Source organism: Octopus bimaculoides, chromosome 2 (assembly GCF_046866305.1).
Source record: "Octopus bimaculoides isolate indiv1 chromosome 2, ASM4686630v1, whole genome shotgun sequence".
Classification (NCBI taxonomy): Eukaryota; Metazoa; Mollusca; class Cephalopoda; order Octopoda; family Octopodidae; genus Octopus; species Octopus bimaculoides.
Window position 1 is genome coordinate 138915699 of NC_142929.1, and position 72089 is coordinate 138987787.

General features: G+C 38.3%; 4 protein-coding genes and 1 long non-coding RNA gene across 8 annotated transcripts in view; 3 read left to right on the top strand and 2 right to left on the bottom strand.

Annotated features, from left to right (window-relative positions):
- Positions 1–5319, bottom strand: part of LOC106869461 (angio-associated migratory cell protein) — a 37603-nt gene extending 32284 nt beyond the window's left edge. Inside the window, exon 1 of the mRNA XM_089347791.1 lies at positions 5201–5319. The gene's annotated coding sequence lies outside the window, so the exon portion shown is untranslated. The remainder of the gene's footprint in view (positions 1–5200) is intronic.
- Positions 1–19806, top strand: part of LOC106869409 (FAD-dependent oxidoreductase domain-containing protein 1) — a 21658-nt gene extending 1852 nt beyond the window's left edge. The window contains exons 2-9 of the mRNA XM_089347789.1: positions 7750–7879; positions 8533–8632; positions 10531–10625; positions 12499–12674; positions 13974–14116; positions 16045–16180; positions 17662–17766; positions 19452–19806. Coding sequence (XP_089203915.1) covers positions 7750–7879; positions 8533–8632; positions 10531–10625; positions 12499–12674; positions 13974–14116; positions 16045–16180; positions 17662–17766; positions 19452–19706 — 1140 coding nt within the window. The 3' untranslated portion in view covers positions 19707–19806. The remainder of the gene's footprint in view (positions 1–7749; positions 7880–8532; positions 8633–10530; positions 10626–12498; positions 12675–13973; positions 14117–16044; positions 16181–17661; positions 17767–19451) is intronic.
- A 1312-nt stretch (positions 19807–21118) lies between these two features.
- On the bottom strand, positions 21119–26212 carry LOC106869452 (nucleolar protein 12). The gene is made up of 5 exons (XM_014915205.3): positions 26056–26212; positions 23807–23912; positions 22581–22748; positions 22240–22349; positions 21119–21264 (listed from the first exon to the last, which is right to left on the bottom strand). The coding sequence occupies exons 1-5, from the start codon at positions 26130–26132 to the stop codon at positions 21141–21143; spliced, it is 585 nt and encodes a 194-aa protein (XP_014770691.1). The 5' UTR covers positions 26133–26212; the 3' UTR covers positions 21119–21140.
- A 34-nt stretch (positions 26213–26246) lies between these two features.
- Positions 26247–54944, top strand: LOC106869431 (40-kDa huntingtin-associated protein). 4 transcript variants are annotated; one of them, XM_014915181.3, is made up of 14 exons: positions 26247–26506; positions 28982–29062; positions 30801–30847; positions 32824–32896; positions 33736–33895; positions 34754–34822; positions 36613–36675; positions 39328–39348; positions 44134–44191; positions 45458–45520; positions 47193–47284; positions 49234–49315; positions 51342–51388; positions 52617–54944. In XM_014915181.3, exons 2-14 carry the CDS (start codon positions 29004–29006, stop codon positions 52749–52751), a joined length of 969 nt encoding a protein of 322 aa, XP_014770667.1. In that variant the 5' UTR covers positions 26247–26506; positions 28982–29003; the 3' UTR covers positions 52752–54944. The 4 variants fall into 4 exon arrangements, with proteins under 4 accessions (XP_014770667.1, XP_089203924.1, XP_089203922.1 ...); XM_089347796.1 differs by lacking the exon at positions 26247–26506 and adding an exon at positions 27267–27315; XM_089347798.1 differs by lacking the exon at positions 39328–39348.
- A 9502-nt stretch (positions 54945–64446) lies between these two features.
- LOC149137240 (uncharacterized) lies at positions 64447–66541 on the top strand. Its single transcript, XR_016237987.1, has 2 exons — positions 64447–64707; positions 66069–66541. It is a non-coding gene; the product is annotated as an uncharacterized LOC149137240 (long non-coding RNA).
- Positions 66542–72089: the final 5548 nt, after the last annotated feature.

The window sequence follows — 72089 nt, forward strand, 5'->3', positions numbered from 1 at the left end:
ACACGTATTCAGGACTCTTAGTTTCATTTTTTCTTTGATTGTCCGTAAAACACTTACACGCATTCTTGTTAATAATTGAAATTATTACAGAAAACGAATTATTAATATTTCGAATCCTTCATTTACACATTCATTTCAATTATTTTATATTCATAAAACCATCAAATCAGTAAAAGTTACTGAAATATTTCCAACGAAATGGTTTTATAAATGAAAGTATAGAAACAAATGTACATGTGAAGGTTAAGTGTGAAATATCTAAACAGGAGTTTAACGTAGCATAGATATTTAATCTTAATAACATTGGTCATGGGTTATGCATTTTAAGCTCATCAAAATATTTTCGTGTCTGCACATAACACATATGCATGTATATATGTCTGTGTACGTGCGCGCATATATATATATATATATATACAGAAGTGTGACGAAAGAACTCTGGCCGAAATAAGATTAAGATTAATGTAATATAAAGCTGAAGCAAATTAACACCAAATATACAGTGCGTGTGTTTTTATTGGCTAAACTGGCAATATGACCATCCCCAAGTACAACAATATATATATATATATATATATATATATATTCATGCACACGTACCTTAAAGAGAGGCTCCTATCAGTCCTCTTTGGTCAGTACAGAGATGACGCTTAGACTATCTCTATAGGAGCTAATAAACATACCCTCGATAGGCTTAGGAAGGATCTAATTAGCATCCTTAGCTCCATGGGACTCAAGATTTCAATCGAGACCAACCTTACCATTGTGAACTTTTTAAATGTTACGTTGGACCTACAGCAAACCAAACCTCCTGCCACCCCGCTATCGTGTTCAAAAACCAAGTGTAGGGTGTCAGCAAGAGGATTTCGAATCTATCCTCCAATCAAGAGATTTCCGATGCTGCTGCCCCCAATTACAATGAGGTTCTGGCGTCCAGAGGGATTAAGGACTGCATCTCCCATATGCCTGGCCCTAGCACTTGCAAAGGAAAGCAGCACTGTAAAGTCATTTGATTTGGCCCATCCTTTTCACTCAACATCAAGATTTGTGTGGGAAGAATATTCCTTAGATTGGTGGACAAACACTTCACACAGTCACGTAGATACGGATGTTTGTTTAATAGACACAACTGAAGGGTCTCTTTAGTTGCATGCCCAGTATTAAGAAAATATTAGTGAGCACCCTCAAACCACAAGCAGAAGCAGGATGTTGATGCAGGGTATACAGTGACTGCTTGGTTGGTGGGGATGATACAAAGCTGAGGGGGTCATGTATGAGGCTGAGGTGGTGAGCAGCTCTGGCAACCAGAACAGCAGCATAGGTAGTAATGGCACCAATGACATGTCCACCGAAAACAACAGCAATGGCAGCAGTGTTTCAAGCAGCAAAGGCAGCAATACCCACAGCAACAACAACACCAACAATGCCGTTGGCAATGGTGGCTTCACTAGTGGCAATGACAGCACCAGGGATCACATCCAGGAATAACAGCAATGGCAATGACTCCAGTAACAACACCTGTAACAACAGTAACAACAAGCCCAGTGTTAAAGAAAGAGACAACAGCAGCTGTAACACATCTAATGCACAGACATGGAAATATGTCGGTTCCACAGGTGGTCCCTTTGAGCAGTGTCTGAGCAGCCACGGGTTCTCTTTTAGGATACCCGAGAGGCACATCACATCCCTGGCCAACCACTTATGGTATTTAAAAGAGGAGAGCCACCATGCATTCTTTTCTACTCTAGGCACAAGGCCCAAAATTTTTGGGGAGGGGGCCAGTCGATTAGATCAGACCCCCAGTACGTAACAGGTACTTAATTTATCGATCGCGAAAGGATGAAAAGGTAAAGTCAACCTCGGCGGAATTTGAACTCAGAATGTAAAGACAGACAAAATACTGCTTAGCATTTCGCCTGACGTGCTAACGTTTCTGCCAGCTCGCCACCATACATTATTAAATGGAAGCTCCTTGAACAACTAGGGTCATATATCGGCAGGAGTAAACAATGTAAGCTTAACTGGTGACAGAAAGCAAGAATCCTGAAAATCTCACTTGACCCAAGGAGCTTTTTAAACTCCAAGAAAGTAGGTAATGTCCTCATTTGAGGCATTTCTTGTTACAAGCTTGGCACTTCTCATTCATCTAATAGGACCACATCATCAACTTAGTGAGCCACCATGGCTGGAACCAATGTAAGGGGCACAACCCCATCCTGCCTGAAACCCTAACTGTAGGGTCACTCTTGGTGTATTTTTTTGTTTAAAAAACTAACTGACCATGATGTTTTCCTCCCTGCAGTTGTAGAGAGGTTATGTACCTCTGACCATTTGAGTCAGATGAGTCACTTATAAAGCTAAGTGTCTAATGGGTGTGAAACCTGTGGTCACTCTTTGACTGACCATAACAATCAACCTTCTAAAAATATGTTATGTATGTATGTATATATATATATATATATATATATATATATATATATATATACATACAGGGATTGGACAAAATAAAGGAAATACCTTAAAATTTCAAACAAATTTATTTTAATATGGGGTAGGACCACCTTCAGCAGTAATTACAGCTTGAATTCTATGAGGTATGCACTCATACAAAGTTTGAATTGTTTCTAAAGCAATTTTTGTTCATTCTTCAGCTAAAACAGTCTCTAGTTCTTGTAGTGATGATGGTGGAGGATATTGACTCCTTACTTGTTTTTCTAAAATGCACCATAAATGTTCAATAATATTGAGATCTGGGGTCTGTGGTGGCCAGATAAAATGTTCAACTTCACTAGAATGTTCCTCGTGTCATTCATTAACAACTTTGGCTGTGTGAATTGGTGCATTATCATCCTGAAAGATTGCGTTTCCCTCCAGAAACAGTTCCGCAACCATAGGATGAATTTGATAGATAAACTGCACTCTTCAAAACTTGCACTAAGAATAAGGATAAGGTAAAATTACTACCTGCTTTTATAACAAGTCGATGCAGGTAGCTTATCCCATCCCTTTCCGACTTTTAGTTCATGCAATTGAAAAAACCACATTATTTATGAGATGACCCAATATATATATATATATATATATCAGTGGCGTGCAGTGACTTCCGGGGTTGGGCATACAATGAATTTCTCCGCCGCCCCCCCCCCCCCTCACAGCAATTTTTCAGTAAATAAATTTTCATATTCCTACAATTTACATAGGGGAGATTCTGAATATGCAATCACCCCTGTATGACCTAGAATAAGCAGGGAATAAAAAATGGCTCTATAAAGATGAGCCTGAAATAAGTGTATTGTTTGTATTTTTCTCTCTCTTCGAAATTTCAGTACTTTCCCATCCTCACTCTCCCTTAAAAAGTCTAAAAATCATAAGTGAAATGTAATAAAGATGAAATTGGATTCTGTTAATATTTTTGCATATTCGGAATCTCTGTTAAAGGTAGGAATCAGAAAAACATTTTTCACAAAATTCGTTTTTCAAAGGGGTGCGATTCTGCATTAGCCCCTATACCTATTGGTTGAGCTGAATCAAATTGAAATAATTTAATTAAGAGAACTCATTTAGTTACATTATATGGCCATGCTTTAAGATCGTTACGCCCTGGAAGACAAGTCAGGTGTTTTATCATGCTACTTGTCAATTCTGGGAAAATTATCGATACTCAAGCAGACTGTTCTGAGACTTACTGAACTCCGTATATTAAAAGACTACGTCTCACGCACGCACATTGAAAATACACTCATATACATGAATACACACACAATGAAAGACAGTGAAAATTCAACATTATAAAAAGCCCCCCAAAACTGTTGTGGCAGAAGTCAACATCTCTGAGATTGAAACAAGACATTTACGGCCGTAAATAGACTACACCCAGCAGCACAGAAAGGAAAACTTATGTAGGTTAGGCGTGACGAAGAAGTCGAACCATTTCTCCTGCCAAACAATACTGATGTAAGATGGTCGAACCTTACATTATAACAAACACTAACCAAAACCTGTAATATATGCCCTTTAATATATTAATTTTTTTTTTAAGGTTCTAAAATGTTATTTACCTCATTTATAAATTAATTCAATTCTTCGATCTTCCTGGGCAAATTATATCTATCACATTTTCATAGAAATCTTCTCTTTTCATCAATTGTTGTAGTAAATCTTTTTCAATTGACATTAGTGCTAACCCAGACAGTCTTCTTTCTCCTGTTGCATTTCTTTGGTATGTTTTGATTCTCTTAATGCAGAAAAGGATCGCTCTACAGAAGCAGTGGTAGACAGAATTGTCAAAATCAACTTGCACAGATTGAAGAGTTCTGGCATAGCTTCAACAAGGTCACTGCTGTAAATGTAACTCATTAAATGACTTAACTTCACTTTTTAAAATCTTTCATTGAATACGTCACTTTGAGCTCACTTTGTAATCGAATTACATCAAAAAATCTGCCATAAGTGATTTTTAAAGAATGTATAGAGTCCACAGGAAATTGTTTGCAATATTCATCAACTTTGTTGAAATTCAAAAGTTCCATGAATTTAAACTCTTCTAAGGATGAATATCGTGCTTTTATTTGGTCAACTACTGTACTGATAATTTTGTTACAATGCATTCTAATAATGTCATTGAGGCTCAATAGATATATTTTTGGATCTCTAAATTCCGATTCCTGCATCGACTCCATATTTTTCCCCTAATATATCATAAAAGATTGAAAAATTATCAAGTTTGTTTTTGAGTACAGTTCTAGTTTTATCTATTTGCTCTTTACTATATCATGACTTTTACTCTGGATATTAAATAAGACGTCAGTAAAAGAAAAAATGTCACTGAATACTTCTAACAAAAATAAGAAATCACTGGTTTGACAGACCAGTGAAGATAGAAGCTGTATCTAGGTGACTTTCCATTTTTTTGTCATATTTACTGATTAAATATACGAATTCTTTGGTCACCCACCGTTTATAATTAATTGTTTTCCATCGAAGTCTCTTTTCGCAAAACTATTTCTCAAAATATTGTTTATAACACACATTTCGCTCATTTGGAAAAAAGTAACACACGTGTAAGCGTATATTGTAAGTAAATTTAAAAATTAAAAAAAACGGAAAAATGACGTTAGTCAAATTAAATATTTTTGTTTTCAGAACACTCCAAAAATATAATAGTGCAAACAGATGTTTTGGATAAAAGATTCAAACTTACCGCCAGGCTGTTCCAAGAATTATGGCTAATTATAGCAGTTCTTGAGAACTGCTCTAGTTCCTGTCAGAACCAGCTAACAAAGAGATAGAGAGGTGGGGGGTAATGCTATTATCAGAAAGCATTACTTCCTATGATAAATTTGTGGAATCACTGACAGAGAGAGGAAGGGGTACAAAATATATATGCTATGGTCTTAGCATATCTTTTGACAGGTCACTAAGAGAGAGAGAGAGAGGGGGAAGGAAGGAAGGACAAACTAACATAGATAGGGAGTTAGGGAGTGTCTATATGCTGGATTCTCAAAGCTTTTACTAGTCACTGAGAGAGGGGAAGGGGAGGCAGAATATTTCGAAAACTGGACAGATTATTTTTTGCAAGAAAGTAACTATTTTATCTAATTTTCCAATTATATAACAGGGCATGCGGCGCATAACTTGCATGGCTGAGACTGCATGCCACTGATATATATATATATATTTATATAGTGAGAGAGAGAGAGAGTATAGAGGTATGTACATATCATCGTCATTTAATATCTGTTGTCCATGCTAGCATGGGTTAGATGGTTTGACCAGGGCTGGCAAGCTAGAAGGCTGCACCAAACTCCAGTCTGATTTGGCATGGTTTCTATGAGTGGATGCCCTTCCTAATGCCAACCACTCCGGGAGTGTAATGGGTGCTTTTTACATGACACCAGTATCTGCCATGACTATATATATATTTATATATATATATATATATATATATATATATATATATATATATATATATATATATATATGTATATATATAGCATGATGGGCTTCTTACAGTTTTCCTCTTCCAAATCTCCACTCACAAACCTTAAGCTATAGTAGAAGACACTTGTCCAAGGTGCCATTCAGTGAGCCTGAACCCGGAATCACTTGGTTGAGAAATGAACCTTTTAACCACCCAGACATGCCTATACCTATATAAGCAAATATCAAACGACATTGAAGATGACCTAAAAGTATACCAACTGCTTAATGGCCCACAAATAGAAAAGGTCTGAGGCCCTCTGAGAATATCCCAGGGACCCACCTGTTACTGACTACTATTGTAACTGCCTCCTTGCTTTCTGGTTTTTCTATAAAGTGTGTCCAGGAAATTTGCTGTAAACATTTTTGCTGTAGGAAAATTTTCCATAAGGTATATTCGCCACATGGGCAATGATTAAGCTTGTTATATCAGCATTTTTAACATTAAATAATGATGATAAAAGCTTTTATGACCCCTTAAATAGGTTATCGAAATATCAGGCAATATTTCTTTTTTATCTGTTATCTGCTGACATCTTTAAACATTGGTGCAATGTCAGTTTATGAAGATGTTGATGGATAACATGCGTGCACACACACACACACACACGCGCACACACACACTGAAATGGACTCAGACATGCTCATAAATACATACATATATATATATATATATATATATATATATATATCAAAATAAGCAACAGGATATCAAGAAGTGATGCAGCACAACCATTTCAAGTAGCTCTATTTAATTGACCAATGCAATGATTACATCAATTTAAATGCAGGAGTATCATCAGCTATAGAATTTTAATCAGTTGGACACATTAATATAATTTTTCTCAAATACTTTAACAGAGCAAGAAGATGGAAGAAGTCCATGTTGTCACTATTGTAGCTAAGAATAAACTACACATCCGAGAAAGGCATGAAGCTTACTGGGGTCATAGCTTGTAAAGGATTGTGGTTCATTTCTAATTTATTTGTCTTTTTATCAACTACTAAATCTAAGACTAGAGTACTGTGTCTGTTTGAAATGTAGGGCAAGAGTGAGTTGAAAGCTCATGGCTAGGTATGGTCATAAATATTGTCAAGATATTAGGAATAGTAAATATATATACACAGGTATAAGGTTGTAATGAAACTTCTTCAAGGACAAACATTAAAATAATGCGATGAGGTCATTTAAAATGTATGAAAATTTCAAGCAATGCTGCACAAATAATATACTTTTAACTGAAGATATATTTCGTTTTAGTGGAGGCGCAATGGCCCAGTGGTTAGGGCAGCGGACTCGCGGTCATAGGATCACGGTTTCGATTCCCAGACCCGGCGTTGTGAGTGTTTATTGAGCGAAAACACCTAAAGCTCCACGAGGCTCCGGTAGGGGATGGTGGTGAACCCTGCTGTACTCTTTCGCCACAACTTTCTCAAACTCTTACTTCCTGTTTCTGCCTGTAATTCAAAGGGCCAGCCTTGTCACACTGTGTCATGCTGAATATCCCCGAGAACTACGTTAAGGGTACACGTGTCTGTGGAGTGCTCAGCCACTTGCACATTAATTTCATGAGCAGGCTGTTCCGTTGATCGGATCAACTGGAACCCTCAAAGTCGTAAGCGACGGAGTGCCAACAATATTTCGTTTTACAGCAAATTTTCCCAAAATGAAATTTCTTATGGTTAATTTTTCTCTGGCTAAAATGTTTGCAGCGAAATTTCCTGTGACCCCTATAAAGACTGTAATTTGTATGTTTTCTTTAATTTTAGTACACGAGAGCTGCCAGTGCGTTGTCCTGTGGGGGACTACGTCACCAGTTTTCTTTACCCGAGAATGTGAAGCTTTCAATGTTTACTTCACAATTCCTTCGAAATATCAAGCAATATTTAAGTGTTTTAGGTGAGTGACAACATTTCAGATCTTACTTTGTTATCTGTTATCTGATGACATCTTTAAACATTGGTGCAATGTCAGTTTATGAAGATGTTGATGGTATAACATGTATGCACACACACACACACTGAAATGGACTCAGACATGCTCATAAATACATACAAAAATATATATATATATATACATATATATATATCAAAATAAGCTACAGGATATCAAGAAGTGATGCAGCACAACCATTTCAAGCAGCTCCATTTAATTGACCAATGCAATAATTACATCAATTTAAATGCAGGGCTATCATCAGCTGCACAAATAAATAGAATTTTAATCAGTTGGACACATTAATATGATTTTTCTCAAATATTTTAACAGAGCAAGAAGATGGAAAAAATCCATGTTGTCACTATTATATAGTTATAAAACGAACTTTTGGATGGAAATTCATAAATCCTTTAACGCATTTCTACATATGTGTGTGTATGTCAGTGGGTGAGTGACAATGAGCTTCCATACAGTTTCTGGGCACAGGTCGGTTTGAGGCATGGGTTGGACAGTTTGACAGGAGCTGGCCAAGCAGAAACCTGCACCATACTTTTGTGTCTGTTTGGGCACAGTTTTACAGTCATGCTTTCATTTTCTTTCTTCTCTCCTCACAGATATGGACCCTCCTGATGTTCAGTTCAATCATCAGGGATATTTATTCTTGGCCACACCTGCTGGATCAGAACAACTTGCAAAGAATGTCAAAATGCAGAGGTAATTTAGCCACTCCTACTCCTTCATATATCTATCTCTTCCTTCTACTCTATATTTCCCCACTATCTCCACTCTGTCTTTTATTCTGAACCCTTTTCTTAGTTTATTCTTTCTTTCATTCTTTTTCCCCAGATTCATAAGTCTCTAGGATTTCCTCTCAGCTCTCGTATTTCTTGTCATTCATTATTTTGTATCAATTCAAACTACATACGTGGTTTGAATTATCTTTGAAAATAGTCAAGAATTTAAAGAGATTTAATAACAATAACTAACTTTAAATCTATAGAGGCTTGTGTTTGGAACATAGCTTCATGGATGATTCTCACAAAATTATAGTGAGAAATTTTAATTTATATACATTTGCCAGTAGAGTGCTAACAGCACCATCCGAGCGGGATCTCTGCCAGAGCAGCGGGATCTCTGCCAGAGCAGCGGTCTCACTTCTGTGCCGGTGGCATGTGAACAAAACATTGGACTGACTCCTGTGCAGGTGGCATGTAAACAACACCATTTGAGCATGGCCGTTGCCAGTACCACTGGACTGGCCCTCGTGCCGGTGGCACGTAAAAAGCACCCACTACACTTTCTGAGTGGTTGGCGTTAGGAAGGGCATCCAGCTGTAGAAACTCTGCCAGATCAGATTGGAGTCTGGTGTAGCCATCTGGTTCGCCAGTCCCCAGTCAGTTCGTCCAACCCATGCTAGCATGGAAAGCAGACTTTCAATGATGATGATTTTTAAACTTATATAAATTATATAACATTCTGTTGTGTCTAGGGAGACTCATTATACCAATATTACTAACACACACGCTGTAGGTATGTGGATGACATCAATATTCTACTTAAAACAGAAGAAAATAAAAAAAAAAATAATGACTCTCCATAGACACAACAACATTTGTTTCTACACAGGAATTCACACAAAGAATCTTGCAAACCAGATGCAAAAACGAAGCATTTATGAATACTTCAAGATGAAAGGTTTTATTATATTAGAACAGAGCAGATTGGTGTCAAAGCAAATTCTGCTTTAAAATTAATATTTTCCATTGTCTGGTGATCAGTGAATGAGTAATAAAGTAGCGCCTCCTATTACAACTCCAACCAATCCATTATAACGAAATTTGATAGATAGAAACTATGTGTGTGCGCACATGCGTGTATGTACATGTATCTGTGTGAATTGTTATGATCTGCAATAGCTCTGTCAGTGTTTATGGGCTGGCGTAACCTGTGACATTTGCTGATATATCCTATCAACAAATTGTCTGCTAGCTGTTCACACCAAATGCAGGTTGCATTTATCAGGCTTATTTATCAGTTTTCATTCATGAAGCCAAGCCATCACGATTGCGATGACTGAAGAATAAAGACAGGATGGTTAAAGCTGGAACAGTTTCAGCCATAGGTTTGCTCAATCAAGTACAAATGTCTTGTTTTCATAAGTTTTGAATTAGAATCTTCCACCAAACCTTAGTTACAATTTATGTTCCCAACACTGGCTTAATGATAACTTAAAATTTTGGTACCATTCACTATTCTTTAGTGTATCACAAAATATATATGTGTCATCGTCATTTAACGTCCGCTTTACATGCTGGCATCAGACTTCAGTCTGGCAAGCCAGAAGGCTGTACCAGGCTCCAATCTGAGTTATTTTACTAAATTCTTTGTTATATTTAAAGTAATTGAAAAAAACACAGAGCATCTCAAAATAAATACAGTAATGAAAGAGTTGAGTGGCACTTGCACTGACAGGGTCACCAAGTAACATGTGAGACAAAAATCAGAGCTATAGTAGAAGACACTTGCCCAAGATGCCACATAATTACCTCATCTATATAAAATCTGCTTCTGGTTTTTGAATAAATTAAAAATTCTGTCTTTTCTGTTAACAGAGAAAATGGTGCCAAAATTGAACTACTGAGTCGTGATCTTCTGGCCAAAAAATTTCCTTGGCTGAATGTAAATGGAATTGAACTGGCCTCATATGGTAACTACATGTTTTTTGTTATTTTTGTTTATATTATTTTGCGTAAATATGTATTTTGTATTCTTTTATTTGTTTCAGTCATTTGACTGTGGCCATGCTAGAGCACCAGCTTTAACCGAACAAATCAACCCCAGGACTTATTCTTTTGTAAGCCTAGTACTTATTCTATTGGTCTCTTTTGCCGAACTGCTAAGTTACAGGGACGTAAACACACCAACATCGGTTGTCAAGCGATGGTGAGGGAGACAAACACAGACACAAATATATATATATATATATATATATATGTATATATATATATATATATATATATACACATACATACATACGACAAGCTTCTTTCAGTTTCCGCCTACCAAATCCACTCACAAGGCTTTGGTCGGCCCAAGGCTGTAGTAGAAAACACTTGTCCAAGGTGCCATGAAGTGGTACTGAACTCGGAACCATGTGGTTGGTAAGCAAGCTACTTACCACACAGCCACTCCTGCACCTATTATACACACACACACACACACAAGGGGGTGCTGATAAGTTCCTGGCTTTGGGTAAAAGAAAATACATGAGGGTCAATTAATTATGATTTTATCCAACATATTCCCCTCTCAGATTCACACACTTATTGCAGTGGTCCTTCAGTTTTTCTAAGCTCTGTGAAAGAACTTGAAAGGTTGAGCCTCCAACCAGGCCTTTTGCGATACCCTTAAAGCCAGGAATTTTTCAGCACCCTATCATATATATATACACCAATCCATTGGTCAAATAATTTTATTTGGTTTAACATAAGATTTGTTGTTTAACTTTGCCGATTGTTGACAATAGTCTTGGTCAAGTGTGACCGTTAATGGTTTCTCTGTCTCTCATTAAAATCACAGCCTCCAACCATTATGTCAACTGATAAGCCAAATTAGTTTGTTTTACATATATAATGGCTACATATAGAGCTCACTGCTCTTTGTTCCTGCTCTTTCTGTCTATCTATCTATCTATGCCTGTCTGTCTGTCTGTCTATCTATCTATCTATCTATCTATCTATTTATTTATCTATCTATCTATCTAGCTCTGTCTTTTTCTCTTTTTCCCCTCTCTCTACCCCCTTTATATATATATATATATATATATATACAATCTCTCTCTCTCTTCCTCTGTCTTTCTGTTTCTCCCCTCCCATCTCTCTCTCACTCTCTCTCTTCCCCTTTAATTACCTGATTTCTATATTAGAAAGATAAGACCCCATTTCAATCTTGACAGTTTCAAGTGTGCTGTATTTGCACAATCAACAGGGTGGTACAGACTGTGTTAACAACACTAATGCCCCACTCTTGGCTTTTATTGTGGTTAAATGGTTAAAGTAGGCTAGAGAGGGGAAAGAGAGAATAGGCGATTAATAATCATCATAATCGTTTAACGTCCGCTTTCCATGCTAGCATGGGTTGGACGATTTGACTGGGGACTGGCGAACTAGATGGCTATACCAGGCTCCAATCCGATCTGGCAGAGTTTCTACAGCTGGATTCCCTTTCTAACGCCAACCACTCCAAGAGTGTAGTGGGTGCTTTTACGTGTCACCGGCATGAGGGCCAGTCCGGCAGTACTGGCAACAACAACGCTCAAAATGGTGGTTTTTACGTGCCACCTGCACAGGAGCCAGTCCAGCGGCACTGGCAGCGACCTCGCTCAAATGTTTTTTTACGTGCCACCGGCACATGTGCCAGTAAGGCGACGCTGGTAACGATCACGCTCAAATGGTGCTTTTTACGTGCCACCTGCACGGAAGCCAGACAGCTGCTCTCACAATGTAATAATAATGATGATAATAATAATAATAGCAATGATGTTCAGTATTGAGTTTATCTTATTCTTCGTTTATTTCCAGGACTTGAAGGTGAAGGTTGGTTTGATTCATGGACTCTAATACGAGCTCTGAAACAAAAAAATTTGTCTCTTGGTGTAAGATATGTCACTGGTGAAGCAGTTGGATTTGATCTGACATCATATGTTGAACATAGCAGTGAAGGTCTTGTAACAAAAAATAAGTTAGACTGTGTACAGGTAAATTATACGCTGGTTTCTTTTCCATTATTACAAGAAAAGGATCTACATTTTAAGAGAGGTAAAATGTGAACTGGTGATGTTCATTCCTTTTCCTTGAACATTTGTAGCAAAGCTAAAGTGAAAAGCCAATGCAGAAACATGGGTTTCATTCATCAGGAATTCAACTCGTATTTTATAATCCTTTCTACTTTAAGCACAAGGCCTGAAATTTTGGCGGATGAGGCTAGTTGTTTCCATCAGCCTCAGTGCTCAACTGGTACTTAATTTATCAATCCCAAAAGGATGAAAAGCAAAAGATGAGCTCGGCAGAAACAGTCCCTATGACTCCACCAGGAGTTAAGGGTCCAAGGCAAAGCGATTCAGGACCTCATATTCTACAGTACTCTGTTGTTCTTCATTCGCAGCAGAATTAACTAGTATTTCCTACCCTCAGAACTCAATAGTATCTTTTGTTCTATAATACTAACTAGCTAGCTGGTACCTTTTACCATTCAGTGATCAATAGTACCTCTTGTTTTAGAATACTAACTGGTATTTCTTGTTCTGCAACCCTTACTTGTACCCACTCATTTATGATACTAACCAGTAGTACCTTTCGTCTTCAAACCATATGGAGTTCCTGCCCACACATTTACCTGGTGGAAGTAGAGTCCTGTCTGGTTTCCTGCTTATCATCATCATCGTTTAACGTCTGCTTTCCATGCTAGCATGGGTTGGACGATTTGACTGAGGACTGGCGAACCAGATGGCTGCACCAGGCTCCAATCTGATCTGGCAGAGTTTCTACAGCTGGATGCCCTTGCTAACACCAACCACTCCGAGAGTGTAGTGGGTGCTTTTACGTGTCACTGGCATGAGGACCAGTCCACCAGTACTGGCAACGGCCATACTCAAATGGTGTTTTTTACGTGCCACCTTCACTGGAGTCAGTCCAGCGATATTGGCAACGACCTCGCTCGAATGTTTTGTTCATGTGCCACCGGCACAAGCGCCAGTAAGGCGACGCTGGTAATGATCACGCTCAAATGGTGCTTTTTACATGCCACCAGCACGGAAGCCAGACAGCTGCTCTGGCAGTGATCCCGCTCAGATGATGCTGTTAGCACTCCACTGGCACGGGTGCCAGACATCGAATTTGGTTCCATTTCGATTTCTTACTAGAACGTTATTCTTTACTGAGTTAACTTTAAGACCCTTTCATTCCAGGTTAAGGTTAAGGTTCTTGTAATTTCTTTTACAGATTCTGCAGAGGTGATGTTTGACCTAATGTCTGTTACTTTTATTTTTCTCTTCCAGATAAAATGTGATGATGGAATTTACCACACAAAGTTTGCCATTGTGGTTAACTGTGCTGGACCTTGGGCTGGAGAGGTGGCAGAAATGGCAGGGATCGGACATGGTAAAGGCCTTTTGTCTCTGCCTTTGCCTGTGGAACCCAGGTAATATAGTAATCATATACATACATACATACATACATATGTGCGTGTGTGTTTGGCTCTGTATTGAATCTCTTCCATGCAACATTTCTTCCTAATGACCCCTTCATTTATTTGTATCCATTCCTTCCCCTCTACTTCGCACTTTCCTTTTGCAATCTTGCAAACTTCCCCACCCGTTCACCCTGTCCAATTCTTGGTGTAACTTCAGTGTACAACCTCCCATTCCATCCCCACACCCATCATATTTTTTCCATTTTCTCTCCTTTCTCACTCTCCTCTCTATCTCTGCCTTCTCTCTGTCTTTCTTCTCTCCTATTGAAGTAACCATGGATTTCCTTTAATGCAAGACCCCTATTTCTTTCTTTCTATTCATACTTAAACCTTTCATCACCTAGCAGAATGCCACCTCCCTCAGCTGAGGGGTCTTGTCTTGTAAGTTCTTTGGTGATCTTATTTCAAGTAAGAAGTATCCTAGCCACTCTGTAAAGTGGTTGGCATTAGGAAAGGCATCCTGCCATAACTACCATTCCAAAGAAAGTAGACAATAAAGATTGGTGCAGTTCTCTGGCATGCCAGCCTCTGTCAAACTATCCAACCCATACTAGCATGGAAAATGTTAAATGTTAAATGATGATGGTGTATGTACACATACATAAATATATACATTGGGTCATCCCATAAATAATGCAGTTTTTTATACTTTTATTTTTCTAAATTAAGATAAACAAAGTTCTTTTTTTTTATCTAAAATATGCTTGCCCTCATTTTCTACAATGCTCTTTCATCTCTCTAGTAGACTTGCAAGGCCCCTCTTCCAAAATTCACCTGTCTGTGATGAAAAATACTCCTCCAGTACTGTTCTGATCTTGTCTACAGAATTCATATTTTTTCCATCTAAATGATTTTGAAGACTGCAAAATAAATGATAATCAGTTGGGGAAATGTCTGGTGAATATGATGAGTGGGACATCGTTCCCCATTCGAACTTCCCCAGCCTTTGGAATGCCATTCTCACTGTATATAGCCAACCATTATCCTGATGGAAGAACACCTTTCGTCTTCAAACCAAAGATGGTTGTTTTACTTCTAGCGCTGACTTAAACTGCTCGCAGTAGATCTCCTTTATTATCATTTGGTTTGAGTTTAAAAGTTCAAAGCGGACTAAACCTTTCATATCCCACCAAACAGATAACAACACTTTACATGGGTGAAAACCATTTTTAGCCTGGGGTGCTGCTGTTTCTCCTTTTTCTACTCACTGTCTTCGGCACTTGATATTTTTATAGAGAACCCATTTCTTGTCACTATTCAGTACAAAAAAGATTCATTCATGTGACGTGACAGCAAAGAGGAGCACACATTCACTCTCTGCATGCACTTAGACTCAGAAAGTTTGCGAGGAACCCATTTACCTAATTTACTGACTTTTCTAATGGTTGAATGACCAAATCCAAATGAAAAGACCAGAAAAAGCTCTAAGGTTTTAGGTTATACCCTTTGTCAAAGACAAATAAAAGCAATAAGAGAAAGAAGAGAAAAACATGCAATAGAAATGATAGTAAATTTACAACTGTTTACATTTCAGGCTTGGTGTAAAAAGGAAGTTGGTACTACATTGTGTTCCTGTGTGTCTATGTGTGTGTATATATATAAATATATAATGTGAGTGGGTGTATATATGTGTGTGAATGCATGTATTTATGTATGTGTTTATACTCAGTTTTAATTCACTTATGCATCATCCATTTGCAATACATGACAGCCTAACACAGACTTTTCCATTGTCATTAAGAGATAATACAATTTGAGATACTATTTCCATGAAATGTGTTATAAATTTCAAGAAATAAGTTCATCTCATAATACTACTAGTTATTTTTATAATTATTTTGAACTAGTTATTCACTTATCTATTTGTAATTTTCCAGAAAACGCTATGTTTATGTAGTCCACTGTCCAAAAGGCCCCGGTGTTGATTCTCCATTTGTCATAGATCCAACCAAAATGTATTTTCGACGAGAAGGATTTGGTGGACATTATATTTGTGGAATGTCGCCAACAGAAGTGAGTTCATTTGTAATACACTAGTCATGAAATTCTTCATGTACATATATATATATATGTCTCCATCTCCCTATTTAGTTTGTTTAAGCCTGTTGTTTATATGGACACCTAAGGCTCCATATAAGATTTTATTGTTAAAATTTATGTATAGTGAATCAGTTATACTTCTACAATACATTAAATGTTTTAACGATTTTTTTTTGTACGTAATTTCTAATATTTAATTATAAAATTATAATAGGGTTTCTTAAAACATCAAAATAGCTATGAGGGTCTATCCAAGTAAAATAAGAACCAAAGGCATCTCTACGAAAAAACAGGTTGAGAACCACTGGTTTAAACCATATCACCCTTTAGTCACTTCTTTACAAATTTACAGATTACAAATCTTCCCATGAACATGTTCATCATGTGATTAGGGGCTTCAGTTCCCAACCACATGGTTTCAAGTTCAGTCCAACTGCATGGCCCCTTAAGCAAGTCTCTTTTACAATAAACCGAAGCCAACCAAAGCTTTGTGAGTGGATTTTGTAGATGAAAGTAAGAAGAAGCTCATCATATATATATATATATATATCTGTGTGTGTGCGTGTTACTGTGTTTGTTTACATCTGCACTTCTCAGAAAATTGCTCAACTACAGACACTGATGTGGTTGTCAGTGGATCATCTGCTGGCTTTGTGCCTCTGAAGACATATGAGAAATATGATATCCCTTACAAGAAATATAGATAAGAATTAGCAACAGGCAGAACATAATTTATTTAACCCATGCAAGCATGGAAAACTGGACATAAAAACAAAGAAAGAAATACACCTCATGACTTGTCACTCTGGTTTTCTTTCTCCCGGTCAGGTTGTCAACTCCTAACAGAAAAAGGGTCACTGTTTCTATTGACAGGCTGCAGAATTTGAACTTGGAACACACAGAGCCACAATAGATATCACAAGATATATTTCTACTATAACTCTGGGCTGACTAATGCCTTGTGAGTGAACTTGGTAGTTGAAAACTGTATGGAAGCCCATTGTACCTCTCTCTCTCTCTCTCTCTATATATATATATATATATGTACTGGGTGTCAGTTTAGTTGGCTAACCCTTGCCTTTTCCCTAAATTTAGGATCTTGTGCTTATTTAAATATCTTGGGTTTTCCAGTCATGATTTTAAATATCTATCAAAAGAAATAGAATTAATATTTTCTACAGGTCACATTGCCTCCATAAACTTGACATATTTCAACAAAAAATAGTTCCAAATATGATACTTTTCAGTAAAAGAGAGATTGTTATATAAATTTGCTCTGTGTAGTTAAGGGTAATCAAATTTTGAGTTGATATATCTGACATCTGCTGTAAAAGGGTTAAAAAAAAAACCCTAATATTTACTATAGTTATGGCTGAATTTAATGAAAAAAAGTAAACAAGTAGAAAATAATATTTATTGTATTTTAAATAATTCTTTTCTCTTCTGATCTTCAGGAAGAAGAACCATCAACTGACAATCTTGATGTAGATTATGGATATTTTGATAAAAACGTCTGGCCACTTTTAGCAAAAAGAGTGTCAAAATTCGAGTCTCTGAAGGTATATATTTCCATCATCATTTAACATCAGTTTCTCCATGCATCGTCAACAGTCTGTGTTGTCTGCTTTGCTATGTCTTACTGTCCTTTTGTAATTTTGTTTTTAATTATTCTTCATTAAAGTCTTTCTGTGTATTGTTTGTGTGGTTGGATGTTGCTAGTTTTAACTAGTTTAGTACCCATATACGTATGTACTCTGTCAGTGTGGCTATTGGGAAAAGTCATACTTGATTAATGAGTTGACAACTATGGATATATATATATATATATATATATATATATATATGGATATATATATATATATATATATATATATATATATATATATATATATATATATATATATATATATATATATATATGCGAGTAAAAATAAATACAAAAAAGGTGGATTTTTTTGTATGATTGTGTATAGAGGAATATATTATTTTGCTTAAAAGAGTTCCAACACTGTCTGTTTTTTATGTTTTATTTATATTCCTGCAGAACTAATGTGGGGTATAGAATATGGAATATACAATATATAATATGATATACAATATACAATATAAAATAAAATAAAATAAAAATGGATGGCACCATGAAAGAAAGTATTGAATGTAGATGAAATATTGAGTGTTCAATATAAAGGATCAAATATATAAATATATATATATAAAGGCGACTCGAGTTTCAGGGCTATTTCCCTTCGTCATGGCCGGTATGACAGACTTTATATATATATTTTACATTGGACCTCATGAACGCAACAACAAGTGACTGAGACAGTTGGCAATATGCTGTGCTTGAGAAGACTCATCAAGCCAAGTGAAATCATAGCCGTGGCTGTTGCCAGTGTCATGCAAATGGCACCCATGCAGGTGACTATTGACTGAGACATGTTTTTAGGCCTCGGCCCCACTGTGTGGCATTTTGGGCAAGCATCTGCTATAGCCCCAAGGCCAACCAAAGCCTTGTGAGTGGATTTGGTAAATGGTAACTGAAAGAAACCCCATGTGTGCACATTTAGTTACTGAGAAGGTTGCAAGAAGCAACAAAAGAGCTTTGACTAACAAAAACAAAACAATCAGATGTTTAATAAATCAATGGAATTGAACCAGTGTGTGTGTGTTAATTATATTGGAATAACAACTCTCCCTAAACACAACAAATTGATATAGAGCTCTGTGATAAGTTTACTTCCCAGCCACATGTTTTCAGATTCAGTCCCACTGTGTGACACCTTGGGCAAGTATCTTCTGCTATAGCCCCAGACCAACCAAAACCTTGTGAGTGGATTTGGTAGATGGAAACTGGAAGAAACCCAATGTGCACACGTATTCTTTTATTGTTTTATTTGTTTAGGTTATTTGACTGCAGCCATGCTGGAGTCATTATGCTAATATAATTATATTGGCATAATGACTCTCCCTAAACAACAAAATTTATTTCAACACACAAATTCACATAAAGAATCTTGCAAACCAGATGCAAAAACGAAATATATATCATTCATTCGTTTAGAACCCATTTTCCCATCCTAACATAGCTTCCATGGAGAGTTGAGGCAGGATTTTACTGCCAGTTGAGCTTCCTGTTGCCAATCCTTACCTATTTTTTGAGTCAGGAATTTGTTTATTCCATGCCCCTAGAATGTCATGTTATGTGACTTATTTGTAATATTCATATTTCCTTTCTTCTTTTTAGGTGAAAAGCGCTTGGGCTGGTTTCTATGATTACAATTACGCTGACCAAAATTTAATTATTGGAAATCACCCTTACCACAGGAATATGTTTTTCGCCAATGGTCTTAGTGGCCATGGCATTCAGCATGCCCCTGCCATTGGTCGTGCCATTATGGAATGCATCATTGATGGCAAGTTTGAAACTATAGATTTATCCAGATTTACATTTGAAAGACTGTTGGATGATGAACTTATATTTGAACAAGGAATTGTTTAACAAAGAAGAGTTCCTCTTCCAAACACACACATAACCATCAGAGAGAGAGAGAGAGAGAGACAATGAAATAAAGAAAATCGCATGTTTTATTTATAACAAATTTTATAGTTGTTTGTTTTCTGGATTTTTTCCTTTACCATATGGCTTGTAGGAAGTGGGTAATGCCCATAGCTTTTAGAGATCTCCCAAAGACAGGTGAAATTAATGCCATTAATGGTCCTCTCGACTCTTTGTAGCCTTAGGCTGACCAATGCCTTACGAGTGAAATTCGCAGATGGAAACTGTATGGAAGCCAGTCATTTGTGTGTGTGAGTGTGCCTGTGAATATGTGTGTAAATGTTCGAATTCTTTGCTTCACATCAAAATCATTGGGCTAAAATTGAGATAGCAGTTGACATTCCCTGTCAAATCATCTGCCAGTTCTCCACTTTGAAAGACATGTAGAATAAAAGGTTTCGTATTTGAAAAACAAGTGTTAGTGACAGCAAGGGAATCCAGCCGTAAAACTTAGCCTCAATAATATGCATTCATTCAATCCTTGCTTGCATCAAAAGCAGACATTAAAGATATAAATGATATATAACAAGCTTCCTCACAGTTTCCATTAACCAAATTCTTTCACAAGGCATTGGTTGGCCTGGAGCTATAGTAGAAGACACCTGCCTAAAGTGGCCTTGACCTGAAGCCACAGGGTTGTGAAGCAAAGTTCAACCCATCTAAGCATCAATTGCTGATTCTTTCAGCCAATCTGTCCAGGTTAGGTATTCCTACACCCACATCATCCATGATGCTGCTGTTCCTAATGTTTTGCACACAGCTGAACGCACCCATTCATATCTAAAAACTGGGGTTATTACAGATAAACCTGGTTTCTCTGTCACACTAGTATGGGAATGTATAGATGTGTTATGATGGTTCAGTTACTGACTTTTTTATGATCGAGAACAACAAAGAAATTATGCTACCTTTTCCTTGATCAGTGATTACAACCCATTTCACCTGTCCAGCAATAAGGAGCACAACTAAATTACAAAGTAGCAGAGTTTTTAATTAAAGGAAAATACATGATGGGAAATACTGACTGCAAAACCATTATTAATTGACATGTAAAAGCACCTACTACACTCTCTGAGTGGTTGGCGTTAGGAAGGGCATCCAGCTGTAGAAACTCTGCCAAATTTAGATTGGAGCCTGGTGTTGCCATCCGGTTTCACCATTCCTCAGTCAAGTCGTCCAACCCATGCTAGCATGGAAAGCGGACGTTAAACGATGATGATGATGATGATGATGATGAATTGCCAACCTAATCAAAAAACTCAGTGACCCACTTGTAGTCCTTTTTCAGCTTAGCTACAGTACTTTCCCTTGCACCACTCTTCAGCAAAATGACAACAACACCAACAAAAAGTACATAAGCTAAAAAAAATAACCCTTTTATTTCTTCTTTCTCTGAAACATTTTATCTTTTCTAGACTTTGGGTCCAAATCACTTCGAGGGACATGTTTTTTCTTCTGTTTTGCTTTCAGTCTTTGCTGTAAATCATTGGCTTTTTTGATCCTGAAATATCAAAAGATTAAAACAAAATAAGAGATGTGATGACATACATTGGTTTAACTTGTTGAATTGTTATTCATACACTGCTCTGCTCAATTTATCTCATTGAACATCCAGTGGACTCATTAGTACGTTTGCATTTTGTTTCACAAGTTCATATTTTGCATTGTATAGGGGTTAATAAATAAATTAAGAAGAACAGAAAAAAAAAAGCCACTTTCATATATTCACACATACATCTATACATACATGCATACCCAGACACACTTATATAAAGAGAGATACTTTGTTACGATGCAGTCTCAGTTTCCGCCTTAGGCAAATGTCTTCTACTGTAGCCTCAAACAGACAAATGCTTTGTGAGTAGAGTTAGTAGACTGAAGCTATACAGAAGCCCAACAACCATCATTGTTTTAACATCTATTTTTCCAAGCCTTCATGGGTCAGATGAAAGCACATTGGCAGAGCAGTTTTATAAGGTCAGACATCCCTCTTGTCTTCAATTGTCACCTGTTTCCAAGCAAAGTAATAATCTCCCAGTGTATCAAACAACAAATAGCCTGCACATGTTTATGAAGAGAACTGGAAACAAATAGCACCAAATCAATGAGCCATTTGTTTACAAAGATCACACAAGATGTCAAGAAGCCCAGACACGCTGTCATGTATGCACACGTGTGTGTGTGTGTTTGTGCACATGGATGCATATGTGTAAATGTTTATATTCTACATCCTTGCATGAAAAACATGGAACAAAAAACAGTGACTTTTGTTGACATTCCCTGCTTACAAATCATCCTGTAACTCTGCACTTTCAAAGACAAAGAGAATAAAAATCTATTTACTCATAAAACAAGTCAGATTCAGTAACACTAAAGGTATCTAGTTATAAAACAAATCCCTCATATTTATCTAACACATATACAGGTAAAATAAATGAATGAATGTGTATGTGCGTGCACGCATGTGTGTACTAACCGATTGCGAAGTTTCTCTTCAAAAATCTTCTTATTTTTCACTTTTTCATCAGTATTCTCCTCTGATGGGTCTGTTAGGGTTTCTGCTGGTTCCTTTTCGTCTCTAAGAGCCTACAGAAAAATGAAGAAATACCAAAACAAAACTCCATCAAACTTATTCCAACAATATGCATGTTGTATGATATACAGCTTTACAAATTAACCAATCATCAGACGAATAATAAAAGGAAATTAGTGAATACAGAAATTATTAACTTCATACACAAGAGATTTGTACAACTTTTTCATCATTTAACCAACAACAACAACAACAACCAATGACCGTGTTTAGCACTGACTGACCTTGTTTACTCCCAGTCGTAATCCATCTTGACCAGAAAGGTCAACTTCTGAGATGTCTGTTACTGTTACAGTGTGGTTGTCCAAATCATAAACTTTGGGATCAAGAAGATGTTTGATTTCTTCAGGAATTGCAGATTCTCGTGCCATTGTCTTGAACAGTTCTCGTTTCTAAAAGAAGAGAGAAAGAAAAGAAAATACAAGATGTTTAGGAGTTTTTTATCTTCAATAGAAACCATCATCATCATAATTTAGTGTCTGTTTCTATGTTTACATGTTGCATTCATTAGGCTACGACCATGCTGGGGCACCACTTTGAAAAGTTTTTAGTCAAATGAATTGATCCCAATACTTTTTATTTACTTTTTTAAGCCTGGTACTATTCTATTGCTCTCTTTTGCAGAACTGCAAAGTTACGGGGATGTAGAACACACACACACATATACACACAAGTTTTTTTTTCAGATCCCATCTACCAAATCCACTCCCAAGACTTTGGTTGGCTCGAGGCCATAGTAGAAGGTGCCATGCAGTGGGACTGAACTCAGAACCATGTGGTTGGGAAGCAACAAACTTCTTTCCCTACAGCCACACCCATGCCTTCATATTCACCATACTATTATTTTCTTCCACCTTTTATTTAATCTTTCTATTTCAGATTCCCTACAATCCCCCATCCCTACCAAGAAAGAAAAAAAAAACTGACAGGTGCAGGCATGGTTGTGTGATAAGAAGCTTGTTTCCCAACCACATGGTTCCAGGTTCAGTCCCACTGCATAGCACCGTGGACAAGTGTCTTCTACTATAGCCTCAAGCCAACCAAAGCCTTGTGAGTGGATTCGGTAGGCGGAAACTGAAAGAAACCTGATGTTTATGTATATATATATATATATATCATCATCATCATTTAACGTCCGCTTTCCATGCTAGAATATATATATGTGTGTGTGTGTGTGTGTGTGTGTGTGTATGTGTGTGTGTGTATTTGTGTGTGTCTGCGTTTGTTCCCCCACCATCACTTGACAACCGATGTTGGTGGGTTTACGTCACCGTAACTTAGCGGTTCTGCAAAAGAGACCGATAGAATAAGTACTAGGCTTACAGCGAATAAGTCCGGGGTGGGGGGCGATTCGTTCAACTAAAGGCGGTGCTCCAGCATAGCCACAGTCAAATGACTGAAGCCAGTAAAAGCAAAAGAACATACAACAACCCACACCAAAGAAACTCACCTCTTTCCTTATTTCTCTTCTTTCTTTTTTCAGTTTTTCTTCCAACATTTTTTTCGCTTTATTTTGTCGTTCCTTCTTTCGTTTCCTGAAACCTGTCAGGAAATTCCTGTAGAGAAAAAAAGCGAAAAAACTAGATAGGCTACAAAAGAAATAAATTAATGAAATTAATCAAGGAAAAAAATACATATATATCTAGCACGGCTGTGTGGTAAGAAGTTTGTTTCCCAACCGCATGGTTCTGGGTTCAGTCCCACTGTGTGGCACCTTGGGCAAGTGTCTTCCACTATAACCTCAGGCTGACCAAAGCCTTTTGAGTGGATTTGGTAGACGGAAACTGAAAGAAGCTCATCTTACATGGAGTGGCTGTGTGGTAAGTAGCTTGCTTACCAACCACATGGTACTGGTTTCAATCCCACTGTATGGCACCTTGGGCAAGTGTCTTCTACTATAGCTTCGGGCCAACCAAAGCCTTGTGAGTGGATTTGGTAGACGGAAAGTGGAAGAAGCCTGTCATACATATATAATAAAATGTTTATTTATACATAAAAATAGGGGTGGGGCATTGAGGGTATTATGTGCCCATGAGGGGGACGGTGACCCCAAAAGTTTGAGAACCTCTGGTATACAGCTTTGTAGACGTGAATGGAATTATAACAGGAGAAACCCTCCTTTTCATAATGGGACCATTGTTAAAGCTAAAAATTATCATCCCTATATTATTATTAGTCAGTTGTTATTCTTAACAATTAAGACACAAGAATAGTTCCAATCCATCGAAGACATGAAAATGAAGGACGAAAGAGACCCCGATGCCAAAACATGATTGTTGTGTAACCCCAGATCAGCAATGATTTGTGATCAAATGTGTTCCTGTCGTGACCATCCCGTCTTTCATTCAGATAGTGATTTTTGGCCCACAATAGCCAAAGTGGCCTTCATTATTTTAAGGTGCGATTTGATAGCAATTTGAATGCTTGTAAGTAGAGCGACTGTGTATAAAATTACTCATTGCTATAGGTTGTAGACGATTCATCGTTGATGAAGTTTTGATGAAATTAACTGTAAACAGGTGTTGCTTAGTCCCAATTCACCTCTTCTCAAGTAGATCCATGATCAAGGGAGCTACAGCCATGACCATCCAGTCTTTTATTCAGACAGTGTATGGAGAAAGAAATTACCCAATACATCCTACCTTTTTAAGATACGTAAGGTATGATTCGAGGAAGATTTGGCTTGGAATTGTTAGAATGACAGAAAAATGCCATGCGATATTTGTTCAGGGTCTTTATGTTCTGAATTGCCTTTAATCTTTCTGAGGTCGATGAAAATAAAGTACCAGTCAAATACTGGTATCAATGATAAGGGATAATGCCGTCCCCTCAAAATTGCTGGCCTTTTGCCTAAATTACAAACAATTCTAGTAGTTCGTAACACTACATTCACAGACATCATGTAAAGAGGTTGACTCAAAAACAGTGAAAAATGAGAATATGTGCCGTTGGAATTCCTTTAAAAAGTAGGTAAATTTTCAGATTAACATCCGTACGATTGTCACTAGGGGGTTACGGTTTTAGGGTCAGGGTTAGTGTTAGGGACCCAATTCTCTAACCCTAACCCTAAAACTCTAACCGTAACCCTGACCCGGCAGAGACGGACTATATGTAATCTGAACCCCCCCCCTTATTTATTAATTTTTTTTTTTACGGAATCCCACGTTTTAGGCTATGGACATTCCGATTCTGAAAAAAAATTGTTTGAAAAATTTCCCCCCCCCCCACTAAGCAGGCTATTTACATGCTAGAAACAACAGCCAAATCTCACAAAACTAGTGTTAGGGTTAGGGTTAGGGTTTGAGTTAGGGTTAGGTTTACCCTGTTGATCTATATAAAAACCGGGGGGGGGGATAGGATCGAAATTTCAGAATTGGAATCTCCATAGCCTAAAACGTGGGATTCCGTAAAAAAAAATAATAATAATAAGGGGGCAAAGGTTCAGATTACATATAGTCCATCTGGGCCCCTAACCCTAAAACCCTAATCTTAACACCGTAGTGAAAATCGTATGGGTGTTAATCTGAAAATGTACCAAAAAGTATTCGCGACGTAAGTAATCCGAGGAAACAGAATAACTTAGATTAGGAAACGAGTCATTTACTATCAAACCACGTGGAAGAAATATACAAGAGTTATATGGAACATTACAACAGTTAATAATAGCTAAATGTAAATTATAAAGGCTGTTATAAATACTTTCTGTTATTTTCGTCAAATGCAATGAAAACTTTGGTTTTACGATTTGTATTTGAGGCTTTATTTCGTGGAGCCATCGTTAAAATCTTCCCCTGACAAAACACCGGTTATTAGTTAGCGGTGTTCACTGAGTGGGTGTGTCTGGTGTATTTTGTTTCCTGTAATTCGTTTAATAGATAAATATAAAAATTGTTATTGAAAAATACTTGTGACAAGTCTGTTCATGTTTGACGTCAAGTCAAGCAACACATTCAAAATTATGGAATATTTTTGAAAATATTTTTAATAACTGTTTTGATTATAATTAAATTTAATCAGTTTTCTGTTCTAAAAGTGAAACTGAAAATATTACGTTTCGTTTTCTCTGTTTGTAATGACAAACATTTGCTCGGATGTTTACAAAATAAGAATGAAGTGCGAAGAAGATAACCCAACTGTATTTTGTTAAAAGGTAATTTAACCCACTCAGAATATTTGCTTAAATTCAAAAAATACTGATTTTTCTAATCTGATGATGATACTTAAGAAAATATTGTTTTGGTATTAAATGTATTATTGTTAAAGCCGAACGATTGCCTTATTTTTATCACAAAGCCATAAATTTGGTTAGGATGACATGACAATTATTATTATCACAATATTTTAAACATTGGCACCTTGAATTGTTAAACGAAAAGAAATGATAACTTTATTTGCTATTATCTTTAATCAATTCATTTAAAAGAAAGGTTATTGTTGTTGCTGTTATTTAACCTTTGGTCAGTCCCGTTTATCATTAAGACATTCTATTCGTGACCATCTTATACGTACTGGCAAACCTTGTATGGAATTGTGTATGTTCTTTTTCTAAAACAATAATGGATGATTTGAGTGACATTTGGCTCCTGTTTCTAGCGGATCGAATAACCACTTAGCGACTCTTTCGTGAACTTGAGTATAAGTGTTTTTTCGTTGTTGTATAAATTGAAACAGCTATTCTTGTTTAGTTTTAATTCGGTCCTGATCAAAGGCATTCCAACTGTGACCATCGCATCTATTTTTGAATAGTGTAAACCTAGCGTATTCTTTTCTACTTCGAAGATGGTAAATTGTGGTTTGAATGTATTTCAGTGCTATTTCTAACAGACCGAGCGACCACCTAGAGGTTGCTCAAGATTACAATATTTGTAATTGTTGTTGTTGAAGTACACCAATATGTGGGGAGTGAAACTGACTGCATTCCTCAATTTCCGGCGACATGACAACAGTTGATCGTGTCTGGTAAAATATATTTATTTACTTTTATTTACGTCGAACAAAACCTATCTGATATCATTTCATAAACCCTAAATATGTTCTCTTAGCACAATACACTAACTCCTCTTACTTTATAAATATTAGTTTAACCCTTCTCCGCTAAACCCCATCACATTCTCTCTAACACACCCTTTTAGTTTAATATTTATTATTCAGTTCGAGTAGGAACTAAATTACTCCCAGACCATCTTTTTATATTTCATCGATGCTCAATTTCTTTCTTCTTCATTAGTTAAATGTTATAATCTGTTCACTTAAATGACATTTATTTATTTATATAATGTAGCATATAGGCTTAACCTAATGTCATGATATCAACTTAATTGCGTCGCTCTTGCAGGTTCTGTCTGTCGTTTTATCGGCGGAACAAATAAAGATTTCCAAACATTCGTTGTTATCTATTAATCTATTTACGTTCTAGGTTTTAATCCCACCTAGATAAACTTCTCCCTTCGGCTTTCCGATGTCTATGCAATAAAGTATCAGTCGGGTACTTAAGTCTTGTCGACTTTTCTTTTCAAAGTTTCCAGCCTTGTTTTTATGTATAAAATCAGTTATCTTTTCGAACCAATTGATTTTGAAACCCCTGCAATCTACAGCCTTTTAAAAGAATCGTTTTTTTTATCTTACTTCGATATAAAACTTGTTATGACAAACGAGGAACAATGAAAAGACTCGTGATTCTCTGAAATATCCTCAGTAGCCATCGAATATGACAGCTGGAAAGAGAAAGGCCTGCATCAGAACTCAACTGAATAGGCTGGCGCAACCTGGAACTGTGTGCCTCGCTGAAGAACACAACGTGCCACCTAGTCTAGGAAACGAACTCATGTTTCTTTCGACTGTGAGCGCAATACCTTAACCACTAAGCTAGACATAAGTCAGTTGCTAATCACGGCTGAAGTATTTCTGTTACTACATTTGGGATGTAGATTATAAATGTTTGATCAACCCGAGTTTTATCAGAGATTGTAAGCCTTAACTTTTTTCAGGACTAGAATGTGTTGTGTTTTTATTGTTTAGGTCTACTCTAACAGGCTTATGATAAAAAACAGAAAAGAGAACTTCAGTTGTAAAAAATCTATCTTTCCTGAGGTGCAAAAAGAACCTAAGGACCCCAGTTTGTTCTGTTCTCGGACAAGAGGAAGTAATGTCAGTAGAAATTTGGCTTCCTTATTATGTCTTATATCTCATTTCTAATGTGGAATGAAGAGGTAGGATTACCTTCTTTCTTGTTTCTCACAGAATTCATCCAATGAGTCTTAGTTAACGCTGAGTTTGAGGCCTAAATTGGATAAACATGATTTAATATGAACTGTGGTAAGCCTGTCTTGCTGTGTACCTATCCTCGTTTTAGAATAGTTAGGCCATGGCCCACATCTCATAAGAGGTGACTTAAAGGATTGGCAACTGGAAAGGCATTTGTTCATAAACACTGCTGATAATGATAATAATTATTATTAACCATTTTCCAAGAATGATTGTTCTTACTTTTTACTTTCATTCTTACTTTTTCTTCTATAAAACTTTATATGTGAGAATGGATGTATCTTAAGTTACCTTATTCTCAGATTTGCAATTTGACAATTTTTTTTTCTTGCTTTTTTTTTCTCTCTCACTTGTAATTAAGATAAGAGACAAGCATTTTGAAAATGGAAAAAGATGCAGACATCTTAAGCAAGTATAGATCTGTTACAAATAAGCTGAAAAAGTAAGTGTAATATCAATTTGTGTTTTCTTTTCTGTGATTTAAAAAGTTCACTCCTCAAGGAAGTGGTTTGGGGCTCAGTCCCATGCTTGGCAAAAAATGAATGAACAGTGTATGTATGTATGTGTGTGTGTGTGTATGTATGTATGTGTGTGTGTATGTATGTGTGTGTGTGTGTGTGTATACAAGCAGGCTGATAGATAGAGAGAGAGAGAGAGAGAGATAGATGTAGGCAGACTGTAGATGTCAGTGTGGTTAAGAAGTTTGCTTCTCAACCACATGGTTTTGGGTTCAATCCTACAGCTTGAAACCTTAAACAAATGTTTTCTACCATATACCTGGACTGATCAAAGCCTTATGAGTGGATTTGGCTAAGAGAAACTAAAAGAAGGTTATCATCATCATCATTTAACGTCCGTTTTCCATGCTAGCATGGGTTGGACGGTTCGACCGGGGTCTGGGAAGCCAGGAGGCTGCACCAAGCTCCAGTCTGATCTGGCAGTGTTTCTGCAGTTGGATGCCCTTCCTAATGCCAACCACTCCAAGAATGTAGTGGGTGCTTTTTACTTGCCAGAGGAGGCTGGCAACGAGCACGATCAGTTGGTGCTTTTTACATGCCACCGACAATATATATTTATATATATATATATATATATATATATATATATATATATATATATATGAAAAGCTGAACATTAGAAGCATCAGTTGTGGTGTGCAAGAGAGACGATTGCGCTGGTATGGACATGTGGTGAGAATGGATGAGGATAGCTGCGTGAAAAAGTGCCACACCCTAACAGTTGAGGGAACCCGTGGAAGAGGTAGGCCCAGGAAGACCTGGGCTGAGGTGGTGAGGCAAGACCTTCGTACATTGGGCCTCACCGAGGCGATGACTACTGACTGAGACCTTTGGAAATGTGCTGTGCGTGAGAAGACCCGGCAAGCCAAGTAAGATCGTTGCCAGTGCCCCTGGACTGGCTCTTGTGCGGGTGGCACATGAGATGCACCATTTTGAGCGTGGCTGTTGCCAGTACCGCCTGACTGGCTCCCGTAGGATTTTCGAGCGAGATCGTTGCCAGTGCCCCTGGACTGGCTTGTGAGGGTGGCACATAAAAGACACCATTTCGAGCGTGGCCGTTTTCGTGCAGGTGACACGTAAAAGCACCCACTACACTCTCTGAGTGGTTGGCGTTAGGAAGGGCATCCAGCTGTAGAAACTCTGCCAAATTAGATTGGAGCCTGGTGTTGCCATCCGGTTTCACCAGTCCTCAGTCAAATCGTCCAACCCATGCTAGCATGGAAAGCGGACGTTAAACGATGATGATGATGATGATGATATATGAAAGTTTGTGTGTAAATGAGTGTGTATGTATGTATGTGTCTTCTTCCCTTGACATTACTTGTCACAATCATACAAACAATATCATTCATTTATGATAGCCTGTGAAAGCATGTCTGACTGTGAGGAAATATTACTTTGCTTGGAAACAGATGAACATTGACAAGAGATACTGGTGAAAATGCAGAAAGGTTTCCGATGTTGTGGAAGTTTGCAATATCTTAAAATCTTCTAAGTTGTTTCAGCAGTTTTTGTATCAGGCAAAGCATCTCTTGATGTTTATTTTACTTATATTTTATGTATGTGTGCATCTATAATCACACACACACACACACACAAAGCACATATGCACACTTATATATACATATATAAAATTTTTATTGAGATCCTTGTTCTTTTTAGACGTTTTCTGAAAAAGCCAAATGTAGCTGAAGGAAGCGAACAGTTCGGTGAGTTGCTTTACTTATATACATTTTTCTTGCATTGTCCTTTGAATGACTGTGTGGTTCAGAAGTTCGCTTTGCAATCATGTGATTTGGGGTTCAATCCCATTGTATGGCATAATTTCAAGTTGGAAATAAAACCGCAGGAGGGAAATTCAGCAAACAAAAACTGTGCAGAAGCCTATCGGATTTTTATGCTTAGATGTATATTGGAGAAGTGGGGGTATTGCTGAATTGGTAAGGTATAAAATAATAAGACTTTGTGGTGTTCCCTTTCACCCTCAATTATGTATCTTTACAGGTTGACAAATACCTTGTGAATGGCGTTTGGAAGACAGACACTACTGAAGTATACACACACACACTGTTTGTGTTTATGTATCTTCTGCTGGTATACTGAGAGGGAAAAAAAATCAATATGCCAGTGGTTTCATAGAAAAGTACTCTTTGATATTCGATCCTCCTGAGTTGTTCAGATTCTCTTGAATCACTTTTAATCATGGTTGAAACCCCTTTGGACACAGCTCTCCTTGATCAGAAGTGAGCTAGGGTTAAACAACATCAGCCTATTCTGTGGTACTTATTTACAACTTGATCAACCAGCGGATGTAAACAGTGAAGCAATGTTATCTATGGACACAAATAAATAATGATATAAACTTGATGCTTGCTACATCATCAGTTCTCACCTACTATTCTGTGTGACTAACATGTATTAGCAATATGTATTGGTGTATAAGTAATAGAAACGTGTATTATAACTGCAATGTCTCATAATTCTGTGTCAGTATGATGTGATATATGTGTGTAATGTAACAGTAAGTACTTTTTCTTTTTCCAGTAGCTGCAACTAAGATGTGTTTCACAATGCCTCACCAGGAATATCTATCTCCAATTGGCTTCATTAAAGCCTCAAAAATCATGTTGAGTTTGTCTGCCAGTAGCACCAGTGCCCTCTATTAGGGTGTGGAAGTTTACAGAATATAACGTCTGATATAGCCTACTGTCCAGCATAATAGCAGTATCCAGAAAAGCTTTCCCCTAATTTGAGCAATGATGGTAGAAAAGGGTAGAATGTATCCATAAATCCTGTTGGTTTTGTGTTTGCATCATGAGATGTCTTGGGCTCTTATGGGAAACCTGGTGCACATACCATCAAAGCAATCATGAAATTTCTTCTCCAAAGTCCAGGCTTCATCTTCATTGAGAAGAATTCTCCCCACTTAACTTAGATTGTGATTGTCTGTAGACACAGTGAAATATAAGTGTTAGCTCAAAGTTTGCTACTTTATCATTCTACCATCTTGTGTAAGTTAACACAGTAGAAATCTGTGTGATCGCAATAATATCACATATGCCTCAACGTATCATCATCATTTAATGTCTGTTTTCCAAGGGTTGGATGGTTGGACAGGAGCTGGCAAGCCAGAGAGCTGCATCAGACTCCGGTTGTCTGTTTTGGCATGGTTTCTACAGCTTGACGCTCTTCCTAATGTCAACCACCTTACAGAGTGTACTGGGTGCTTTTTACATGGCACCAACACCTGTGCTTTACACAAGGAGCCATCACCAGTCATGGCACCAGCACTGCCTATGTCAATTAACTCAAGTCAAGCCTCTAGTGTAACAACAAATATGTGCAGAAGGTACATATTAACCATTCAAAAACGCATAAAACTTGTTAACTTCACTTCAACATTTATTACTTGCTGTCAGTGACCAGATTTCAATTAAGGTGATGAAAAATTTCATTCCAAATGAAGTTAACAGTCTTTGTGTGTTTTTGAATGACCAGTATGAGTCTTTCATGCTGAAATTGTTTTTGTTTCAACACATAGTCTCAGAGCAAATCACTTTCCAGACAATTACATCTATGGAATGTATATCTGGTCTAATGTATTTAACCCTCTGTAAGTTTTATTTTGTCTTTGTGTTTAGATCTGTAAAAATTTGAACAAACTGTTTTCTTTTCTCTTCAACAGCTGCTTTGGCAAAGAATCTGCGTCGGCAAGAATGTCCTCAATATTCTGGTTTTTGCTGTTTAGCGCAAGCCAGGTAAGTTATTGCATGTGTATGCATTCTGGGAATGGTCTGTGTTTCAATTCCCGATGTCCATTTTTTAAAATATTTCTTTTCAGTGAAAGAGATGTTTCCATAATAGAAACTTGACCGTATTAATAATTCCCGAATTTTCTCTCCTGGCAATTTCACATGAAACGGTTGTTGTATTGTGAGGTGGAATTGTGTATATAATTACCTCTCTTACATCAAAATTTACCTACAGGAGGAAGGTGGGGGGGTTAAGATAAATTGGGTTATCTCCCTTGCATCTGCTAACTCGAAAATTTTGGGTTAGTAGCCCACGCTTTTAACCACTATGCCCACGGGCATATGGCATAGTGGTTAAGAGCGTAAGCTACTAACCCCAAGATTCCGAGTTTGATTCCAGACAGTGACCTGAATAATAATAATAGTAAGGATAATAATAGTAATAATAATAATAATAATAATAACATCGAAAAATACCTTAGGAATGAGAACCCAGGTTCGAAATTTCCTCAAGACACCTGATGAAGACTGGAGGGTATATCAGCAGAAACGTTGTGTTAACAACAAACAAGATGAGGACAAATATCCGTCAAATGTAAATAAAGTTCTACTTTTTACCTCACAATTTTTGAAGCAATTCCAACATGTTGGCTCGCAGTTGAATAGCATAAACTGTGGTATCTGTCATAGTTCAGTGTAGAAAGTGACTGTGGTTGTTTTCAGCTAACTGAGTAATTGTGTAGAGGCATCTTGGTTAGTGTGTATTCGTGAGTCTCCAAGCAGGCATATGATTATATTGGATTGCAGTTGACTTGCTGTCTATTTACACAATTTTTTATTTCCAGGTGTGAACACACTTTGGCAAATGCTGCAGGAGAAGCTCAGGCTTTGACAGAGGCTGCGAGATCATTCCTCGAAGCAGAAATGGCAAACAGAGATTTAAAATGCCCAAGTTTTGAGGAGCATCTGTCTGCTGCCATCAACTGTTACAGCCATGCTATCAGAGTAAGGAACAACGGATTTTGCTTCTCTTCTTTTTTCTTTTTTCTTTTCAATAATATTTTTTGTTTATCTTTGTTTTGTTTTTTGGGTGTGACTGTAGTAAGAATTTTGCTCGCCCACTGCAAGGTTTTGAGTTCGGTCTCACTGTGTGGCACCTTGAGCAAGTGTCTTTTACTATTACCTGGGCTGACCAAATTCTTGTGAATGAGTATTATAAATGGAAGCTGAAAGAGGCCTGTCATATGTATCATCATCATCATTATCATCATCATCATCATCAAGTTGTGTCAGTCATTTATAGTATTTTGTGAAGATATGACTGGCCATGGGGAAATATTATCTTTGCTTGGAATAAGGTGAGGGTTGCCAACTGGAAGGGCATCTGGCAGTAGAAAATCTGACAGCCCTCAACAAATTCTGTTCATCCCATGTGAGGATGGAAAATGGGCACCATCATCATCATCATTTAACGTCTGTTTTCCATGCTGGCCTGGGTCGGACAGTTTGACAGGAACTGGCAAGCCAGAGGGTTGCACCAGCCCCCAATCGTCTGTTTTTGGCATTGTTTCTATGGCTGGATGCCCTTCCTTATGCCAACCACTTTACAGGTTAGACTGGGTGCTTTTTACATGGCATCAGCACCAGTGTTTTATATGTGGTACCAGCACGGGTGCTTTTTTACATGGCACTAGCACATGTGCTTTTCATGGCACAAGCTCATGTGTTTTTCATGTGGTATCAGTCTGTGTGTATGATAAAACAAAATCCATATTTTGGTTGATAAGGCAATACTAGAAAATATTTTAAACTTTATGACTGTGTATGGTGGACATTATATACTTTTTTCCTTTCCTTTTACAGGTTCATATTGAGAACAAACAACCTGCACTAGGTGCTGCCCTTTGTATGGAACTCGGTGATGTTTTAATGGTAAGGACATATATTTATTTGTTTGTTTGTATTGGCTTCTTTACACAAAACTTTCAATGGAACTGACTAAAAATCAATCGGTTATATAGTCCAATTCCAACCATTCTATAGAGAATCAGTTATCATTTAAGGTCTGTTCTCCATGTTGGCATGGCTTGGATGTTTTGACAGGAGTTGGCAGAGCCAGGGACCACACCAGGCTGTTTTGGCTTGGTTTCTGCAGCTGGATGCCCTTCCAAACACCAACCATTTTACAGGCTAGACTGGGTGCTTTTTATATGGCATCAGCAACAGTGTTTTATACGTAGTACCAGCACGGGTGCATTTTACACGGCACCATCAACAGTACTTTTTTATCAGTACTATATTATTATTATTATTGAGTGAGAGAGCAGTGCATGCCATCAAAGTGACACTGGGGTACAAATATACGAAGCCCATTATACCCATCATGACTACCCATCTGATAAGGGTACACTAGGCACATGCATCACAACCATATGTGCGCAACATGGTGATCTCATATCAAGATAAACAGCGCATGACCTCGCAGGTGGGGCTTAGTTAGAATTTTCTTCAGGTCGAGTAGCCCATCCCACTCAAAAGGTCCCTGAATAAGGTTTGTTTAAGGATGTTGAGCAAAACACCCATGTTTCCAAAAGTGAATTATTCAAACCCCAAAGAATTCCTCTCAACACATGGTTATGATGCTCCCCCACTACTTCTGCTCATGATCAGAGATGCACATATCGTCAGCCACCAAGGGACATGCTCAACTGGATAAGGTCAAACAACTGACAAGCAAATCTGTAGTATTAAGCAGAATATTTGCTGAAGCCCATCTTTTTATACCAAGACAAAACAATGTACATGATGACACTTCCAATCAATTAAGATGTGAAGCCATGAGAGCCACTGCCTGGTACTGCATCTGGGCATTTATTATTATTATTATTATTATTATTATTATTATTATTATTATGTAGGACTTGGGCAAAGGCATATCACATGATTTCAGTCTGCTTGGTTGATAAAATAGATTCCACTTTTGTTTACATTATTAGAAGTCGGAAAGATATTCAGTTGTAAAGACAATTACTGAAATAGTCTTGAGATATATTTGAGACATATTTAGAGAGATTGATTATTGATGATTAGAATTGAAGAGATGGAATATAGGTGATTGAGAATTTTCTCTGTTGTTGTTGTGTGCCAGTTGGTAAAGGACAGCTGTAGGTGATGAGACACTGTGGGAACTATGCACTAAATACCTTTAGATGTGTGTTGCAACAAGGAACTACGTGGTAAAGAGGATTGTCAGCAGGACAAAAACAAACCCTGTCAAAAGAATGGATGAACCGAGCAAAGGTTCAACAACTGTCTAACAGTACTCCGCAGAGGATAGATACCAGGGGAGGGAGTTTAGTAGCAGTAGTATGGAGGTATGTGTTGTAATAGCGTGTCACTACCATTTGTTGAGGATTCTCTACTCCTGGTGGATAGCACCTTTACCCAATGAGGTGACAACCATCCACCCCATGGGTTTGTTTTGGGTAGTCATTGCTGGTGAGGGTTTTACTAGCTCAGGGTGCAAATCCTATCTTAACCTTTTTTAGACAAAATGTTTTGCATTTTTTCATCTATTACGTTCTGAGTTCAAATCCTGCTGTGGTCAACTTTGCCTTTCATCTCCTCTTGGTTTGATAAAATAAAGTACCAATCAAATTTTATTCCATCTGCCTGTACTTCAAACAGTTTTTAATGATCCTTTTCTTAACTTTTAATTATAGTCATTGAATAAAGCCAGTGAATCTATGGGTCACTACCAGAGAGCTGCAGAACTTCAGTCACAGGTGAGTTATTGTTCTCATCTAGTATGAGGAAAATAATCTTAAACATCTCTCTCTCTTCACATCTCTCTCTCTCTCCCTCTCTCTCTCTCTCCCTCTCTCTCTCTCTCTCTCTCTCTCTCTCTCTCTCACCTATTTGGTGAATGACCCCCATGGTCACCCCTACTTGAATAGACATTTGGTAAGGAGCTTTCATTATTTCTTGATACATCCACCTCATCTTTATGATAGACATGTTGTAGTACAACTGAAGACTCATTAGGCATAGTCCTTATTCGTAAGAAGATCAGGTGGGATTTTGTTTTTTTTTCTATCAAATTTTTACTCTTTATTTACTGTTTGTTCCCTCATCATCCGTATGAAACATTTACACTTCCAGGAAATGTCTAGGCTCTTTTGACTCCCAACGTAACAAACTTACCTTTCCTCTATGTTACCCATGCAGACAATACACCAAACTAGGGACAGCTACAATGACTACAATTGTTAAGCAATTCTGTTGCTTTACTCACATTTTCTTCTCTCTCCTCCTCACTCTCTATGCCTTAGGTTACTGAGTACTTTGTGTTGACACCTCCAGAAAATGCACCCAGAATGTTCTGTAAAGTAATTGGCAACAAAATGCGTATCCAGCTATAGAAGTTGGACAAAATGACATTACAAGCTTCAGTTTATAGGAGCATTAGATCCTAAAAAGAAATGACTTGGATTATGATGACTGTCTAACTCTGCCGGCATGGAAAGTAGAAGTAAGATGATGATTACACGCGCATGCACTCTCTGTCTCTCTCTCTCTTTCTCTCTGTCATCATCATCATCATCATCGGCATCGTCGTTTAACGTCCGCTTTCCATGCTGGCATGGGTTGGACGGTTTGACTGAGGGCTGGCAAGCCAGAAGGCTGCACCAGGTTCCAGTCTGATCTAGAAGAGTTTCTACAGCTGGATGCCCTTCCTAATGCCAACCACTCCAAGAGTGTAGTGGGTGCTTTTTACGTTCTACTGGCATGAGGGCCAATCAGGTGGTACTGGCATCGACCATGCTTGAATGGTGCTTTTTTCGTGCCATCATGGCTTAATTATTCAACTGACTACTTGTATACTGTAGGAATGCTCTGTCGAAAACTGACAAGGGGTTATGCATCAACTACAACCACAATAGCAATATTTCATGTATGTATACATATATATATATATATATATATATATATATATATTAGATGCAGATGTGGTTGTGTAGTAAGATTTTTGCTTCCCAACTACATGGTACCTTGGGCAAGTTTCTTCTACTGTAACTTCAGGGCAACCTAAGCCTTATGAGTGGATTTGATATTTGGCAACACAACAACTGAAAGAAGCTCTTCATATATGTGTGTGTGTGTTGTGTGTCTGCATTTACCCCACCACCACTTGACAACATTTATTGGTGTGTTTCAATCCCCATGATTTAGCAGTTCATTTAAAGAGACTGATAGAATAAGTAGCAAGCTTTAAAAACAAAAATTGACTAAAAGTTCTTCAAGATATTTGGGAAGTCATAACAGACAAACCCTATAAACACACTCAGTGGTTGTCTGTTGCTTATTTCTATTTATTTTTTAAAACAATTCTCAAAAATATTTTTGCTGCACCATTTAAAAATATCTTTTGTATTTTTATATATTTTTTAAAAAATTTCTTTTTATAATTTTCTGTTTTCTTTTTTCTTTGTTTATTAACTTTGCCTTGTTTAGGTGACAACAGTTATATCGTAGAAAAATGCATGAAATGAGAAATAAAGAAAGCTTCAAACAATGCTGAAAGTTTTAAAAAACCTTTATATTTTGAGCACATATAAATACATATTTCTTTGACTGTATTCTTCTGAAGATAAGCCTTTACATCCGAAATGTATAGATGGAAGACCTTCGAACATTGGGCCTCACAGAGGTGATGACAAGTGACCGAAACCTTTAGAGATATGTTGTGCTTGAGAAGACCCGGCAAGTCAAGTGAGACCGTAACCTTGGCCTATGCCAGTGCAGCATAACCGGCCCATTTAAGAGTGCCCTTCAATCATTGGGCAATAAAGTACGCTTGCGAAGACCTGTTGAGTCAAGTGAAGTCATTGTCGTGGCCAATGACAGTACTATCTGATTGGCACCTGTGCCGGTGGCATGTAAAAAATACCATTCAAGTATGGTCATTGCCAGTGCCGCCTAACTGGTTCCCATGCTGGTGGCACGTAAAAAGCACCATTCAACCATGGTCATTGCCAGTACCGCCTGATTGTAGCTCATACCGGTGGCACATAAAAAGCACCATTCAAACGTGGTCATTGCCAGTACCACCCGACTGTCTCTCGTACCGGTGACACATAAAAAGCACCCACTACACTCTCGGAGTGGTTGGCGTTAGGAAGGGCATCCAGCTGTAGAAACATTGCCAGATCAGATTGGAGCCTGGTGCAGCCTCCTGGCTTGCCAGTCCCCAGTCAAACTGTCCAACCCATGCCAGCATGGAAAGCGAACGTTAAACAATGATGATGATGATGATGAAAACTTTCTGCATTGTTCGAAGCATTCCTTGTTTCTCATTCCATTAATTTTTCTACATCTGTACGACAATACTTCAAGCAAACTACAACGGTTTTATACTCTGTTTATTCTCAATTTAGGGTTCTGGTTTCACAGTTTTGGTAAGAATCTCTAGTTTTAAGTCGATCTTTTGTGAATGATTACTTTTTATTCTTTTACATCCCTGCCTCCCCCTCCTTTCTCCTTTAGCATGATGATGATGATGCAATCAGGGTACCTGGTTATAGTTTCAAATCATATTTATGGAATCAGAGAAGGGGTTTCCAATTTTACGAAAGGAGACAGACAAGGGTTTTGAATTTTACTGGAAACAGACAAGGGTTTCAAATTTTACTAAAGGAGACGAACAATTGGTTTTAAATTATTCTTGAGGTATTGTACTTGGAACTAAACTAACAGATATTTTGTTCTTAATCCCTCAAGTCAGCTCTGATTGAGTAAATCTTTGATCAAAGACACTTCAACTATGACATCTCATTTTGATATGTATCAGGGGCTACATTATCCAATGATCCTTCTTTTGTAAGGCAACAGTTTATGGTTTAATGGAGATTTGGTTGCCATTTCTAGCAAGCAGTGGCCATGTATAGAGGCTCCCTTCTTCTTAGCTCATGATATTTATTAGATATTTAATAGTTTCTTCTATTTGCACTTATAAGTATATATATATGTATATGTGTGTGTGTGCATGTGTGTGGATTGTAATACAAGAAGATGGAATGAACAGGCTTTTATCCAAAATTACTCCAATTGTTTCTGTACATTAGCATCAGCTGGTAATTACTGAATGTTTCACATATTATACATGTTATTGTATTAATATGCTGTGTACTTTCACATCTTCAGGTGAGTGAACATAGAATGTAGTAAGACAAAATAGCTGTCGATATTTTATATCCTTTTTTCTATTCAGACCATTTTTCGGATGAGGTTCACAGCATCGCACCCTTTATGACCATCTTTTGTCTTCTCTTACACACAGCAATAGAGAAAGCTGCCAATCTTTATTGTCTGTCTGTCGTTTTTTTACCTTTTTGGCATGTTTTCTTTTTATGACTGAATGCTTTTCTTACTGCTAATCCCATTACAATATTTCATTGTGCCATTGGCACTCAAGTAATTGTCGGTGGTGGACAGAAGTTTCTATTTTATCTTGTATAATTGTTTATTCAGACTTACTGCTTTTCCGTATATGGGTTGCTTTCATTACAGCTTATGGATTCTACATATTTTTGTACCCACAGCCTTTTTTTTTTTTTTTTTTTGGCATGGTTTATTTTTTGCAGCTGAATTCCCTTACTATTGCCAACCACTTCACAGCATGAACTGAATGCATTTTATTGTGTCACCAGCATTAAGGAGAGTGGCTGCTAATGGCTTAGTGGTTAGGGCATTGCACTCACAATTGCAAGATCATAGTTTCAGTTCCTGGACCAGGTGATGCATCATGTTTTTGGGTAAAGCACTTCATTTCACATTACTCCACTCCACTCCGCTGTAAATGTGTAACCCTGCAATGGACTAGGATCCTATCCAGGGGAATGATGTGATCTTGGTCACTTATAAGCCATGGAGATTGAATATCTGACCCTGCGAGTTCTATGGCTCAAGGCAATCATGTCCATAGTTGATGATGATGATTAACGAGATCTACTGCTGCTGGACTACAGTGTCCTTTCTACTTTGTATAAGTTTTTCCTCATTAACAGGTTCCTTCACCGTGACTCACAAAGTCAATGTCTTCTTGTTGCAATTAGGGAAGAAACCATTCCAGACACTGTTGGGTTTGTTTGAAATGTCTATCTTTTTAGATGAGTCATCTTTTCCACAGCTAAGAAGCCATGTCTTCCAATGATGTAGGGAGCAGGTTTAGCTAGTGGACTTATTGTGGCATCTAAGGCTACTGAGAATAAAAGTTGTTTTCTTGATGTGGGGAGGGCTTTAATTGTCATGAAGGTTGTCTAAGGTAGCTGGACATTGAGGCCATCTCTGATATGTAGACAGAAGAGGGGAAGTAGAAATGGTCGTCTTAATGATAAAAGTTGAGGTAGTAGAGGTGACTCACTTCCAAAAGAACTTGTGATACATTAATAGTGGCCAAGCTTTGGTTACGAAGATTGAGAGAGAAATGGGGTTATAAATATGACCTACCTGATAATTTTATATATATGTTACAGTCGTTAATAATCACTGTTAATTATTAGTAAATAATTGATGTAATCATATTTCCATGAACTATTTCTATCCATAATGGCTACAATGTTTTCCAAACACTATTCCTGCGGCACTGCTAAGTAGATCACACAGGGGACAAAGGCATTAACTACTTCATATTCAAAGTCACTGTCAACACCATTTTTGTTTTAAGAATAATAAACTTGTACTCTACTAGAGTATAGAGTAATCCATCAGATTAATGTCAAACTGTTTTTATTATACATAAAAACAAGCATTAATATACATATATATATATATATATATATATGGATGCCTGCTACATAGATTATTCTATGAAAAACATTCCGATACCATCAAAGGAACTATACTCTAAGAAACTTTTGGAGAAAATTACAGACCTTATTAAGGGCATTCTTCGATGGCCAGATAACTGAAGAGATGGCGGCGTGGGTTTCCGCCCCAACAACCAAAAATCAGATCACCAGTCTGGAACCCCTATCTAGCCCTGGATATTAATCGTCTGGAAACCGTTCAGCGACGGGCAACCAAGAGAATACCCTCCATCAGGCATTTGCCATATTCTGAACGCCTTACTTCCCTGGGTATGGATACATTAAAACTCCGACGTCTGGCAGCTGACTTGGCAGACGCCCATAAAATTATTAACCATCTTACTAACAATAACTCTGAGCACCTTTTCAAATTCCACCTGTCTAACACCTGTGGACATGTTTACAAAGTCAGAAAACAGCACAGCTCCCATAACTTTCATCAACACTTTTTCACGCTGAGAGTTGCTGAAATATGGAACAAACTGCCAGCATCAGTTGTTAGTTGTTGGAGCACTGCATCTTTCAAAACTTCCATGCTTCCTGAGATTTGCCAACACTACACATGATTTTCTCCCCTCCATACACACGCAAGCATGTATCTGACCTATACACTGTTCACTTTCCAGACATTTGTACAATACTGCATATGCTTTATGCGCACTTTTGACAAGTTGAAGTGCACCTGAGCACTGTATACAATAATTTCATTATTATTATCATCGGGTTTAGGCTAATTGTGACTGACCAGACTTGGCTGGTTTGTAATTTTTTTTATTTGTTTCAGTCATTTGACTGCAGACATGCTGGAGCACTACCTTTAGTCAAACAAATCGAACCCCAAGACTTATTCTTTGTAAGCCTAGTACTTATTCTATCGGTCTCTTTTGCCGAACTACTAATTTACGGGGACATAAAACCCGGTGCAAGCTATGGACACATAAGAGGTGCAGCAATATCAAAGGCAGATTAACTACGAAGTTAGTTTTTGTATGTGGCAGATGTTCAGGTGCAATAAACACTGTAAACAAACAGGAAACAACTTCTATCTCATTCCAGGGAGAAAAACTAGAGGTAGTTGATAGCTTCCGCTATCTGGGTGACCAAGTTAGTAGTGGGGGTGGGTGCGCTGAAAGTGTAACTGCTAGAATAAGAATAGCCTGGGCCAAGTTTAGAGAGCTCTTACCTCTGCTGGCGACAAAGGGACTCTCACTCAGGGTAAAAGGCAGACTGTATGAAGCATGTGTACGAACAGCCATGCTACATGGCAGTGAAACATGGGCTGTGACTGCTGAGGACATGCGTAAGCTCGCAAGGAATGAAGCCAGTATGCTCCGCTGGATGTGTAATGTAAATGTGCATACCCGTCAGAGTGTAAGTATCTTGAGAGAAAAGCTGAACATAAGAAGCGTCAGTAGTGGTGTGCAAGAGAGACGATTGCGCTGGTATGGACATGTGGTGAGAATGGAGGAGGATAGCTGCGTGAAAAAGTGCCACTCCCTAACAGTTGAGGGAACCCGTGGAAGAGGTAGGCCCAGGCAAGACCTTCGAACATTGGGCCTCACCGAGGCGATGACTACTGACCGAGACCTTTGGAAATGTGCTGTGTGTGAGAAGACCCGGCAAGCCAAGTGAGATCGTTGCCAGTGCCCCTGGACTGGCTCTTGTGTGGGTGGCACATAAGATGTACCATCCTGAGCGTGACCGTTGCCAGTACCGCCTGACTGGCCTTGTAGGGTTTTCGAGCGAGATCGTTGCCAGTGCCCCTGGACTGGCTCTTGTGCGGGTGGCACATAAAAGACACCATTTCGAGCGTGGCCGTTTTCGTGTGGGTGACACATAAAAGCACCCACTACACTCTCTGAGTGGTTGGCGTTAGGAAGGGCATCCAGCTGTAGAAACTCTTCCAAATTAGATTGGAGCCTGGTGTAGCCATCCGGTTGCACCAGTCCTCAGTCAAATCGTCCAACCCATGCTAGCATGGAAAGCGGACGTTAAACGATGATGATGATGATGATGATAAACACACCAACATTGGTTGTCAAGCGAAAGTGGGGTGACAAACACAGACACACAAACATATACATATATTTATATATATATATATATATATATATATATATATATATATATTTACACATACAATGGGCTTCTTTCAGTTTCCATCTACCAAATCCACTCACTAGGCTTTGATTGGCCCAACATTATAGTAGAAGACACTTGCCCAAGGTGCCACGCAGTGGGACTAGACCCAGAACCATGTGGTTGGTAAGCAAGCTACTTGCCACATAGCTACTCAAAACAAGAATACTTGGACCAGATATAATTGGTTTCAGTGCTAAAGTATTAAATTTCATGTCTATCTATTTCTCTTTTCAGAACCCTCTGGATTGTTTGGAAGCTTTGGGCAATGTAGCATCTTGTAAGATATCAACAAGTAAGTTTAACTTCTTTGATCTTTAGGCTTCATAATATTCATTACAATATCTTGAAATTGTATGTTCAAGCCTTGTGAAGATTGACAGAGCTGTTTATCTTACAATCAGTGGCAGACTGGGTCTAAAAATATCGGTTGCCAGGACAGGAGGCTAAGGGGGTCCACCCGCAACTACAAGGGGCCCACACGCAACTACAAAAGGCCCACCCACAACTGCAATGCTATCGTTTAATTTTTTTTGTTTTGTTAAAAGTATTCTTTTCAACTGTCTACAAACACTGCCAGGCTGAAATAATGCATTCTTCCAGGAGTGAATAAAAAATTCTCAAACTTGAGGGGATGGGCCCCCATATATGGATTCTAATGGTGCAGGGGCCCACTTGCCATTGGCAACCTGGCAACCTGACCAGTCCACCACTGCTTACAATGGATGCAATGTTGGAGTCCAACAAGTTGGAATAGTTTACCACAGGAATCTGAGGTTATGTATTATCATCAACATTTTACATCTTCTTTCTATGCTGGCCTCAAATGGTTGATCTTTTTGGGGCCATGTTTTATGACCAGGTTCTCCTGTCCTGCTGTAAACCCTTTTAGTTGCTTCTTATCACACACACGAGAACATTGGTATTTATTCTTAAACCAAGGTACACATAGGTGCAGGAGTGGCTGTGTGGTAAGTAGCTTGCTTACCAACCACATGGTTCCAGGTTCATTCCCACTGGGTGGCACTTTGGGCAAGTGTCTTCTACTATAGCCTCGGGCAGACCAATGCCTTGTGAGTGGATTTGGTAGACGGAAACTGAAAGAAGCTCGTCGTATATATGTATATATATATATGTGTATATATATATATATGGAAGAATGTACGAAAAAAAAACAACCGCTTGACAACTGATGGTGGTGTGTTTACGTCCACGTAACTTAGCGGTTCGGCAAAAAGAGACCGATAGAATAAGTACTAGGCTTACAAAGAATAAGTCCTGGGGTCGATTTGCTCGACTAAAGGCGGTGCTCCAACATGGCTGCAGTCAAATGACTGAAACAAGTAAAAGAGTAAAAATGTATAGTAACTACAGAAATCTTCAGTAATACTGAATGATTGACAAACAAGCTTATTATGCTGAACTTGGGGCTTTCTTTGGGTTTAGATCAAGATACAAGCATTAATAACATGGCTCCCTCCCTACCCCTGTCTGTTTGCATACTCTCTCCCTATCCTTCTCTTACCCTCTCTCATGTTCTACCATTTATTTTCATTTATAGAAGACTACGATGGTGCCCTTGCTGTTTTAACAGAAATGAGTTACCTGGCACAAGAAAGAGGAGGTAATAACTTTATCATTAAAACACTGGGATTCTTTCTGTCCTTAAATGTATAGCTAACTGAAAGACTTCTCGCCCCGCCTTTATCCACAAAAGAGGGTCATCCCTTCACTGGTGCTATATTGCCATAGCAAAATACAGGGAGAAAATATAGTATTTCATTGTATTAGTGAATGAAATGTTTACCATTCAAGCCAGTGACAATTTTTGCGCTGAGAGACTGGTTTCAATATTTATGTGGAAGCTTATAGGCCCAGATATGTAAGCCATATTCAGGTGTAGATCACATATTTGTTTTACATAGGATCAGTAGCTGTTCAGAGTTGAATAGTTTCTGGTCTTTGACATGCATTATATTCTAGTCAGAATGAGATAATTTCATGCCTGCTAAATACTCTAAATGCACAACTAAATTGTGACCCTCACAAATTCCTAGGAGGTTTAGAGACATGTAATATCAATAAAACATATAATATCAATATCCAGTGATTCTCAAATTGATAGATGCAAGACCTTCCACCACCACCACCATATTAGTGAAGTATTTTGCCCCTCACCTTTTTTATTAATATGATTGATTAAATTTTACGTCTTTATTCATCTTTCTTCACAAGTCTGAAAAATTTTAAACCATTGCAGATTTTTAAACTCTTTTCATTGAAATCCATCTGAAACCGTCCCTGGGTTCTATAATACAAAATTCAGTTTTAAAATTATCTAAATTAAAACCTTCAGTCAAAATTTCTTGTAATTTATGTTTTAACCCTTTAACATTTAAACTGACCATATCCGGCCCAAATATTCTACCTGTTGTATGTTAAAACCAGATCCAACCTCTCACACCTACCCTATAATGTCATTCTAAAAATATACAAACATGTTTTTGAAATCTTGAAGCTATAAGATAATGCATGATTAATTCAACTTTACGATGAAAGTAAACAAACAAAGTTTGTCTTTAGAAGCATTGAGATGTATTGTAAGATACAGAAATAAATTTATTTCTCAAACGCGTGATAATGCTATAAATAGCGTGATCAGGATAAATTATCCATATATTGCAGAAGAATACGTTACCGGCCAGCCTATCCTGATCACGCTATTTATAGCATTATCACGCGTTTGAGAAATAAATTTATTTCTGTATCTTACAATGCATGATTAATTTGAATCAGCATGAATAAATAAGCATTACATATGACAGAGAAACCTGAATGATAAAGGGTTAAAGACCAGCTTAATAGTAACTTTACTAAATTCTTCATTTTTTTTTTTTACAAAATTCATTGAAAGAAAGGCTGCTTATTTCAACAGAAACAGGATAACATAAGAGTTAAGCATGGCAAATTTTCTGCATGCTTTTCAACCCTGACAGCCCTCCCTTCTCCTATGAGAAGCACTGATTTTATTTACCATCATTAACCCCTTAGCATTTAATTGAGCCTAAATATTCTATCTGTTTTATGTTCAAGCAAACCAGGTTCAACCTCTCACACCTACCCTACAATGTCATTCTAAAAGTAAACCATCATATCTTTGAAGTCTCAAAGCTATAAGATAAAGCATAATTAATTCAAAACAATGTGAATAAATAAATATTACAGTTGATAGAATAATTTGAATGCTAAAAGAAATAATCAAGAAATATTGTTTTAATTTTCGTTTCTATTTTAAGGATCTGCTTTTAGTGAAAAACCAATTGGTGCTTACAGTGATATTTTGGCACGTTGTGAACTAACCAGAGTCCTCCTACTTATGTTGCTTCAGGTAAGTGAGATTTGGAAGGTTTTCTTGTAGAAACTATTGTTTCACTTCTTTAAGAAAGTAAAGCAAATCATCTTTTTACAGGGTTTTCACATGAAAGGGTTTGAACCCTTCTCTGCAAGTTAATGATAGAATAGAAGTTTCATTGGTAATTAATGTGATCCCTCAGCTTACAAATGTCAGCCACCATCATCATCATCCCCCAAGGAGATTGAGCTCAACACCATATGGTTTGGGAATCAGCTTCTTAACCACACACAGCGAAATCGTGATGGCACCTGTGCCCAGCGTCGCCTTTCTGGCACTTGTGCTCGTGGCATGTGTAAGGACTTTCGAGCGAGATCGTTGCCAGTGCCCCTGAACTGGCTCTTGTGCGGGTGGCACATAAAATACACCATTTTGAGCGTGGCCGTTGCCAGTACCGCCTGACTGGCCTTCGTGCGGGTGACACGTAAAAGCACCCACTACACTCTCGGAGTGGTTGGCGTTAGGAAGGGCATCCAGCTGTAGAAACTCTGCCAGATCAGATTGAGACCTGGTGCAACCTTCTGGCTTGCCAGTCCTCAGTCAAATCGTCCAACCCATGCTAGCATGGAAAGCAGACGTTAAACGATGATGATGATGATGATGACAGCCACGACTGTGCCTATCTTAAACTAAGAATGGGTGTGAATGTCAATATCCGATGTAATGTGTATGAGAAACATTAAAAGCCTTTAAAAATATCAGAGTGTTGCTTCACCAGGCAGTGTTTTACAACAACCAACATTGTTTACATTGAAATATTGAAGAGGATATTTAGAATAGTTGTAGTAAATTAGATGTACTTATCTCTTGTTAATGGATAAACTTTGCGATAAAACCTCTTCTTCTGCACTGTTTACTGTTCTACAACCTTTTTTTTTTTTTTTTTTTTTTTTTGTGTTTTGTCTCTACCGGAATGGCTGAGATGGATTTCACAATTTAAAATGATGTTTGTGAAGATTTATTTAAGGTAGTAATGTTTTTAATCAGTCAATGGGAAGTAACTTTATATTCCTTATCTCTGCTGGATATTTCTTCCCTCTGTCTGTCTCTGTGTGTGTGTGTGTGCTATAGGTGTTTTGTTATTATTCTTGCCACCATTAAGTAATTCTAGTGAGTTATGTTTCAGTTGGCCTATAGCAAAGGTTTTGCTGATCAATCATCATCATCATCGTTTAACATCCACTTTCTATGCTGGCATGGGTTGGACGGTTTGACTGAGGACTGGCGAGCCAGAAGGCGGTACCAGGCTCCAATCTGATCTGGCAGAGTTTCTACAGCTGGATGCCCTTCCTAACGCCAACCACTCCGAGAGTGTAGTGGGTGCTTTTACGTGCCACTGGCATGAAGGCCAGTCAGGCGGTACTGGCAACGGCCACGCTCAAAATGGTGTATTTTATGTGTCACCCACACAAAAGCCAGTCCAGGGGCACTGGCAATGATCTCGCTCGAAAGTCCTTACACATGCCGCGGGTACAAGTGCCAGAAAGGCGTCGCTGGGCACAGATGCCATCACAATTTCGCTTTCGCTTGCCCCAATAAGTCTTCGCAAAATGAGTTTCGTGTCCAATGAGGGAGACGACGTTGGCATGGGTGCCAGTCATCATATATATATATATGTGTGTGTATATATATATATATATATATATATATATGTATATGTATGTATGTATGTATGTATGTATGTGTGTATATATGTATGTATATATATGTGTGTGTGTATAAGAAATACATTGTCCAGTATGTTCTTCATTTTCTTTTAAGACAGTAGGCTTTGAACTGAAGGATAATTTTTATAGTTTGAGTAACCAAATAGATCCTCTTTTGTTATCTCTAATGTCTTTCATTGTCTTTAATTATTGTTTTAGACTTTAGAAAATATTACACTGAGCTACACATTGCTTTTTTTTTCTGACATTTTCTTTCAGCCGACACCTCAGAGGATCCGACCTGAACATGCACAGACGCTGGAGAAATATGCTTGGGGTGGTACTGAAGATTCCTACGTCAGTTAGTATCTGTCCTCATCAAATTTGTGTATCTTCCATTTATTTGTTCAATTTACATTAGTCTTTCCATGCTAGCATGGGTTAGAGTAATACATCTTACAGTCAGATGCTCTAACTATCTCTAACCCTTATTTGTTTTTCAAGTGAGAGATTCCACTTTGATTTGAAAACATAGCACTAGCAAACAATTTGCTGATATTCTCCGTTAACCCTTCATTATCGTATCTTGTTCATATAAGCTGAGTTTGTTTTAATTAATTTGGAAAATAATGAGAGATTTAGTAAAATAAATTAGGCATTGTTAAGCTGGTGTCTCTTCCTGGCAACATGTAGAGCATCCAGCTGTAGAAACTCTGCCTCAACAAATTCTCTCTGACCCATGCCAGCATGGAAAAGTGGATGTTGAAGTGACAATGATAACCGTGTGTGGGTGTGTGTATATATATATATGTATGTATGTATGTATGTATGTATGTATGTATGTATGTATATATATATATATATATATATATATATATATATATATATATATATATATATATATACATATATACACACACACACACACATGTACAATGGACTTCTGTACAGTTTCTGTCTTCCCCATTCACTCATAGGGCCTGGAGCTGTAGTAGAAGACACTTCCTCAAAGTGTTATGCAGTGGGATAGCCACTAATGTAGCTAGAGTGTGTGCTGCCCAGGGTAGCCCTTCCGTTTGTTACCCCTGGACCCCACAAAAAACACATATTGCCTTCAGGACACCCATAACCCCCCCCCCCCCCAGCTATGCTAGTGGGGATAGCATGTGGTTGCAAACAGATCATCATAACCACACAGATACGACTGCACCCTAATGTGCATTGTATGCATTTGTGTGTGAGAGAGTCTGTACATACCATGCAAGCTGGGAAACAGAAGCACAAGACTGCCCTGCCTAGCAAAGTTGCACCAGCAGAATAGGATTCCGGGGACACAGAGACACAAAGAAAACGCAAACTATGCAAATTCAGTGTTGACTCCTTGCCTTCAGTCCCAACAGACCACCTGTGCCTAACCTGTGGCAGAGCCTTCCAAGCAAGCACCAGATTGATTGGCCACAGCTGGACACACCTGTTGTCTTCTCTCATCTGATGTCCTTGATTGGTGTTGGCGATGATGGACAAACTGAAAAAAAAATATACCACTGTTAAAAATAAGCTATATTTGTTTACATCTCAGTTAACTTAGCTGTTCAATAAACAATGATTAATGAGACAGGTTCTGGGGTCAATATGATCGATTGAGAACTCTTTAAGGCCACTCCTCAACATGACTGCAGTTCTGTAAAATAATACACACCTGTGGCATGTAAAAAGCAATGTTCAAGCATTGAGCCTCATGGAGGCAGCGACAGGTGACTGAGACCTTTGGTGATATATCATGCTTTTGTAGACCTGTTAAACCAAGTAGGACCATAGTCATGGCCGATACCAGTGTCAGGCACCCATGCCAATGGCATGTATAAAACACCAACCACACTCTCGGCGTGGTTGGCATAAGGAAGGGCATCCATCTATAGAAACTTTGCCAAATCAGATCAGAATCTGCAGCCCCACCAGCTTACCAGTTTTCATTCAAACTGTCCAACCCATGCCAGCATGGAAAATAGACGTTAAATGATGATGATGATAAAACCAAATTGAGACTCCTGTGCAGGTGGCACATAAAAAACACCATTTGAGCGTAGCCGTTGCCAGTACCGCCAGACTGGCCCCCGTGCCAGTGGCACATAGAATGCAACCACTACACTCTCGGAGTGGTTGGCGTTAGGAAGGGCATCCAGCTGTAGAAACTCTGCCAAATCAGATTGGAGCCTGGTGCAGCCATCTGTTTGCCAGTCCCCAGTCAAATCGTCCAACCCATGCTAGCATGGAAAACAGACGTTAAATGATGATGATGATGATGATGATTTGAAACTTCATCGTCTTTCATTCTCCATTCCGTCTTCACATCCTTTTTTCACTTTTTGGTGTTTTTCTATTTCCAGTTAATTTCCTTGATGAGGATCTGTTTTTACTGCTACAGTCCGTTGTTGTAAGTTGGAAGTTTACCATTTCTCACATCTTAAGAAAAATCCAAAGATATTTAGAGAGAGAGAGAGCAATCTGGAATCTTTTTGTTATCTAATCATTAAACCCCTTTTAACCCATCCACATCGGTGCTTCTCAGCCATTTTTTTACCTATGCACCCCTTTGATGCCTCTTCTATTCGGATAGGACCCTCTGAGCCATTCAATGTTTAAAAATTCCTATTACGTTTTTATACTTAAATTTTATTAGGAATTACACAAAAATAATTATTAAAACATTTTGTGTAAAAGTATAACCAATTTATTCTTTTACTTGTTTCAGTCGTTTGACTGTAGCCATGTTCAAGCACCGCTTATGGTCGAACAAATCGACCCCAGGATTTATTCGTTGTAAGCCTGGTACAGTAACCCCTCGCCATATCGGGGTTCTCCTATCGCGGTTCATTATTTAAGCTTACGTCGATTCCTCCGTGGTGTTGTTTTGCATTTATAATAAAATATGATGATGATATACAAATTAAAAAAATAATTTACAAAAATATATACAGTACAGTAGTTTCTACTTCATGGATTTTCACCTCTTGCAGTGGTTTGGAATGTAACATCCATAATAGTCAAGGGATAACTGTACTTATTCTTTCAGTCTCTTTTGCCAAACCGCTAAGTTACGGGGATGTAAACACGCCAACACCAGTTGTCAAGTAATGGTGGGAGGACAAACACATAAACACACACACACATCTATATATATATATATATATATATATACATATATACGACAGGCTTCTTTCAGTCTCTGTCTATCAAATCAACTCACAAGGCTTTGGTCGGCCCTAGGCTATAGTAGAAGACACTTGCCCAAGATGCCACATTGTGGGACTGAACCCGGAACCATCTGGTTGGGAAGCAAGCTTCTTACCACACAGCTACTCCTGCACCTATTGTTGCACATAAATTTTAAAAATAGAATCTTATATGGACCTTTAAGGGCCATATGGACCCTGATTGAGAACCACTGAGGTAAATGATACGAATCTATGGAGACTGAGATCAAATCCGAGTCAAAATGTCTCATCTTGCTAAAGTTCATTGAAGTAAATCCTAATTGATGATGTTGTTTAAAAAGAATAATGGGGAAAACACTGACAATTAATTATTTTGTTAATATATTGACTTCCTGACCATAATTAAGCACACTTCCTTTCATCTATTGTCATGTTTCCTATTTCTAGATGGCGTGCCAGTCTCGAGATTTGGACTCTTTGAGGTCTCTGCAAGTGGAACTATGGCCGATGTTGTCATCAGAACAGAATCAGCTTCTGCATCTCATCATTGAAGAATTGAATCAGTTGAGTTTTAGTCTTTAGTGGTGGTGGTCAGTCCGGTTGTTGGTGGTCTCAGCAAACTGGTCTCCTCTGTAAATTCGTTCATTGTGTATTGTTGGTGTCGATGGAGATTGGGGGGATTGGGGGATGGTGGGGCATGGGTTACCTGTTGCAGTCTGCAAATGGTGACAGACATAGCATTAACAACAACAACAGTAATAACAATGGTTGAAACAATAGTAACAGAAACAAGGGAAAACAACAACAATGGTAAGACAATAAGTGACAACAACAACAGTGAAAACAACAGCAGCAAAAATAATAACAATAACAACAGCAACAATAAATGACAACAACAACAACAACATATTGTGAAATTAGTAATTAATTTTGTAAACTTGTTGGGTTTTGGGGGTTTTTTTTCTTTAACTTGGTTGTCAGATTTATGGAAAACATTCAATCTTCAGCGACACAGTGTTTTGGTGGCACAATATCTGTGATACAGTGTTTCAGTGTATAAGTGGCACAATATCAGTTCCAAAGTTTTTTTTATGACTCAGTGGTACATTTTTCAGTGTCACATTGGTGCAATCATTGATACAATGGCACGGTGCTGGTACTACAGTTTCTGTGTAACTCACTGGCACATGGATCCCACACCATGGCGATACAATGTCTTTGTGACTCAATTATGACATAGTGTCTTTGTGACTCAATAGCAGAATGTAAGTGTTTCTGTGTCTAAGGAAACGAGAGTCACTACTACAGTTGCTGTGTAACACGGTGGCACATTGTTTCAGTATCAATGTTGAGTTTGTCATAACTTCTGTGACACAGTGTGCCTTCGCTGCACAGTGACACTAAATACGCAGTGTTGTATTTCAGTGGTGTAGTGTCCTAGTGACATAATGTCTGTCCATTTGACAGTTACATAGCATCTCAGTATATGTGTTGTATCATTGTGACACAATTTTGTAGTGTTTTTGGCACATCGGTGGTGTTTTATTGTTGTGACACAGTTACATCATGTTTCAGTATATATCTTGTATGGTCATGTGACACTGTGTCGCACCCATACAATCCATGGAAAAGTAGATGTTAAAGCAATAATGATGATGTCTTATGTAACACAATTTCCATGGGACACAGTTACTTAGTGTTTCTGTATATATCTTGTTGCATTGTCATGTTATGTGTATCCACATTTATTAAGGGCTTTGGTTGAAAGGAACACTGTTATAAGTAAATCAAGGATAAATGAATCATTTCTGTGCACTTTGTATCTGGAACAAATGGTTGTTCCATTGACACCAAACTTGTAGCCCACAGCAGTGAAGCTTCTATTGACATGTATTTTTTTTTTTGATCATCTCTGTCAAGAATACACCTGTCTGTGTCATTTGCCAGGATCAGGCACCTTTGTGCTTTTTCTCTTCACTGGTCCCATGTTGATGGGTACAAGTATGTATAAGAAATACATGGCCTTGCAGCACAGTTTTGTAAACACAAGCAACGGTCAGTGCATTCTGGGCTGCTGAACATTGTGGGTAGTCACTTGGGCATGTTTTTTGCAGTACAGGCTGATCATTGACCCATGTTATCACTGGTCAGTCTGTGACAAGTGTAACAAGGTTTGCAAATGAGTGTACAGTATCATCCCTGGTCAATAATGAATAAATCCGTGGTAAATGAGGCTACATGTATAATGTCTATGTAACACAGTGTCTATGTAACATAATGTTTATGTGACACAGTCTCAGTATATAAATAGTGTTATACTGTCGTGACTCAATATTCTGCATGAGACAATAACACACTGGCTGTGTGACATAGAGATTACATGACATAGTCTATGTAACTAACAGTGTCATCTCTATGCCATGATATGTCAGTAGGTACCAGACATAATTCTACTGACTCTCTCCACTCCCAGCATGGTACCCTATTGTCTGAAATAACGGGGGTACCAAATTCTCTCCTAGACATTGTGTTGTGATCTTAACCAAAACACTTTACTTTAAACATATACATCCCACCCTGTGTATATCTCCTTCAGTGTACATCTCACCCTGGGTACATTCCACCTTTGGTTCATATCACACACTGTACATTCTACTTTTGGGTACATTCCACCCTGAGTACATCCTACCCAGTGTACATACCACCCAGAGTACATTCTATACAAATTATTCAAAGATAATGTATTCAATTATAACAATAAATGTCTTTGTTGTATTTATTTTGTTGTTGTTTTCTTTCTCTCTTTCTCTCTCTCTCTCTCTCTCTCTCTCTCTTTCTCCTTTCCTTTCCTTTTTATATTTACTGCGTAGTTAAGCAGTTCCCTTCTCAAGCTTGTGCTTCCAGGTCCTGTCTTCTTGCATGGCACTTGGGGCTAGAATAGCCCTGGAATCAACCAATGCCTTCTGACTTAATTTGTGTGGAAGTCTGTTTGTGTGTGTGCGTTTGTGTACATATATAAATGTGTGTGTGTGTGTGTGTGCATGTGTTTGCCTACCCACTCCTGACCACCAGTATAGGTTTTTGGGGGGTTTTTTTTACATCCTTGTAACTTCAGTTCAGCAAAAAGTAGTAGTAGTAGTAGTAATAATAATAATAAACCAGATATAGTTGTCAGAGATCACCAAGAAAAAAATGCTTTCTATTTGATGTATCAATACCAACAGATGACAATGTTTCTCTAAAAGAAACAAAACCTTTCAAAATACAAAGACCTCGAAATAGAGGTATCTCGAATATAGAGTCTAAAAACAGAAACGATTCCTATCATTGTAGGTGCATTAGGTATGATAAAAAGTTATTCAGACAAATACATAACAAAAACACCAGGATTTATGAATGCATATACCATACAGAAAATAGCATTACTAGGCACCACACACATCTTATGTAAAGCACTTTCAGTACAGTGGAAATAAGAGCACCACAGCACATACCCAAAGCACACAGAGCTGTGTTTGGAAGTGCAGTGAAAGCACATGATAAAAATAAAACAACTGAATAATAATGATAATGATGGTTTCAAATTTTGGCTTAAAGCCGGCAAGTTTGGATGTGTAGGTAAGTCGATTACATCAACCCCAGTGCATAACTGGTACTTATTTTATCAACCCCAAAAGGATGAAAGGCAAAGTCAACCTCAGCAGAATTTGAACTCAGAACTTAAAGATGCACAAATTACTGGTTAATATTTTGCCCTGCATACTAACAATTCTGTTAGCTTGCCACCTTATAATAATAATAATAATAATAATAATAATCCTTTCTGCTAAAAACACAAGGCCTGAAATTTGTGGGGAGAGAACTAATCAATTTAATTGACCCCCTGTGTTTCACAAGTACTTAATTTAACAACCCCGAAAGGATGAAAGGCAAAGTTGACTTTGACGGACATAATAATAATAATAATAATGATTGTTGCCAAGGCTGCTGATTGATTGTTACCAGGGCCACTGACTGGCACCCGTACCGGTGGCACAGAAAAAGCGCAATCATTGCCAGCATTGCCTGACTGACTCTTGTGCCGGTGGAACATAAACAACACCATTCGAGCGTGGTCGTTGCCAGTACCACCAGATTGGCTCCTGTTCAGGTGGCACATAAAAAGCACCATTTGAGAGTGGCCAGTGCCAGTACCGCCTGACTGGTCCTCGTGCCGGTGGCACGTAAAAGCACCTACTATACTCTTGGAGTGGTTGACGTTAGGAAGGGCATCAGCTGTAGAAACTTTGCCAGCTCAGATTGGAGTCTGGTGTAGCCTTCTGGCACGCCAGCCTTCAGTCAAACCATCCAACCTATGCCAGCATGGAAAGCAGACGTTAAATGATGATGATGAACTTACACCATGCAGAGATGTACTATAAGTCATCAGAAAAAAGTGATGAAAAGAAACGGAAAAGCAGACATAGAAGTCTAGTAAAGAAGGACAGCAATGAAAGCTAAAACAAAAAATACACACAGGCGCAGGAGTGGCTGTGTGGTAAGTAGCTTGCTTACCAACCACATAGTTCTGGGTTCAGTCCCACTGCGTGGCTCCTTGGGCAAGTGTCATCTACTATAGCCTCGGGCCTACCAAAGCCTTGTGAGTGGATTTAGTAGATGGAGACTGAAAGAAGCCCGTCATATATATATGTATATGTATATATATATATGTGTGTTTGTGTGTCTGTCCCCGCAACATCACTTGACAACCAATGCTGGTGTGTTTAGGTCCCCATAACTTAGCGATAGAATAAGTACTAGGCTTACAAAGAATAAGTCTTGGAGTCGATTTGCTCGACTAAAGGCGGTGCTCCAGCATGGCCACAGTCAAATGACTGAAGCAAATTAAGGAGTAAAAGAGTAGACAGAATTAAGAAAAAGACAGAAAAGTGAAAAATGGAAAATTCTTAAAGCGGAAGGAGTGCATTGAGATATCAGGTGGAATGGTGTAGAATTTTAGGAAGCATGAGATCTTTTAAGGATGCAGTATCCAGAAATCACAAATGCTGCACTGTTTTTTTGATTTTGTAAGCATGTCCCCTTGTGGCAGACATATTGAATTCAAAATGGTGGCTAAAGTTGTTGGAAAGGTAACAAATAATCTTGGGCTTCGATCAAGACAAATGCTAGGCATCGAAACTTTGTGTCGACACTCAGAGAAGCAAAACCTTCAAGATAAGGGTAAGTTTGGAGGGAGGGTATACTGTTTCCCTCTCTTCATTCCTTCTCCCTCTCCTTTCTTCTTTTCTTTCACTCCATGTATCTCCCTTCTTTCCTCCTCCTCCTCTTCCTCCTCTCTCTCTCTCTTCCTCTCACATTCTCCAAGCTACCTCACAGCTGCTATGGTGGTGCCAGGACAAGGTTGTTTACAAAGTACAAAGCTATGTGGCTGAGTGGTTTAGCTATTTGGCTCATGAGCATTAAGTCATGAGTTCGATTCTTGGGGGCACAATTGTATTTTTTGAATCAGACACTGTATTTCACGTTGGCTCCAGTCCACTCAACTGGCGAAAATGCGTCGTAACTTTAATTCAACAAGGGGCCAGCCTTGTCACATTCTATGTCACACTGAACCTCCCAAAGAACTACTTTAACTGTACATATATCTGTGGAGTACTCAGCCACTTGCATGTTAATTTCACAAGCAGGTTGTTCTGTTGATTGGATCAAATGGAACCCTCGCCATCGTAACTGACAGACTGCCAGTTATACTATGCAGCTTAAATAATCTTTTAAGCTGTCACAGATATATTAGCTCCAAAGCTCTTTGATGATTATTATCATATCAGTATATAAATGGGGAGTGTTGTCTATAAATCCATTTGTCTATATTCCATGAGGATGTGGCGGGAGACAGGGGTCGAGTTGGAGAAAGGAAGTAATAGAATCTGGCACCTGTCATTCATAAATCTTCAGATGAAACTGACTGGGCTGTCATAGTCAATGAGAAATGTAATCTACTGATCAGTTACATCAGATTTGGTCATTTAATTAGATTTAGTCACAAGAAATGATGGAGTGGGCAAGGTGGGAAGGGTAATGTTGTTGTTTAGCCCCAGGTCAACCTGATTGAGTAGACCTGTGATCCAAGGTTTTGCTGTTCAGCCCCAGGTCTGTCCTGATGGAGTGTATCTACAGCCAAATGTATTGTGTAACCCAGGGCGATTCATGTCTGCACCTGTGTCAAGAAAAAAGAAAACGAAAAACCAGATGGGATAGTCATGTGTGGATGCTTTTGATCATAGATTTTTTTCGGTCAGATTTGACTCAGAATTAAACTCCTACCACCATCACCACAACCCCTAACTACCTGCTACAGATTACAGCTTGTGCCCTATGGTCAGATAGTCCAACAGTTTATTCACATGGTCATCACACCTCCCCCATATATTGGTTTCAAATTTTGGCACAAAGCCAGCAATTACATCAACCTTTCAAATGGTGCTTGCTTTATTGACCCGGAATGGATGAAAGGTAGAATTGATCTTGGCAGAATTCAAACTCAGAACATAAAAACATGAAATACCACTAAGCATTTTTGCCTGGTATGCGAACAGTTCTGCTAGCCTCCACCCTACCTCCTCCATATCATCATCAATTTCATCATCATTATCATTATCATTTAACGTCCGTTGTCCATGCTGGCATGGATTAGACGGTTTGACCAGAGCACAAGGCCTGAAATTTTGGGGGAGGGAGCTAGTCGATTAGAGCGATCCCAGTACACAACTGGTACTTAATCTACATTATTTACATTTGACGGATATTTGTCCTTTTTTAACTTTGTTGTTAACTCAACGTTTCGGCCGTTATACCCTCCAGCCTTCATCAGGTGTTTTGGGGAAATTTCAAACCTGAGTTCTCATTCCTAAGGTATTTTTCGATACTATTATGATTATTATGATTATTATTATTATTATTATTATTCAGGTTACTGCTTGGAATTGAACTCGGTATCTTGGGGTTAGTAGCCCATGCTCTTAACCACTACGCTATATACACACAGGCTTCCAAGTTTGATTCCAAGCAGTGACCTGAATAATAATAATAATAATAATAATAATAATAATAATAATAATAATAATAATAACATCAAAAAATACCTTAGGAATGAGAACCCAGATGAAGAATGAGAACCGAAGATGAGAACAAATATCCATCAAATGTAAATAATGTAAATAATGTACATAATTCCTCATCTCTTAAATATAGAACTGTGGTACTTAATTTATCGACCCCGAAAGGATGAAAGGCAAAATCGACCTCAATGGAATTTGAATTCAGAATGTAAAGACAGACAAAATACTGCTAAGCATTTCACACGGTATGCTAATGTTTCTGCCAGCTTGCTGCTGGTATACTCCAATCTGATTTGGTATGGTTTCAATGGCTGGATGCCCTTCCTAACACCAATCACTGTGAGAGTGTAATGGGTGCTTTTATGTGCCACTGATATGGGTGCCATTTACATGACACCAGTATCTGCCACAACTGCAATTTTGCTTGGCTTGATGGCTCTTCTTCTCAAGCATGACATAATGCCAAAAGATCTCAGTCATTGCCTCTGCGAGGTCCAACGCTTGAAAGGAACTCAGCCATTTTGTCTCCACGAGGCCCAGCATTTGAAAAGAACTCAGCCACTTTTGCCTCCATGAGGCCCAACACTCGAAAAAAATTCAGCCACTTCGTCTCCATGTTGCTCAACGCTCTAAGGGACTCAGCCACTTTGCCTTTGTGTGGCCCAATGCTCAAAAGGAACCTAGCCACTTTGCCTCTGTGAGACCCAATGCTCAAAAGGCTTCAAAAGGTTTTCATAATTGTTTCAAATTTTGACACAAGGCCAACAAGTTCAAGAGAGGGTTTAAGTCAATAATGTCAACCCCAGGGCTTAACTGGTCCAAATTTTATCAACCCCAGTACTTAACTGGTACTTATTTTATTGATCCCGAAAGGATGAAAAGCAAAGTCTTTTGATCATAGATCTTGTCAGTTAGATTTGAACTCAGAACATATTTGGAAAAAAATGCTGCTAAGCATTTTGTTTGACGCGCTAACAATTTTGCCAACCATTGCCCCCACCATCCGTGTATATTGACGTCTGTATGAGTCCGTCTTGTCTTACAGACAATAAAGATAGCACAACCATAGTTTGAAATGTCAATCAAATGTCTTGTTTAATCAACCAGTTTGGATCATAACTTTACTCAAGTGAAACTAAGTCTTAAGTAAACAACTACAGAGACATTTCTTGTAGAGTTAATACAACATTACAAAGATTTTCTCTTTCTTTTCTCAGTTGCTTGCCTCCAGCCTATCAGCGAGACCACTATGTAGCTATTCAACCTGCTAGAAATAACAGCCAAATCTGAAAAGACCATGTTGATAATATAAGAGCAGGAATTTCTTATGCGCATCTCTATGTATCTAAATATCTGTTTATCTCTTTGTCTGTCTATCTATTTTGTCTGTCTGTCAGTCTGGCTGGCTGGTCGGCTCTCTGTCAGTCTGTCTGTCTCTGTCGAAGAGCGTAGGCTCGAAGCATAAAAGACCTTATCACCTTTCCGAGTGTTAAACGAATACATCTGTTTGTTGTTTACACACCTGTCTTCGTCTTTTGTTTTGTTTGTTTTGTTTTTTGGGGTTTTTTTTTGTAAATTCCAATTATCTGTACACGTACATACATCCATCCATCCATCCATCCATCTATACAAACACACACAGATGCACAAGACAGAATAAATTTCCCATTCAGTCAGTGTTGTAAAATAATAACACTAAACTAAACAACAACAACAACAACAACAACAACAACAAATATTTGTTCCTCTGACAGACTAGACTGTTTTGTCCTTTGTTTCTAACACAATACTCCTCCTGTGTCTAAGAAAGCACAACTATTCTGTTTAGGTCTGAGCATCCAACACTTAACTATCGAATCTCCAGCTGCTTCAGATGCCAAGATATCAAAAATTGTCAAAGTGTAGTACAACAGTCTTGCTATGGAATGGTGAAACTATTTCTTCATTTTCTGTGAAAAAAAACAATGTTTTAGACTTATGACCCTCTTATATAATAGCAACGACGTGTGTGTGTGTGTGTGTGTGTTCCACCTCCTCTTGACAACCTCTTGGAATATCTACGTCTAACATAACTTAGTAGTTCAGCAAAAGAGACTAATAAAATGAATATCAGGCTTAAAAAAAAATATCTACTGTAATCGATTCATTCAACTAACACTTCTTCAAGGCAGCGCTCCAGCATGGCCACAGTCTAATGACTGAAACACATAAAAGATAAAGGACGTATAGCAATGAGTTAAGATTTAATTCTCTACTTAAGATGCTGGAGAAAATGTGTTTGTGTCACATGATTGGGTCACCACTTCCTAATGGCGACAATCCAGAATTCACTCTGTGACGCGGGTATTGAGTTGTGGAATCTTTAAGCTGCCCAATGCATAGAAAATGGACATTAAATAAGGATGATGAGGATGTATGTGTTTGTACATACCGTTGTCTTATTGTCTTGTCTTGACATCATATCATATTGTAAAACAAGCGTCACGTCATGCAAGCTATGTTTTTCTTTTCGAGTCTATTGTAATAAGCATGCTGGATCATAGGGAATATTTATTTGTTTGAAAACAGTTGAGGTTCGGCGACAGGAAGGGCTTCCAATCGTAAAAAAATCTGCCTCAATAAATTGCGTTAAATGATGCAAGCACAGAAAAGTAGGCATTAAATGATGATTATGGTGGTGGTGGTGGTGGTGGTGGTAGTTCAGTCTAATGCTCTAATGACTAGCCAAGTTACCACCTTCACACACACATACCCCACATACACACCACACACACACACCACACACACACACACACACACACCACACACACACCACACACACACCACACACACACACACCACACACACACACATACCACACACAGACACACACACACACATATACATGACAGGCTTCTTACAGTTTCTGTCTACCAAATCCACTCGGCCCAAGGCTATAGTAGAATACACTTGCCAAAGGTGCCACGCAGTGGGACTGAACCCAGAACTATCCAGTTAGAAAGCAAGCTTCTTACCACACAGCCACTCCTTCACCTAGATGGATACCAAAACTTAACTCATACCTTATTTTATCACCCCTGGGAAACAAAAGCCAGTCTGTCCTCAGTGACATTTGAACTCAGAATGTGGATGGTTGTAATTCTCTTCCACTATATATTTTAGCCTCAGCTCCATCAATGCTTTTGATAAACCAATGTTACTATATATATATGTATATTTCTGACATTGGTATAAATCCACTTGATGTGGACAAGGGTGAGCTGGTTGTAAGAACCTCAGTATATGACTGGTACTTTCTTTTGCAGACACTGTGTATGAATGAAAGGCTAAGATGACCTCGGCAGGAATGGAACTCAGAACTTTAAGAAGACAATTTATATGCGGCTCTGATAATTCCACAAATCCGTTACCTTTGCCAAGTAAATAGTAAAACGTTTGCCAAAGACAATCTCACTATGAGTGTGTGTTGAAGTGAGAGTGGGGGGGGGAGAAACTGTGTGTGTGTGAGAAAGAGCATACTGTGTAAGAGAGAAAGAGGGAGAGAGGGAGCATGTGTAGTGTGAGTGTCTAGAGTATGAGACTAGAAAGAGATGGTTAGTGGTTTCCAGCCAAATTCTGAAGCCAGTGACCTTAATATCCTTAATCATTATTAATGCACTTATTGTTGATTGGTTTCCATCTCTGGCACAAAACCATACATTTCCAAGGATGGAGGTTATTTTTTTCCATGTGTTTGTCAGAGAAACAGATATAATCAACCTGACCTTCACTGGTTTCGTCAGGTGAGTGAGATCATAAGGAAGTCCTTCCATGTCAGAGTTGATGACCTTCTCGACATATCTCCATAACATACAAGACCATGTGGGTTAAATGGTCGCTTGACCTATCCTATCGGATATAGAAGTCAAATTTCCCTCAAATCACAACCTTAAAGTCACACAATCCTTTCTACTATAGGCACAAGGCCTGAAATTTGGGGGAGTAGGAAATTCAATTACATCAACTCCAGTGCGTAGCTGGTACTTAATTTATCGACCCCGCAAGGATGAAAGGCAAAGCTGACCTTGGTGAAATTTGAACTCTGATCGTAATGGCAGACGAAATACCGCTAAGCATTTTGCCTGGCATGCTAACGATTCTGCCAGCTTGCCACCTTATTAAAGTCACAGAATCAAAAGAGTGGTGACTCTGATCCTGTTATTTGTATCATGGTTTTTTTTATGAGGAAAATAATTTCGCTTTCAACATATTTGCCTACCATTGCCATGAGGACATATCACAAATCGGAATGTCTTGCAGCTATAACAAACATCCCATTCTAATTTTTAGCCATCACCACTCACCCCCACCACCTAACACTGCTAAATTTAGTCCTTCTTGTGACTGTCATCATTGCCCATTCATACTAAGATTCTTTTTAAAAACTCCAATGAATAATTCTTTCTGCTGGAAGCCCAAGGCCTCAAATTTGGGGAAGCGATTAAGTTGATTACATCGACCCCAGTGGTATTTATTCAATCGATCTCAAAAGAATGAAAGGCAAAGTTGACCTTGGCAGAATTTGAACTCAGGATGTAATGACAGATAGAATACCGCTAAGCATTTCACCTGACATGCTAACAATTCTGCCAGTTCACTGCCTTAAGAAGCCAATGAATAATAATGCCAAATGTTGTATTTCAGGGAAAAGGCTAAACTTTGTTTATGATGCATCCCAAAGTCAATTCAGCAATAAAAAAGTAGTTTATGATATTAATGTATCATAACAGCTTGTAATATGCTGACGAGCTGGCAGAACCATTACAGAACTGGACAAAATCCTTAATGGTTTTGTATTTTTTTTGTAAGCCAAACCGCTAAGTTTTGAGGACATAAACACACCAACACCGGTTGTCAAGCGGTGGTGGGGAGGGACAAACACAAGCACAAAGATCCACACACAATGGGCTTCTTTTAGTTTCCGTCTACCAAATCTACTCACAAGGTTTTGGTTGGCCTCAGGTTATAGTAGAAGTGCTGTCAATGTTGACTTCACTTGTAATTCTTTTGGCGTCTACAAAACAAGTATTAGTTGAGCATTAAGGGTCAATGTTAACAACTTTCCCTCCCCTCAAAATTGCTGGCCTCGTACCAAAATTAGAAAGTATTATAATAACTTATGATGTCATGTATAATGAGGCATTAACTTTGAAATACTTCACCAATAAAGGTTTATCTGCTTATTTCTCGATGCTGCTACTGTTGTGTTTTAATTTAAACAATTTGAACAGGAGTGGCTGCGCGGTAAGAAGCGTACTTCTCAACCGAATGGTTCTGGATTCAGTCCCACTGCATGGCACCTATCAATCTATGGACCCCCAACACAAGAAGGCCCTACATTTGCTTCTACTTTATGACCAAGCACAGAATGTACACATTAGGTAAATCTCCTTCTTCATATCTATCTATCTATCTATCTATCTTTTTATCTGTCTATCTATCTATCTTTTTATCTGTGTGTATTTATCTATCTCTCTTTCTTTCTTTCTGTCTTTCTTTCTTTTTATCTCTTTATCTATCTATATTTCTTTCTTTTTATCTATCTATCTATCTATCTATCTATCTATCTATGGTGGAGGCTCTGGTGGCGGTGGTGGCGGTGGTGGCGGCGGTGGCGGCGGTGGCGGCGGTGGCGGCGGTGGTAGTAGTGACAGTCGTGGTGGTCGTAATCGTGGTGGTAGCGGTGGCGGTGGTGGTGCTGCTGCTGGTGCTACTTAAGGTAATAGTAATGATGGTGGGCGATGGCGGAGATGAACGTATTGGTTGTGATGGTGATGATGATGATGGTGGTGGTTGGAAACATTCCAGAAACATTGAAGGTAAAAAAAAAAGAAGACAAAACAAAACAAAAAAAAAAGACCAAAGCAGTCGTTGGATAATTTCCTTCCATATTGGCACTACTTAACAGCTAACAGGATGTTTGTTGCTGTTTTTGTTATTTAACCCGAGGTCAGCCTTGAATCAGAAAAAACCTTTGATGAAAGGCATTCCAGTCATGGCCACACCATTCTTCTTAAGAAGTCTACCCAACTCTCGACTACATGTTTATACGTTGTTTTGTTTGTTTTCTTTTCTAAGACAATAAGATGTAATTTAAAAGAGGTTTGGCTGCTATTTCTAGCGATTAGATGAACCATATTGAGGCTTCTTCTTTGGCTTGTAGCCGATGTTTAGTCGGTCTTGGTGACCTAACAACAACAACAACAGCAGCAGCAACAACAACAACAAAATGAAGAATTGTTAATGCCTTAGTTTCACATGTGAAGCGATGAAGAGATGTGCTGATGGCCTTTGCAGACTGGTAAGGTCGGGGTCCCCCATCACCAGCATTAACTTCCCCTCCATCATCACCACAGTAACGATCATCGTCACCATGGCTACCGTTTAACGCCACCATCATCGTCACCAATGCCATCAGCATGACCGCTACTGCCATCACCTCCCTCATCGTTGTTGCCATTGCCACCCTCAGCACCCCCAGCACTACCACCACCACCTTCACGACAATCACCATCAATACCTTTCTCAATACCAGCACCATCACCATCATCTCACCACTGTCAGCGCCATCACCACCATCGCCGTCATTTCCACCAACGTCAACAGCACACCATTGTCATAAACATCACCATCATCACCATCATCAGCGTCTTCATTCAGCATCATCTCCCTAACTACCACCACCACCACCGACCTTACTGTTACCATTCTTGTGTCATACAGTGTGTTTTTCTTCTTCCAGATCTTCGCTGAAGTTAGCGAGTCCAGTGTTTCCGGGTCCCCATGAGAGATCGTCAGAGAGTGATTGCTTCTGGAAAAAACAAATCACTGCCAATCTGCAGGACGTTACTTCAGTTTTGAGTATTTTGGTTGAAGCATTTACTTATAATTATTGTTGAGCAGACGCTGCCTGGGCGATATCAAACAGTACCAGTGCTGGATTAACTATTAAATACAATAATCACAAACTTAGGACATCAAGGGAAGATAAGGAACCACAGAAATGGTAAATGGTTTCTGACACAAGAGACATCACTTTAAAGTGGCTAAAATAATATCCAAAGTGATATATATGATCAGAAATACAATTCTGAAGAGTTCTTGGTGTCATAGTGAGGATCTGATCAAACGCTTTGCAATTAAAAAAGTAGGAGAAAGCTTTTCAGCTGTAAATAAAGTGGAAGTATACAAAAATAAACATTATTTTCCATCTTATTGTTAGTTTTGTTTCATTTTGAAAAATGCAGATTTATTTTATGGTTTATTATTGTTTATATTTCAAATTACATATATATGACAATATCAAAATCTTTTAAGTGCTTAGGGCCTCTATGGGTTATAGTGAATCTTGCAGGCATGAAGAGGATTCGATCCACTATACCCAAATTTAAATTAACACTGCTTTTCCCACGGTGGAACAATGGTTGTGATCTGACAGCAGTTTAATATTTTCCAGATGCCTTTAGCTAGGCCGAAACAATGTCTTCACCACTTGACCTTTTCTAACCTCTTCTACTCCACCAAAATCTAGAATAGAGATAACAGGACCACCAACTGAATCCATTGTTCTCAATAATATATCTATCCTTCTAGATCGTTATAAAAGCAAGGAAACCCCAAGCAAAATTTAGTTTAGTCACCAGTCGGTGACGACTCAACCAGTAGTCACCTGGGGACACAGAGCGAAGTAACTAGTGACAACTCAATTAGTTAGGGAACGGTCATCTACAGATATAGTCACAAGCAGGCAGCCACCTAAAGACAAAACGACCAAAGGGAGAAAGAAGTTTACAACCAGCCAACTATGAGACACAACCCCCTTCGACTCTATAACTATCACTAGCTCGCATCCTTTTCTCGGTAACATTACCCTATCTTTTTATCTGTTTACTACTACAAGAATGTGTACACACCTATACAGGCCGAAATTAACTTTCTTTACCTTGCATGTTTTAAGAACTGCATTATACGATTACACTAACCTACCCGTCGTGGTATGGCATTTATTAGAGTAACGGTAAATAAATATTTCTATAAAAATTTCGATCACTTTTCATCGTTCATCTTATAACCTGTTACAATTGGTAAATAATACTTATCGTTACAATTGGTGTCACAGTCGAAAACTACGCAAAATCATCGCAGCCTTCACAAAAACATTACCTATCCTACTAATGTCTGTAGCCTTGATGTTGAGGTATGGAATCGAATGTCTTTCAGTAATCAACCCATATTGCCTTAAGGATTTTTATTTCTTTATTGCCCACAAGGGGCTAAACATAGAAGGGACAAACAAGGACAGACAAAGGGATTAAGTTGATTACATCGACCCAGTGCGTAACTGGTACTTAATTTATCGACCCCGAAAGGATGAAAGGCAAAGTCGACCTCGGCGGAATTTGAACTCAGAACGTAGCGGAATACGAAATACCGCTAAGCATTTCGCCCGGCGGGGTAACGTTTCTGCCAGCTTGCCGCCTTCCATAAGGTTTCTGCCGTGTTTTCCCACTCCAAACAGCACAGCTCTATTTATTAAACATTTGTTCACCGCGTCTCCCACCTACTTGCTCATTTGTGATTATACCATTAGAATCGCAATGGTATTGAAGGAATTGGTTCAGGCAGTTGTGTACAGTTTGAACAAGTGTAGGTATGCCACAGGCTTATGCCATGTTAGCATAAATGTCATTGGAGGCTAATCATTTTTTTCTTCAGGTAACTAATAACACCACGATACCAAATTTTGTCCGTTTTCAAGAGAAGTCACAACTAGTTACTCTTGAAGTGTTCTTTGAACAGTCAGATGTCAGTTTACCTGAAAAGAAACGATGTAGTTATTAGTAAGGAGAGTTTGAAATTAATGCAAGCAAAATTTCACAACTCTAGTATCACCCCTTCATAGTCAGCCTACGAACTTGTTAGCCCACTCATGTAAGTTCTCTGGCAGAGAACTTACATGAGATTTCATTCTTTAGTGCAAGATCTGCGTATGGCAAGCCGATTCACTATGTCAAACTAACTTTCCATACATACATACATACATACATACATACATACATACATACATACATACATACATACATACATACAGTGTTATGTAATGAGTTCTATTTTTCCTGTTTGCATATCTAAATCTCACAAGCAACTTTTTCAACTTTTTCTATCCAAAAGGTTTTTTAACCCAATATTATTTATAGCTTTTTCTGCTTCGAGTTCAACCGTTAAAAACGAAGTATGTATGTATGTATGTAAGCATGTATGTATGCATGCATGTATGTATTATGTATGCATGCATGCATGTATGTATGCATGTATGCATGCATGTATGTATGCATGTATGTATGTATGCATGCCTGCATGTATGTATGTATGTATGTATGTATCTAAGCATGTTTATTGAAATATGTAGCAAGAGAGGAAAAAAAGAAACGAGAGAGAAAAAAACTTTGAAGAAAGCATGGTACTAAGACAATAGAAGAGAATCTTCTGCAATTTGTAAGAGAAAATAAAAGTATGTTATTGTTGAAGAAAACGTATTAATATCAAGATACCACCAACATGGATGACATTAGCGGTAAATCGGACAATAAGACGAGGAAAGTCATTTGCAGTGAAAATTATCTCAGACGAATGCAGTAATAATGATAATAATAATAATAATAATAATAATAATAATAATGATAATGATAATAATAATAATAATAATAATAATAATAATAATAATAATAATAATGAAATATTACGAGAAGAAAACACAAAAACAACCTTAGCTATAAGAGAAAGTATTTTACAGGAAAAACAAGTTACTGGAATAGTTGAACATAAAACAAGAAAACTGACTAGAAGAACAGTGATTTACAGAGATAATATCATACAGTGAGAGAGAGAGAGAGGGAGAGAGAGAGAGAGAGAGAGAGAGAGAGAGAGAGAGAGAGTGTGTGTGTGTGTGTGTGTGTATGGTGTGTTATGTGAATTTATGGAAAGGTATCTCTTAACATCTCCATTTTTAACAAATTTGTTGAGTTTTATGGGATTCCTTTCCATAAATTCACGTAACACACCATATACAAGTATTATTTTCATACTCGCAAACTTAACGCCAGTAAGCTGCCAGCAAAATATATGAAGAATCTTTATTAGAAATCGTTTTTTGGAATCCCCCAAAATAAAAAGGACGAAATAGAATTCAACCTTTTCACACACACACACACACACACACACACACACACACACACACACACATGCATATGTAGTTGGAATTTACAAAAAAAATAAATAAAACAAACAAACAGAACAAAAGACGAAGACGGGTGTGTAACCAACAAACAGATGTGTTAGTTTAACGCTCGGTAAATGAGAAAGTCTTTTACGTTTCGAGCCTACGCTCTTCAACAGAAAGAAACAGAAATAAACAGAGAGAGAAAATAAAAAGAAAGGTTTAGTGGCTAGCGATCAATCATGACAATATATATGGTATGCGGTGGTGGTGGTGTGGTGGATCTCCGTCATTCGTCGAGGAAGATTCAATCGTTCGATCAACCGAATTACCAGTCCTTGCATTAACGTGTAAGTGGCTGAACAAACCCTTAGCGCAATTTTCAGACTGAATTAGAGTGACGCAGTGTGTGATAAGCCTGTATGTAGGAATTACAAAGGGGTACTACAAATATTATCCACCCTACTGGCTTCTACTGATTCACAAAGTATGGCTTTATCCGAGGCAATAGAAAATACAATTCGCTTAAGATACCATGCAGTAAGATCGAACCAGGGACATCGTGGATGTGAAACGACCTTCTTAAACATTCGACCATTTTGTGTACACAAACAATACTCTTTTACTCTTTTACTTGTTTCAGTCATTTGACTGCGGCCATGCTGGAGAACCGCCTTTAGTCGATCAAATCGACCCCAGGACTTATTCTTTGTAAGCCTAGTACTTATTCTATCGGTCTCTTTTACCGAACCGCTATGTTACGGAGACGTAAATACACCAGCATCGGTTGTCAAGTGATGTTGTGGGAACAAACACAGACACAGACACACACACACACACACACACACACACACACACACACACACACACACACACACACACATATATATATATACATATATACGACGTGCTTCTTTCAGTTTCCGTCTACCAAATCCACTCACAAGGCTTTAGTCGGCCCGAGGCTATAGTAGAAGACTCTTGCCCAAGGTGCCACGCAGTGGGACTGATCCCAGAACCACGTGGTTGGTAAGCAAGCATCTTTCTTCTTTATTCTTGGAGGATAGGAGCGTCTTGGGCGTCTTGAAGCTTGTAGAGCATAGGACGTCAACAAGGCTGTCGGTACTTCCGTAGCTGTAGAGTTAATCTCGGACGGAAATGCCTTTCTGTAACACTGTCAGGCCACGAATTTTCTGGAAAATATCCAAGGGCCCCGACAGTCCTTTGGGAACAGATCAGCCGTTTGATTTTCATCGGCATCTTGAGTTTCCCTGAAAATGTCATCGCTTTTTGCTTTCTACAAATCCTCTAAACTACGCCTTAGTGCAACTTCTGCCTACTGCATTGCCAGACGGAAAGAGAGCTGTGAGTGCTTGACAACATTACAAATGTCAAACGCCCGAACGCAGTTTTCGCTTGGCCAAGAATTGCAGCTCGAATAATAATAATGGATTCAAATTTTGGCACAAGGCCAGCAATTACGGGGAAGATGTTGAGTCGATTACAGCGACTCCAGTACTCAATAGCTACTTATTTTATTGACCTCGACAGAATGAAAGGCAAATTTGACCTTAGCGGAATTTGAACTCAGGGCGTAAAGACAGATGAAATGCCGCTAAGCAATTTGCTCAGCGTGCTAACAATGCTGCCAACTCATAATAATAATGATAATTCTCCCTAATATTGGCACAAGGCCTGAAATTTTGAGAGGAGGAGCTAATTGAATACATGACCCCGGTGCTCAACTGGTATTTTATTTTATTGAACCCAAAAGGATGAAATGCCAAAATGACTCGGCAGGATTTGAACTCAAAACGCAATGAGCTGGAAGAAATTCTACTAAATGCACGCGTATACACATATATTATAGTACTATATATTATTTGTGCAACATAGCCATATCCATACATACATTCAAACGTTTGTTTGTTAACGAAGTGAGAGAAAGAGAGAGAGAGTTAAATGTAAAGGTTTATTCAAAGCGGTTTTCATTTTCTTGCAAGCCGAGTTTCACGCAACTGAGATCGTCAAGTGATCAAGAAGGAAATGGTTTTTTTGTTTGTTTTTTTCAGTTTTCGAGCTGGAATTTATATTTGAAATAGACTCATCGTTTTTATCAATGGTTATTATTTTTCATTAGTGTTTTTTCTTTTTCTAATATTGTTTTACAGAGTTTACGATGCTTTATTGATTACACAAATTAGAAATATTTAGGGGAAAAATCCAATACAAGTTTTCAAAGATAGCTCATTGATTCATTTCTTCAGGCGATGTAATATTAGTGGATGTACCACAGAGGGATGTTTTTCCCTTTTTATCAGTATGAAGGTCAAGCGAGCTATGTGGTTATTTCTGTGTGTATCTGGTGGCGAGGAGGGGAATGTGAACTGTAATCTTAAGAGTCGTGTGATTTGTGGAAACGCGCGTAGCATTGGCTTAAATGCTTATAGATCCCATCCTTGGATTATTGCTATTATTATTATATATATCCTACAGCTCAATGCAATCTCGAAAAACTTGCTCACCAGTCAACATCATTAGGCTGTG

Excerpts from the sequence above, each read along its gene's own strand:
- LOC106869431 (XM_014915181.3), top strand. The coding sequence starts at position 29,004 with ATGGAAAAAGATGCAGACATCTTAAGCAAGTATAGATCTGTTACAAAT. Across the intron at positions 32,897-33,735 it reads TGCTGTTTAGCGCAAGCCAG|GTGTGAACACACTTTGGCAA; the intron begins GTAAGTTATTGC and ends TTTTATTTCCAG. Across the intron at positions 51,389-52,616 it reads TACTGCTACAGTCCGTTGTT|ATGGCGTGCCAGTCTCGAGA; the intron begins GTAAGTTGGAAG and ends TCCTATTTCTAG.
- LOC106869452 (XM_014915205.3), bottom strand. The coding sequence starts at position 26,132 with ATGGCTCCACGAAATAAAGCCTCAAATACAAATCGTAAAACCAAAGTT. Across the intron at positions 22,749-23,806 it reads GAAGAGAAATAAGGAAAGAG|AAACGAGAACTGTTCAAGAC; the intron begins GTGAGTTTCTTT and ends CTCTTCTTTTAG. Across the intron at positions 21,265-22,239 it reads GAAGAGAAACTTCGCAATCG|GATCAAAAAAGCCAATGATT; the intron begins GTTAGTACACAC and ends TTGATATTTCAG.